Source organism: Nilaparvata lugens, chromosome 4, assembly GCF_014356525.2.
Source record: "Nilaparvata lugens isolate BPH chromosome 4, ASM1435652v1, whole genome shotgun sequence".
NCBI lineage: Eukaryota > Metazoa > Arthropoda > Insecta > Hemiptera > Delphacidae > Nilaparvata > Nilaparvata lugens.
In genome coordinates, this window is record NC_052507.1 from 39167029 (window position 1) to 39239117 (window position 72089).

General features: G+C 34.8%; 2 protein-coding genes across 6 annotated transcripts; one reads left to right on the top strand and one right to left on the bottom strand.

The window, feature by feature from the left end:
• The first annotated feature begins 8185 nt into the window (after window positions 1–8185).
• LOC111057555 (neuropeptide Y receptor type 2) lies at window positions 8186–30003 on the top strand. 5 transcript variants are annotated; one of them, XM_022344989.2, is made up of 7 exons: window positions 8186–8334; window positions 22836–23220; window positions 23898–24077; window positions 25903–25997; window positions 27321–27449; window positions 28900–29052; window positions 29521–30003. In XM_022344989.2, the coding sequence occupies exons 2-7, from the start codon at window positions 22840–22842 to the stop codon at window positions 29651–29653; spliced, it is 1071 nt and encodes a 356-aa protein (XP_022200681.2). In that variant the 5' UTR covers window positions 8186–8334; window positions 22836–22839; the 3' UTR covers window positions 29654–30003. The 5 variants fall into 5 exon arrangements, with proteins under 5 accessions (XP_022200681.2, XP_039283397.1, XP_039283398.1 ...); XM_039427461.1 differs by lacking the exon at window positions 8186–8334 and adding an exon at window positions 12270–12339; XM_039427462.1 differs by lacking the exon at window positions 8186–8334 and adding an exon at window positions 17363–17525.
• Window positions 30004–35900: 5897 nt separating this feature from the next.
• LOC111057556 (trypsin-1) lies at window positions 35901–42872 on the bottom strand. Its single transcript, XM_022344990.2, has 4 exons — window positions 42831–42872; window positions 39719–39883; window positions 36875–37042; window positions 35901–36140 (listed from the first exon to the last, which is right to left on the bottom strand). Exons 1-4 carry the CDS (start codon window positions 42870–42872, stop codon window positions 35928–35930), a joined length of 588 nt encoding a protein of 195 aa, XP_022200682.2. The 3' UTR covers window positions 35901–35927.
• Window positions 42873–72089: the final 29217 nt, after the last annotated feature.

Here is a 72089-nt window from a genome sequence, read left to right on the forward strand (position 1 = left end):
TTTAGTACAGAAGCTACTTATTAAATGTGAAAGTATTGGGGATGAGGTTGAATAGTGCGGTTTCAGAAAAGTCTATTTAGATTTTTGGACTTCAATATTGTGTTTTTTTCACATCAGATGTTTCATCAACTATTTCTCAAAATTTAAAAAAATCTGGTGTGGCGCACTCACACAACTTTCCTTGCTGTTATGAAAATTGATCACCTGACGCCAGTGTTCACTCGCATCTCAAGTCTACTTATAAACAAAGATCTGAGCCAGCTGTTGACAGGACAATAACGCTGGAGACATAATAATAATAATAATAATAATAATAATATAATAATAATAATATAATAATAATAATAATAATAATAATAATAATAATAATAATAATAATAATAATAATAATAATAAATTTGACTATAGTCTGCGGAAAAAAATACAAAACATGTGAAAATTAAGAGTAATAGAAAACTAAGCACGCAGTATTATCATTCTGCTCCACTATAGAAATACAATGAGAAAAAACAAAACAAAGAAGCAAAAAAAAAACAAAAAACAATACAGCTAATGGCTTACTCTAATAGAGCTACACTGCGAACGAAAAATACAACAGTGGACAGCAACTCAAGATAGAGATTCACAAGTTACAATGATTATAATACATATACAACATGCAGAAATAAGTCATTACTGTATGCAAATGGCCTTAAGAGAAAGGTCACGTCCGCATACAGGAGCACGGGACAAAACAAGCGTTGAATTGTTAGTTCTATGAAAAATAGAAACTAAATACATATATATATATATATATAATATATATATATATTATATATATATATATATATATATATATATATATATATACCTAACATATATATGTCTCCATGGTAATAGTTTAGATAGATTTATATGGAAATCATTAGATATAATTATCGTATGAGCGTGATATTATGTACATCATTTTTGTAATAGTCCATGTGTATATTATATAATTTTGTTTTGAAAGAGGACAGTGTTCTGTACATACAATGTGCACGAAAGTTAGATACATTAGGCAGTGACAGAGTACATGGCTTCCAATCCTTCTGTGCTAATTGAAAGAAGCCATTTTTTCAGATGCAATTTCTTTTTTATTATTTTATTGTGGCAGTTGAAAAGGGTTTTCATTGAGGAAGGTAACTGATTGAAAAATTCTGGTGCTAGAAAAAGAAAGGTTTTTTTAAATAAAGTGCTGTTTGGCCTGACACCCCGGACAAACAACCCATCAGCCTGCCTCGTACGATAAGGGCCAGTAACTGAATCACAATAATCAATAAACATACACAATAATAACAATAAGCATACGAGGTCTGCTATCTCTTCTTAGTGAATCATCTAATAGAATCAACAGTTGCCAGCAATTGGATAATCACATTCTCTCGAATTCCGAGCTTATTTTCAATTTCAAGTGTAGGCCTAATTAATGTTACTGAACATTAATTGTCGAGATTTTCATGTTCAATCTTTTCCACTCGGATTTTCTCGTTTAAATTGTATCTAAAGCCTGATAATTGGGAATCCAAAATCAAACTTTGCAGAGATGGGGCAGAGCTCCTGTATTGTCACAGATATGAGACTTGTGGCAGTTGATAGAGCTTATTAATGACTATTTTAGGTATAAAATTAATTAAAATCGTTGGAGCCGTTTTCGATAAAATAGCGAAAAACCCTTTTTTTGACAACATTTTCTCCATTTTAGCCGCCATCTTGAATTACACACACACACACAACACACACACACACACACACACCACACACACACACACACACCACACACACACACACACACACACACACACACACACACACACACATACATACTTACCAATACCCAAAAACCACTTTTTTGGACTCAAAGGACCTTGAAATGTATGGAATTGGGGTACCTTATTTTTCTTCGGAAAGCAATACTTTCCTTACCTATGGTAAAAGGGCAAGGAAAGTAATAGTTTTTTTCCTTTTTTTGTAGTTGAAATTGTTGAATTATCAATATGTGACCCACATAACCTATATTTTTGGACTTTGTTGTTATAGGTTTTGGAAACTTCTGGGTTCAAGCATGTTGTCCTTTTTGACAAAAATGTTAGGCCTATATTTTGTACTCCATGTAATGAATGAGGGAAACTTAGAGATCTATCAGATTTTTCTGAGTGATAATTGATTTGAACAATTGAACTAATCTCTCATCTATTTCTTGAGTAAGCAACAATACAGTATAACAATAATTCTTGGGTATTTACCAAAAACTTATATTGAAAGAAATTTTTAGGCACAAGAAGATGGAAAATGTTATCACCAGTTACGGTATAAATTGACTAGAGATAAGATAATAACGGCTCTCAAGGCTATGATTATTAACAGCCAAATGAAAATAAAAGTTTTGTTGTAATTATTTGATAATATAATAATAATAATGTTTGAGGTTAGGTTTTTTGACATTAGCTTGCCGGCGACCTTAGTAATCGGTCGAACCATATATTTGAAAATTAACCAGACACCTTGTGGCAAATTAATTGCGTCTATGCAGCATTCGCTAAGACTAGGATAAGAAGGTTTATAAACTAAGCATGCCAAATAAATGTCACCCAAAAACGATTAAGAAAACAGAAACATATTCATTATATCATTGAGCATGAACAAAAATAATTAAGAACAAAACAAAAAGATAAAGGAAATGGGATTTATCTTTATTGAGTGCATTAATACATATTACAGTCTAGGGATGTACCAATCATAGTGCATTATTTGATCAGCACTAAAAATTATTTAATTCAAAATCTCCACGTGGTCTTTTTTAAAATTATATAAATTTGTAAGTTGTTGTAGAAGCCACAAAATAAGATAAAATAAGAGTAAAAATTGTAAATATTCAATTTTAGGTTAGTAATTTTGCTGTTGTATTATGAACTATTTGACAGTACTAAATTATGTCATTGCGGAGTATTTAAAATCCGCCAATGGGAGAGGATATTCAAATTTTATGCAAATTAAAACTCGGAAGTATCATTGAGAGAGAATAGGGGAAGACCTACAGCCCCACTTGCTTGCCAGAGGTCACCAGGGACACCCACCAATTATGAGAGCATTAGACTGAATCCCTTATTGTACATTAAATAATTCTTTGCCAAAGTTTAAGTTTTGATTTATGTGATTGAAAATAAAATTCATATAACTCGGTGATGTCGCAGTATGACATGAGTTGTTAAATTCAAATATTCCCACTGGAGAGGACGACAGCAGACCACTAGAAAAGGCTTGGAACACCGAGATGAATCCAGGCCACCATCAATAATATTGTGAAAGATCTACACATGAGTTCAATGGTTATTAAAGAGGGCCCTCAGTGCTATGAATCAATCACAATTTAATAAAGCTTGCTCATCAAAGGTTTATTCAAAAATCAAACTTAATATTGAAATTTGTGCAAATATTCAAACTTAAGGGAAAGTCTTAATAAGAACAATTTATGAGAATTTAATATTTAATTATGCACAGAGTAAATATTTATTAATATTTGATTTATTATATATTGTCACTCATTAATATTTTTTTATCAGTTATTTATAAGAATTTTCTGAAGCTCATGTTCACAAGATAAATTATTTTATCTGAATTCCACCAGAGGCCGAACCCAAGCCCTGAGATATTTTTAATATTTCGATTCTTCATATTGTTGGAAGTAAGATTTATAAATGTTATTCGACAAGCAATAGCAGGTCGATAACTGAGCTATATAAATAGACCGAAAATATGCTGATAAAAGAAGCACGAGATATTTATTATTTGATGCTAATAAGCAAAGTAAAATAATTTGCGAGCTATCTGTGATACATTTTCTCATATTATTTTCATATTTATCATTCTACTCTTTATTAAATAAATCAGAATCATCGCATCCGATTTGGAAGAACACAAGGGTCATAGTATTAAGTTGCAGCAGCACTATAAATTGATAGAATTAATAAGGTATTCTGATAGAGTATCGCCTTTGATTCCACTCGGTATCGTCGCTGACCCCTTTGTCCGATGGTGGCGAGTGGCATTGGTGTCGGCAATATGGTATATTGTCTAGTACGAAAATCAGAACCCTTATATCTATCTACATCTTCTGCATCTATAATTGTGGAGTCGACCAGATCAGTCATGAGAACTGTAAATTGTTAAAGCAGCCACCGTTTGCAGCCATTGAAAGCAGAGAATTATTTGAGCTCCTTGGAGAGCTGGTAAGAAATTTGTGGTATTTCTCTTTCAGGAGGCGTAAAAATAATAATAGTATTCAAAAATCTTTTGCTTTACCGACTGCTGCCAGCAGGGCACATGCGACGCCAAAAATAACGTCACAACATGAGATTCAAGATTCAAGATTTCTTTATTGCGAAAAACATTTATATACAAATGCATAGCATCGTCATAATAAATTTAACATGGTAAATAAAAGGTATTTACATTCATAGAAATAAAAATTCAAACACAAGCATACAAACAGCAAACAAAAATACCCTCAAATTAAAAACTCCTCTTTTCTATACGGGCATTTTTCTATTAAAATATTTTTCATGGTTCTCTTAAATTTACCCACTTCTAGCTCCTTCAAATGTGCAGGAAGCTTATTATAAGCTCTTATACCAAACTCCTTAAAGCAGTTCAATGTATTTGCATAATTGCACTGGTTCACTCTAAGAGATTCAGAATTTCTTGTGTAATGGTTGTGAACGTTGCTATTTACAGAAATACTTGCTAAATTAATTTTCACATACATAAGACATTCAAGAATGTAAATAGCTGGTACTGTCAAAATGTTGAATTTTCTAAATAAATCCACACAATGAAAACGACTATTCACATTAGCAATAACCCTTACTGCTCGTTTCTGTAACACAAATAGTTTCTTTACATTCGTATCATTACCCCAGGCAACAACACCATAATACAAATGAGAATGAAGATAAGCAAAATACACTGAAATTAAAACACTCTTATCAACAATGAACTTCAATCTATTCAATATAAAAATTCCCTTCGATAGTTTGCCACATAATATTTTGATGTGTAGGTCCCATTTTAAATTGCTTTGAACTGTTATACCAAGAAACTTTGCATTGTCAGGTTGTAATCTAAATGTCAATTGTCCTGATGCAATCCCCACTTATATTGTAAAAGGCTGTGCTGCAGTGCTGCTGAAGCCATTGAAATACATTTTCAATTTAGCTCTAAGGTCGGGTAAATTTCCATCGAAATGGAAAATTGCGAGGGTACTCCTGTTTAAAAGTGGAAATAGAAATAATATAAAAAATTACAGACCTATATCAATCTTAAATTGCTTTTCGAAAGTTTTTGAAAAAATTCTTCATTCCATAATTTATGAACAGAGTAAGAAGATTATATCATCAGAACAGCATGGATTTTTGCCTGGTCGCTCCACTGTATCCAATCTCATGATATTCAGTAATGAAGTGTCACAGACTTTGGATCGTGGGGGGCGTACTGATGTCATCTACACAGACTTATCTAAGGCATTTGATACCATAAATCACAGACTTCTGATTAGAAAACTCGAAGTACTGGGATTCTGTAAAAATTTAGTTCATCTTATTCAGAGTTATCTTGAGGCGAGGATTCAATATGTAAAAATTCATCATTTCAATTCAAAATATTTTCAGTGCCCATCAGGCGTACCTCAGGGCTCTAATCTGGGACCACTCCTCTTCATTTTATTCATTAATGACCTTCCATCTGTTATCAACAGCTCTTCCTGTCTCATGTATGCAGATGATGTAAAGTTGTTTAAAGAAATTAAGGATCTAAATGATTACTACAATTTGCAGAGAGATATTGATCATATGTCCAGATGGTGTGATTCAAATGGGTTGAAAATTAATGTAGATAAATGCAAATTCATGAGTCTCACCCGGCAATCCGCTCCTCATAATAATATATATTCTATAAGTGGTATCCCTTTGGAAAGGGTGGAATTGTTCAAGGACCTGGGGGTGGTGTTCAGCTATGACCTCTCTTTCAACTCACATGTGAGTACACAGTTAATAGAGCCAATCAGCAGATGGGATTCATCCTGAGGACTTGCTCGCCCTTCAGTGATGTAGAGCCTTTGATACTTCTATATAAGTCAATTGTGAGAAGCCTGTTAGAATATGCATGTGAAATTTGGAATCCATATTATAATGAACAGATTCACCTACTGGAACGTTTACAGAACAAATTTTTGAGATGCATTTATTACAGAAAACATAATATCTTTTGTCCTTTTGATTATCCTTCCAATTCACTTAGAAATGAGTTCGATTTTACTTCTTTGAAAGTAAGACGCGATGTCAAATCACTTATTTCCTTTATAATTTACTAAATAATAAAATTGATTCATCCCATCTGCTATCAAAAATTAATATATATGTAAATACCATTGCTCGCCGTTCTGGTTTTTCATTTCATATAGCGCGTTCTAGAACCGTAAGTCATTATAACTCTCCTCTAAATAGAGCCCAGAGAATCTTTAATCATTGTTCGGAGCACTTAGACGTCTTCTGGTTCTCCCCCTCCAAATTCCGTAAGATCTCATATAACTTGGTTGGGTAGCATGTGATCTGTCTTTTTGTGATTGATTTTATAAAATTTCTATTATTATTAATTTGATGATTCATTCTTGGTTTTACACAGACATCCTTTCTCTCTTCATTCTTTCTTCTTCTTTTTTTTTCTCTTTTTATTATTACTTGTTTCTATTTTGTTTAATAATTATTCTTATAATCAATTATTATTGTTTACAATTACTTCAATGAATATTTGTATTCTTTCATATTAATTGTATATTTCTTCATTTTTTTTTATCTTCTTGTATTCCAAATTGTATAATGTGTTGAAAATATTGTATTGTGTGAAGGAGGCAAAATGGGTTTGTCCTGTTGTCTCCATTAATAAAATTATTATTATTATTATTATTATTATTATTAAATCCAAATTCCAAAAGTTGAGTTTTGTCCTTATAAGACACAATGAATTAGAAGCTGTCCAATCTTCAATTATCTCATTAACCGTATGCAAGCTACCAGAAAGACTATTATTTTTTATTTGAACAGCTAAATCATCAGCAAACATAAAAGGTTTTACATTTTTACAACTGATTGCTGCAGGAAGATCATTAACGTATATAATGAAGAGGATAGGGCCAAGTGTGGAACCCTGTGGAACACCTGATGATACTTTTAAATAATTAGAAAAACAGCCATCGTAAAAAACAGTTGATATCTATCACTCAAGTAAGAGGCAATTAAATTGGTTGACATATCATCGAAACCATAAAATTTGAGCTTTTGTAATAGGATGGGATGAGATATTGTATCAAAAGCTCGGCTCATGTCATAAAAGCTGCCTAGCAGATTACACCTCTCATCAATGGAATAGATACAGTTTTCCATGAATTCAGATATAGCTGTATTAGTGCTTCTATTAGGTCTGAACCCAAATTGACTATTGGAGAACAGTGAGTTATTTTCAAAGAACTCAACAATCTGACAATACAAAATAACCTCAAAGATTTTAGAAATAACTGGAATGATAGAAATTGGTCTAAAATTATTATACTCACTTGCACAACCTTTCTTGAAAAGAGGAATTACTTTGACAAATTTTAAGCTATTAGGAAAAACGCCATCAAGAATACAATCATTAAACAGAGAGCTTAGTACCTCACAATATGAGGAGAAGCCAGTTTCAACAAATGAGAATTCAAGCAATACACATCAAGGCAAGCACTATTCTTTAAGGAGAGTATTACACTATGAACCTGCTCAACACTCGTAAGATTAAAAGAGAAAGATGGTTTTGAATTGAAGAGTTTGGCAATGAATTTTGTAATTGTCAAGATAATGAAAAACGTCATGGACAGGATCCACTATTCAACAGCGAATGTCTCAATTTAGCAATGTGATATGATATAATTGGATGAGAATCCTCTCATCCTGTCCATCTAGCAGACTACTAGAAAATACTTGAAGGCTCATAAATTGTAATAACTAAGCTGAGAACAAAATAAAAAAGAGAGAACAAAATGTCTAAAGAGATTTATTTTGAGTGGACAATTTCGAGCATGCGCTGTAGTTAGATTGGCATTGCGCAGAGCGAGTGAGGGAGATTCCCGTCACGAAAGTTGCGTTACAGTCAGTGTCAGTAGCGCTCCGGTCCCCACACTCGTGATGTGAACACTTCCTTAGTGTTAGTGTCCTGCTGTATCCCCAATATCGGCGTTTCCCACCTTTTGGTGATTGTCTTCAAACCTTTGGACTATCCTGATTAAAGGTAAAAACTATCATTCACTATTTGAAATAAGACTTTTATATGTTGAGAAACGACATTATGGATTGTGAATTTGATTAATCGGGTCTTCTACATGATTGAAACGTTATGGAGAGATGTAGAAGTACCTGAATTGTACTTGAGTTGGCGACTTGAATTCAAAATAAGCATGGGCTATGACTCAGTCCTTTCCCAAAACCATATTAATCTGCTTTGTTGGAGAGCAAATTGAATACCAACAACTATAATGCTAGCAATATTAAACTAGATCTGTCATGAGGCTATATTAGAATCATATAGGTATAGTAGAACTACTCCATCTCTCAACAGTTTTCGAAATACACAGTTCATAAACCGTTGAAATACCGATGGCGAATTACATAAACCAAAAGGGACTTTGCATAATTGGTATTGTCCATTGTGTACATCAAATTATGTATATTTTCTTCTCTCTTCATCCCCTGTCACATGAAAAAATCAGTTTTTCAAGTCTAGTGTACCGGTACTAAACAATTTAGTGGTACTAAGTCTGTCTATTTCATCAATCAAAGGCAATGGATATCTGTCTTTAACAATAAGAAAACTAGTAGTTCTGTGAACAGTAGACCTCACGCAGTATTCTCTTTCACAAGTACCCGATTGAAACCATAGACCTTATGGAAACACAGCAATAGACTAGCTTCTCCACACATCTGTGTAATCACTTGTCAGCTGATTTATGATGAATAATTCTATAGTCTGATTTTTTACTCTTATATTGGCGTATGAAGGAGGCTCCTTTCTCCTTTCATATTATCCTTGGAATGCAAAATTTCCAAAAACCTTGTATATACGTCGACGCGAAATTAAAAAATATGGTGTGGTACACTCACACAACTTTCCTTGCTCATTGAACTGTAAGCCTCATTCTTAAACGAGAATAATTTAGGGGAATAACATAATAACGATTGGCGGCAAAATATTTGCAACTACGATCAGACTACTTTATATGTGTATATATAATTGTTTTCAGAGTACTTTTCCTTTGTGTAAATTGTGAAATTCGATTATTTTCTCAAAAGTCGTCAAAACAGCTGTTCTACAGATGAAATATCTCGACTATGACTGTGTTCTTTTTATAAACTGCTCTACCTACCTACCTCATGCACGAGAAGGACGTTACAAAGTCCATTTCTCAATGATGGGGTGGACCCCCCATTAGTTTCCCAGGAAAAATACTCATGCCAGTTGATAGAGCTGATAAATAACTATACAGGGTATGAATTTGAAGAAAATCGTTAGAGCTGTTTTCGAGAAAACCGTGAAAAACATGGTTTTTTAGTCATTATCCGCCATTTTTCTCAAGAATATTACGGAGCTCCTGGAATTTTCCCATAAATGAGACTCATGTCAGTTGATAGGGCTTATAAATAGCTATCCGTGGTATGAATTTGAAGAAAATCGTTAGAGCCGTTTTCGAGAAAAACGTGAAAAACATGGTTTTTCAGTAATTATCCGCCATTTTTTCCGCCATCTTGAATTGAATTTTATTTTATTGAATTTCTTATTGTCGGATCCTTATGGTATAAGGACCTTAAGTTTAAAATTTCAAGTCAATCGGTTAATTAGGAATGGAGTTATCGTGTTCACAGACATACACACATACACACACACACACACACACACACACACACACACACACATACACACACACATACACACACACATACACACACACACATACACACACACAGACCAACACTCAAAAATCATGTTTTTGGACTCAGGGTACCTTGAAACGTATAGAAAACTTGAAATTAGGGTACCTTAATTTTTTTTGGAAAGCAATACTTTCCTTACCTATGGTAATAGGGCAAGGAAAGTAAAAAGGAACATACCTGTCAAATTTCATGAAAATCTATTACCGCGTTTTGCCGTAAATGCGCAACATATCTTCTCTATACTTATAAAAGGCTAAGCCCCGACAGACTGAAATCACACCACAGCCCAAACTACTGAGCCTGAAAACTTGAAATTTTGCACGATTGTTTATGGTAGCCTGAAAACATCCACTAAAAAAGGATTTTTAGAAATTTGCCCCCTGAGGGAGCTGGGGCCCCCCAAAATTCTGTACTTTTTAACCGCTCATTGCACAGCAAAGTCATGAGGAACTTTTTTGTTCAGCTACGAAAAAAAATAGATCTATGCAGAAAAATTTCGACCAGGAGCACAGGGGGGTCCAGTATAGGGCATTTTTCGAAATTTTTTATGTAAAATCACACTACAGCTCAAACTAATTGTCCTACAGACTTGAAACTTTGCACAAATATTCTTCAAACATGCTAGACGCGCAATAAGAACGGATTTTGAGATATTTTGCCTCTAAGGGTTTCAAAGGATGAAAAAGGATCCTATTAAAAAAGGTTATGAACATGATAAGGTGAGTGCCATATGGAAATGAGATAATTTATTTATTGACATGTGATATTCTAACATATGTTGTAATCATTGGAAATAACAAAATAATATGATAGAAATTCAAAAAAGAACATTTGTTCTATTATTGCTTTCTACCTGATTCCACTCAACCTCAATAATATTGTTCTGATAATATTGATGAAAATGTTTAATAATATTATTGTTATTAATATAATAAAAGTATTGTTTTAATAATTAATTATTATCATTAATATAATAATAGTATTGTTTTGGTAATCAATAAATATTTTATTTTCACAAACTCTGTATAATATTTACTAGCAAGAACCCGTGCTTCGCAAGGATCTATTTTAAAGCTTGACAAAATGAAAACTTGACATAATGAAATTTTGAAGAATTGAGAATAGGCCTATAACCATCCTTGGTTAATTAAGAATCTATAAGCAAAATTTCAAGTTAATTAGTCCAGTAGTTCAGACGTGATGATGCGTCAAACATAATTTTCCTATCCCGTACGTGCATAAGCCAGCTCTTTACTTCATATAATAATAGTTATAGATATAGTTAACGACTGCAAGAGATATAGGACTGTGGAACAGAATAGTGGTGAAACTATGATAGTGCCAGAAGTGTCTCAAACACAATAGTATGTACTACATGAACTTTTTGAAAGTGATTTGAAAAAATGTTAAAACAACAGAACTGAATCCTTATCATTCTACCTTCATTCAGAGAGGCTTTTGTTTGAGCCGAATGGAAATCTATTTATAAAAAAATGAATGTCTGTTTGTGTGTTTGTTTGTATGTTTGTTTGTTCTCTGTAGACTTGAAAACTACTTGACATAACGGCATGAAACTTTGGGAATATGTTGTGTGAATATTGGGGATGGTTTCTGAACAGAAATTTTAATAGGGGGGCTTATAATAATTATTTATTAATCCATTTTACAGACATATGTTTTCGAAATTTTCGGCCGAGCGGCTAACAAAAAGATGATCATGATTCAAGATCATATTGTGATAATATGATTTAGCATCTAAAGTTACCAGCTGTAATAAACATATCACCCTGTGATAAATTATTGTGTACTGGTATTAAAACGGTAGTTTGGAGTTGAAGTGAAGTTGATTGGTACCAGCAGTTGATAATGTTGTGATTGTTGCATTTTTTCTTTTGTGTTGTTTTTTGGTGTTGGTGTTTTGTTCTTTTTGGCATGTCTGGATTTTTCCTTCCCCTTGGTTTTTTCAGTTTTGTAACTTGGCTGAAAAATAGTTTTTCAGAGGCGGGGGTATGTTCTGGCCAGAGAATTCGAATTGTAGCGCCAGAATGCCAGACTGTGGTTCTGCCAATAGCAGGCTTGTGTTTGCCCCGGCGCAGACCGTCCTGCTGCGTGGCATTGTGGATGGATTTTTTGTGAGTCGTGTCTGTCTTGTCTCGTCAGCCCGTCAAGACAGACAAAAAATCCATCCACAATGCCACGCAGCAGGACGGTCTGCGCCAGCGCAAACACAAGCCTGCTATTGGCAGAACCACAGTCTGGCATTCTGGCGCTACAATTCGGATTCTCTGGCCAGAACAACTAGTAAGAGGTTAGTAACTTTGATGGTTATTGAAATAACAGGCATAATATTCTGCCGAAAACCATTATGTTCTCCCGTTAAGAGTTGTTCAACTTGATTATTAGATATTATTAATCAAATTTTGATTGTTGAACCAAGTATTTGAATTGGATGAAACTTAAATAATGAATATAACATTTTCAATCACCCAATAATAGTTTGAAATGCTGCAATACTTCCATACCTCAGGAATCAGGATTGGAAGGAGGCAAAAAAGAAAAAAATACTATCAATTTTGAAGAATCAGTGTTTTGATTAAGCCTCGTTTATACTATTTAACTGTTATAAAACAATTTTATATCACAAAAGTTACAAACATATAACTTTGTTATAAAATAAAAAATAAACATTCTCAAACAAATAAATATAATATTGTCATATAACATTACTGACTCAGAGTCTCAGTCAAGATGGATTATGGACTCAATGTAGTCTCTCATAAGAGTATCTAGTATACACATATCCGTTCACAGTAGAATTTTTAGTAAATGAAAATGAATTTCCGAAAATGAATTGCTACAAGAATAGAACTTTCCACTATGCATTTATGCAATCCAACACCTGAAAAGTGAATGTAGCCTATGCAATCATAAGGGGAAATTTGTTTGAAAATGATCTGTATATAACAGAGTTTTCAGCATTCAAAAATACAAACCAATCTAGTGAAGGTCGATTCCCTGCCTACTCCCCCCCACCAAAAAAACTCGTTACATCATAAAACAACAGACGATGCAAACTATAACACATTTGTGTAATTCAATACTAGTCCAGTCAACGAAAGATTATAGAAGGAAACGTTTGGAATACAATTTTTGACCCCACAACACTTTTAAGGATAGTAAGTAGGTAAACATTACAAAAGTCCTTACTCCTACCCCCTATGTTAAGTGGGTGGGGGTTATTTAAAAGTTCCATATTCTGGTTTTTTGTATATATCTTAAACAAATTCGTCTTTCGGAAATTTTTGTCAAATACAAAATTAAAGCTTAAAAATTAGCGTACAAGTTTCATCCTTAACATTTTTCCATATATCTCATAGTTTTCTAGATATGAGCTCTTGAAGGAGTCACATTTTTAAGGAAACCCTTCCGGCTCAGATTTTTTCATCTTTTTGGCCTTTTCCACGATTGAATGAAAAAATCTGTGCCAATCATGAGCCTATAGAACACCTTATTCTCTTCAATCTCATGAATCTTTTCATCATTTTACGCATCTCCCCACGATTGTTGCAGCCATTATAGTGTTGAGTGTAAAAACTTCAGTTTAACAACAATAGATCAATTGACAGGGAAATTTGGAGGGAATGTTTGGAACACAATTTTTGAATTCGCAGCTTTGTTTTGACTACTTAGAAGGTGAATATATCAAAAGTCCTCATCCCTACCCCTTGTGCTTAAGGGATGAGGGTGGTTTGAAATTTGGTTCTTTTATTCCTGGCTTACACGCATGTATCTTGAGAATAATGCATTTCAGCGACATGTACAGTGGAGTTTTGTGATATCTCCTTTAATTTTTTAGATATTCGCTTTTAAAAGTGTGAAATCCTTGAAAATACAGTTTTTTTTACAACTTTTTGCACTTTCAGGGTTTATGACTTAACAAAAATGCATTGAGAAAATGAGTACTGAACGTTGGGTTGTAGAGGATTCAATTCTCTTCAATTTGATGTATTATTTCAACATTCTCAATATAGCATTAATTGATCATTCATCAATGTAATTTGAACACAATATCTGGAACACAATTTTTGATTCTGCAGATACATTAAGACTAGTTAGGAGCTGAACATTTTGAAAATCCTCATCCCTAAACCATGTGCTAAAGGTGAAGTACCGACAAGTTGACACTTGATGCTGTATTGACAATTTGACACTCAACACTGAAGCTGCTATAACAATTGATGGAAATAATAAAATGATTAAATGATCCATCAAATTAAAGAGAATTTTCTCTTCCCAATTTGATAAGACTTGACCACCTCTGTTGACGAAAGTCAATTGGAGGATGAAAAGATGCGGATTTCTTTATTTTACATGCTGAACTTAATATAATTAAAAATTCATTTATTGACGTAAAACATTTTAAAATGAATGGCCAACGTCACAACAATTTTAAAGTTACATAATTTATAAGCTTCAGACAATAGAAAAAGGTTACATAGTATGATGATTAGACTAATCAAAAGTTATATCAAAATTTACCTTCTTATAATTATAATCTAGGAAGTTGATTTCAATTTATAAACCTTCATCCTTAAATATATTTTTACTGTGTTTTTGAAAACTATACCCTAAAGATCTCTAACAATTACTATATATAATCAGTCATATAATTTTGTACCTGTTTAAAGCCACCACCCTTCTTCGAGATCTAAGATTCAGTTCTAAGGAATGATCCTGTGCCTAGTATTTATAACTCGCACTTTGCACCCGGCAGGGGGCTTCGCCCCCGGCACCACTGAAAATGTTTTTCTGGTTTATAATTCATTTTTGGTTGAAACCTTTTCTTTCCATAGAATTATCCAATAAAACGTTAGATAATTCTGAATTTATTTCAACTCTTCTCTCATGAATTATACAAAAAGTCATTGTTTCGAAGACGTAGTTGCCATGAAACTGAGAGACAAGGAAGAAGATAGTAAATGGTATTGAATAGAAAGAGATGGAGAAACAACAGCCAGCAGGTAGTGTGCCATCCAGGACAGGGTCGGTTGCACAAAAGCCTGTCAAACCTCTAACCATGATTGAATGCTATGTGAAGAGAAGCATTCTTTTCAAAAAAGACTTCCCTAATTGCTTCTTTTGGCATTTGTTCATGATTAAAATTCAACAGGCTCTTGTGCAACTGGGAAAATGCGTTTGTTCAATTTGGAGTAATCATAAAATATCTTGTGATTTATAATTAGCTTTCCTATTGAATAGGTCAAAGTCCTATTCATACAGCAGCCACATAGTACAAATTGTATTATTGTATTATGTGGTCGCTGTATTCATAGCCCAAAACATAGGCCTAAGAAGTCTTGCTGCCCTGACAACTACCTGTTCATTGGAATAGAAACTAGTTTTCATATTTCAACCATGGTATCTTTAGTTAACTCAACAAATACGAGAATAATTACTTTCTATGTGACAATAGGAAACATGAAAATAATAAACAAGTCATTACCACGAAGCTATAAAAAGTGTGATAAGCCTATTTTTCTTGTAGAAATCGTATTGTTAAATTATTCATAAATACAATTTAACGTTGTACACTGGAAAGTAAAATAATAATGATAATAAGGCAAATAAGTACTCCACATTTGATACCTACATGTTCTCCAACACATATGTAATCACACAACACAAGATAAGGTTCTATTTTCAATAGAAAATACAATTAGGGCAAATTATTATTCCACATTTGATATGTGAATGTTCTTCAAAGATAGCCGACTATGTGATTACACAATAGGTAGCCTACACAACACACAGATGAAATTAGAAATAATACATGAGGCTAATTGGATAAAATTACTCTATTATTACATTACTGAATTAACATTGATTTAAACAGGATTGCCTTTAGCAAGTAAATAGTGATTAACACAACGTTATTCGAGGGAAGAATGATTGTATCTGAAGCTCTAGACAGTTTTTAAAAGTGTGAAATCCTTGAAAATACAGTTTTTCTTACAACTTTTTGCACTTTCAGGGCTTATGACTTAACAAAAATGCACTATATGAAATTTTGTATATAGCTAATTAACAGAGGATGGTTATAGGCCTGTTTTAGATTCTTCAAATTTTCATTACGTCAAGTTTTCAATTTGTCAAGTTTTAAAATAGACCCTTGCAGAGCACGGGTTACATGCTAGTCAATAATAAAGTTTTGATCAAGGAATAAGGGAGTGTTATTTCCATCGATTTGCAACATTCAGAACAGTACTGAACTACTGTACTCTGCACGACACTCCACAGCGTTTTCAGCCAACTGTACAGTGCGTCAGTCAGTCTATCAGTGACTTGACTTGATGTCTTGAATGAGGAAGAGGCTGAACAAATTGAATAAAAAAATATCATAGAGATTTACAATAAATTTATTGATGAAAATATAAACACATCGAATAATGCGTTTTTACATTGCGGGTACTAGTCCAGGCAATGAATGCTCAAAAACGTTTATAGAAGGAAAAGTTAGGAAGACAATTTCTGACCCCGCGGATCTCTTTAGGGTAGTAAGGTGGTGAACATATCGAAAGTCCCCATCTCCACCCACTGTGCTGAGGGGGTGGTGGTGGTGGTACAAAAGTGCAATTTCTTGGTTTCTTGCATATAACTCGAAAACTATACATCTTACGGACATGACTATACAATAAAACATTGAAGCTTACATAATTTCCTACAATATTCATTCCACGACTTTTTCCATACCTTCCATACTTTGAATAAAAAATATTCAAAAATTTGATGAAAACCTGTTATTCCAAACAATTACATACTTTCAAGGCCGGATTTCTCGAAAACTGTTGGAAATATCACAAAACTCCACTCAACAGGAATTGTAGAGAATTCATCAAACTTAATTTAGAGCAGTTATCTTGGTTGAACGCATTGTTGCAAAGATATAGGCGTGGAAGCAAAAAGCTAAAGAATGCAACATTTAAATCACCCTCATCACTTCAAAAAATGGGGTAGGGATGGGGACTTCTGATATGTTCTCCTCCTAACTTGTATCAACAGCACTGCAAAGTCAAAAATTGTGTTCAAAACACTCCTTCAAAATTCATTTGTCAATTGGTCAATTGTTGCAAAACTGGAAATTTCATATTCAACACTAAAGCTGCTGCAAAAGTCGTAGGGAAATGCGTGAAAGTGTGGAATTATACATCAAATTAAAGAGAATTTGATGCTCTATGAGCTCACAATTAGCATGGATTTTCTCCATGGGTTTCAAAATTTTCATTTTGAATGTTGCATTCTTTAAAGCTGCTACATTTTTCTCATCAAATACTTTAACACATAGCTTGACATTTTGCCTTTCAAGGGAACTTGGGAAGAGAACTTTTCTGTCGAGTGGAGGTGCTAATTTGATAACACTATTCGCTTCTGAGTAATGAAACGTTTTCAAGTGAGAAAAGCTTGCAGTGAGGATACTATCATGGTTAGCAGAATCTGGTATGTGAAAGGTTTGTTTTGAGTCAGTCTAATTCAACCAGTTATTGTTACGAATACATGTACAAAAGATATGTACAGAATCAGATAGTAGAAAATATACTATGTGAGGGATCAATCTATATGTAATGTGTTCTGAGTCACAAAAACAAGTAAAATTTCAACAAAATAATCAATTTTAATGAGTTTTAGTTTTCAATCAACAATATCTTCTGATTGCTACAATTCAAATGTATAATCCAAAATCCCTTTGGGCGTGATTTTGTGCGCTCTCCGGTCTCAGGTTGAAGACTGAAGAGCACAAAATTACGCCCAGAGGGATTTTGAATTGTACATTTATATTTTAACAATTAGAGGATATTGAAAACTTTGCATGAAAAATTGGTTCTAGACTCTAGACTTCTCTAATGTATCCAAACGATTTATTGAAAAATCAAACTAAAATATAATATTGCAAATACCAATGTATATATATACCGGTAGTGACTGGACTATAATGTTTTAAAGGGTAAAGGGTAGATTAGCGAGTTTCGATTTTTCTTCTAAATTGCCTTTTTTGTATTATTCAAAATACATAGTTATAGGCTAATCGTATAATGATGCTACATTTTGATGAATAACATACTTTTGCACTTTTGAAATTGTTATTTGAGAATATTATATTTTTCCAATAAACATGTGTTTCAACCAGCATGGAAAACCGGGAAGAACGTGAAATATACGGGGAATGTACGGGAATTTCCTGAGCCTGATTCAGTGGACACTCTGTATAGAGATTAGGTTAAAATTTTGTCAATAACTTCGGTCCAAACGCCGCTTAACTCGTCAACTCGCTAACGCTCATTCAATAGAATCAACAGTTGCCAACAGTTTGTAATTGAAATAATAACAATATTTTCTCAAATTTCAAGCTTATTTTCAATGTTAGGTGAAAATGTTGATGAACATCAATTGTAGAGATTTTCATTCTCAATCTTTCCCACTTGGAATTTTTTGTTTAAATTGTACCTAAAGCCTGATGATTGGGAATCTAAAATCAAACTTTTAATAGATGGGGCGGAGCTCCTGGTATTTTTACAGATATGGGACTTGTGGCATTTGATAGAGCTTATCAATGACTACTTTAGATATAAATTTGATCAAAATCGTTGAAGCCGTTTTCGAGACAATTGTTTAAAACCTTGTTTTTAAAACATTTTTATCATTTTATCCGCCATCTTGAATTGCATTAGATCGAAAATGTTCGTGTCGGATCCTTATATTGTAAGGACCTTAAGTTTCAAATTTCAAGTCATTCCGTTAATTATTGGGAGATGAGATATCGTGTACACAGATGCACATACACACACACACACAACACACACACACACACACACAACACACACACACACACACACACACACACACCACACACACACACACACACACATACACACACACACACAACACACACACACACACACACACACACACACCACACACCCACACACACACACACCACACACACACACACACACCACACACACACACAACACACACACACACCCACACACACACACAACACACACACACACACACACCACCACACACACACACACCTTGAAACATATAGAAATTTAGAAATTGGGGTACCTTAATTTTTTTTCGGAAAGCAATACTTTCCTTACCTATGTTAATAGGGCAAGGAAAGTAAAAATATAAACATAAAGAGAAACGCAAAAGCGTCGACTTTAATCTTGAACCTCACTTCGCTCGGTCAATGAATGAATGATTGTCTGATTATGAATAAAAAAAAAAACATTCTTTCACAAAATATTCCATACCATTTCAAGCTTAATTGGAGCTTCTGCTTCAATAACTAATGAACAATATTCTTTCAAATATCCTCATTTAAACTCCATTCCATAGCATGTGCATACTCATTGGAGTTAATAATTAAAAAATTGATCATTTGTGATAACGGACATTATCGAAATACATTTATTATTTTGGAGATTTTTCAAGTGCTTCAATATTATCCCCTCTACCGAGCAAACACGTTCTGTTGAGCGTTCATTTGTGTATCCACATGTGATTGATTTCTATCGTATTGCCATAATTGTACATCAACATCAATATCGTATTTGTTTGAAAATGAATTATCGGAAATTGATCATAAGTTCTTCTTCTTCTTCTTCTTCTTCTTCTTCTTCTTCTTCTTCTTCTTCTTCTTCTTCTCTTCTTCTTCTTCTCTCTTCTTCTTCTTCTTCTTCTCTTCTTCTTCTTCTCTTCTTCTTCTTCTTCTTCTTCTTCTCTTCTTCTTCTTCTTCTTCTTCTTCTTCTTCCTTCTTCTTCTTCTTCTTCTCTTCTTCTTCTCTTCTTCTTCTTCTTCGTCTTCTTCTTCTTCTTCTTCTCTTTCTTCTTCTTCTTCTTCTTCTCTTCTTCTTCTTCTTCTTCTTCTTCTTCTTCTTCTCTTCTTTCTTCTTCTTCTTCTCTTCTTCTTCTTCTTCTTCTTTCTTCTTCTTCTTTTTCTTCTTCTTCTTCTTCTTCTTCTTCTTCTTCTTAAGGCTTTGGCTTTCAAATGGCAATATGTTAATATTATTCGGAATGTGTCCATAATTTTTTATAGTAAACACAAATATCAAAAAGTTGAAACCCAGTTTCAACCCAGTTACGCACTAACAAGCATACAGAATAACATCTGCGTCAAAAGAAATTTACTTCTCTAAAAGCTAAGTTGAATTGCACACACATTTCTCCCACCACCAAAGCACAAACATCAAAGTCATACTTGAAAGCCGCTGAACGCCACTAACAGCAATTTATTGGCATTACTTTGGTCGCTGGCTGAAGGCTGAACACCTTTCAGGGTCACCAACGATCATGTAATATCACTCTATAAACTACCTTATCACATGCTACGTATTAAACATGTAGCATGCCTCAAATCCAACTCCCTGGGACTTTTCAATCACAAAACCACATCAAAGTCTGCATTTCCATACTCCAAGGAAACAGCAAATGTCATACCATATTAGATCCTGTTATTGATCCACATGAGTCGCATGCTGATATGATGACGAAATTAAAAAGGTGAATCTTAGATGAATTTCTGACAGTTCTTTCTTCTTGAACTGCATAGAAAGCATTCCAAGTGGTATGTGGGTTTTCAATTGATAATATTAATTATTCCGTAGGAGATTAGTGACTCCTACGCTCAAGATAGTTTATACTGGATTCGACCATCAATGAGACAAACTTGATACTTGAACGACAGACGCTGTTCATAATAGAGTATGGTCTATCGAACATGATTGAATTATATGCAACAGAAGGAGTATATTTTGATATTACTGAAACATTAACAACGAAAGGATATAAAAGTTTTTTCTAAAATTTATTGGTTTTAACTACGGCTTTCTCTTGTCACAAGTGGCTCATGGCTCATTTTACATATTATTGAAATGTACAAGTACTGTATACTTCTATATAATGTTTCGTGTTCTGGTGGAGGAATAGGCATGTTCTCTAACTTCCAGCAAATTGAAAAACAAAGTGGTCTCTGGTAGTAAGGCCACTAAAACCGAAGGTTCTAGTTTTGAAACAAGGTCATAGTTTGAAATTGGAAAACAAAGCTGTTTCCCATGATAAGAAGACTAAAACCAAAGGTTCTAGTTTTAAAATATTGTTACGGAGTTCTGCATTAATAAACACTTGAGGCGATTTATACTGATTAGATTTATCACTTACAACACATTTCACACAAAGGTAGACTAGAAACAACTATGAACTGATCACTACCTAATAAATTACACAGAATTTATCACAAGCTTACGTTAACTAATATAAATAACTGTTTAAAAATAGCTATCACCAAGAATAATAAACTCTATTAGCAACTACTAAAGTCTACTCAAGTCTGTTATCACTTTATCACTTTAGTCTGTCACGATAACAGAAGAAACGAGCAATATGACTGTTGTCTGTCAACTAACTCGCCAACTGACTGTGGGTGGAACAGGGTGAATGTCTCACCCTAATTGGCAGTGCCTTAGGCTGGTTTGCTCTATGACTGCTCAAAGCATTAACAGAATATTTTTTGGTTGCTCCTAGATAATAGACCGTAACTCGCCAACTGCAACACGCGCCATTTATATACGCTCTGTAGAACAGTCTAGAGAGGTAGAGAATACAGCAGAATTCTCCAGAAAGGTCTTGGGGTGTGTCGAAACGTTCCACCAATCGCAGTGCATGGAGCTTGCCAGAGAATTCTAGATCACGCTTGCCATTGATCGATGGTTCCCCTTACCAAAACTGGAACATACTAGAACGATCCAGAAGCCCCCCTGCCTTCTCGGTGCTGTTTACCAGAAACCCCTCGCCTCCTGCCATCCTTCTAAAAGGCCTTATCTAAAACAATATGAAATCTATTCCAGATGGTTCAGAGCTCAACTGTAGTTCAGCTGCAGTTCCACATCTCTCATCAACATCCGCCTCAAGACGAACTCACACAGCAGCTGACAGATGGAGAAGAAAACAAACGTCAGCATGAAGACGTGAGCAAACTTGGGGACAGACTGACATCATTGTAACATGCGTTGTAACCATGGATCAAATAATACTATTAAATGATAATGATAGTAATAGTTGATTTGGTTTAGTTATTACTTGTAATGGTTGTCGCATTCAAACACCTTGCAAGGGATTTCTCCTTCGTCTGTCTGCTGCTGTTTGTGTTTGCTTTAGCCAGTTACACACACATTGATTTTTGGACGTTCGATTTTTGCCTTGCTTATGAATTCTACCAGATTATAAGTTACTTGTCAAACACATGAACAAATCATCTGTTTGCCAAGTCATGTTTAATCAAATAGAATTTATAAGGACGGCAAAAAATCGTACGTCCAAGAATCGATGTGCGTGTAACTAGACTTTCATTACCATGCAATTCATAAGCCTGACCCTAAGAATGAAAGAGTGAGTTCCCAAGGATAATGACAGATGACAGTATGTATTGGGCTGATGATCTTGAAAATATCAACCACCAATATTCACAATATGTATACTCGCGCTTCGCGCTCGGCAGTCCCGCCCATAGTCATTTATAGGGCTGGGTAGCAGTATCAATATTATCTTCATAAGATATTATCTTCTCATTACAGGGATCTGTATCGACAACGACCATTGTTGATTCATCCTTTATTGAGAAGGTTTTCACAATTCCTTTGCTCTGAAAAGAGTCTCTGGGAAGCTTTTAAGACAAACAAACAGTTGCTTGTATTGTTGTTATTCTTCTATCGCTATTATTTGATTGATGCATTCTTCTGTTGACAGATTAATGACGACGACATCGTTGCCCAACAACTTCCGGGTGCCGGACGCCTACCACGACGCGGTGTTCAACTTTCTGCTAGGCTTCCGTAACGGCACGGTCGACTTCCAGCGCGGCCACCTGCGCCTGTCCACTAGTCGATTCTGCAACCCACTCGTCTTCGCCTACTGCGCACTCATCACGGCCGGCCTCATCTCCGCCCTCGGCCTGCTCCACTGCCTGCTCAAGGCCGACGCCCCCCGCCCCCTCTTCACCTGGCATTTCGCCAACCTGGCCGTCTGCGACGTCTTCAAGTGCGCCGTTGTCCTGCCCGTCACACTCGTCAACATACTCTACCACAACTGGCGGCTCGGTCAGATCGTCTGCTACCTCTTTCCTATGATGCAGGTGAGGTTCCATCACTTTAAAACTGGGGATTCACAGGAAATGAATTAATAAAGACCCAGCTATTAACGACTCTAATGAATAATGAATGCTGATTCTGTCATGAAAAACTAAAATCTAATGGAAAATAACTGGTATGAGTACAATATGAATCAATAATGACCTAGCCATAAACTCTAATGAATAATGAATGCTAATTCTGTCATGAACGAGTTCTAATGGAAAATCACTGGTATGAAAGAACATTTTCACAACCATCTCTGGTAGAATGCCGCGGCATCTGAGAATGGTAACGCTGGTTACTGGATTTAGTCAGCCACTGAGCTAAATGGATATTGGTAGCAACCAAGATCTTTTTCTGTACACCGTGATAGCAAAGTCTAAAATCACTATAGCAGACCAGTGTTCCATATAGTTTTGTTTGGTTGTGAATAAGGCGATGTTGCAGAGCTGGATCATTATTGATTCTTGTTCTAACTATTTTTCATCGATTCATTGGATAGGTGAATGGCTGAAATCTTGCAAGAAAAGCATTTAGCGAAGATTAAAGCAACATAGGAATGAAGGAATTCAGTTTGTTTGAATTGACTTTGTTCCGAACTGCAAATACAGGGGTCTTTCAGCTTTCTTTGCTCACTTGATAACTAACTTTGAATACCTGTTTTATTCTCTATTTCCAGGAGATTCCTCTTCATGTATCTGGTTGGACCTTCTATTTCATTCCTGTCCAACATTATCAATTTTTACAAGACCCAGGAAAAGCCTTGCAGACGCTCAAACCCAAAGTACTGATTATATGGTTGATTTCCTTTTTAATGGTTCTACCCTATGCATACTACACCTTATACATAGATCTTGGAGTGAGTATCTTGGATTTGAAAAATCTTTTTTTTGAAAAATAAGAATGGTACAGCAAAACATTTGTTGCGGAAAGCCAGTTGAATAAGATGATATAAGCGTAATTGCTTTTTCAACAAGGAAGCCTCTGAAAATCCACAACAAGCAGTAATGAGATCCCTCTTTGATGTCTGAAAATGCTTTGATAAAAATGAAACCTCTCATACAATTTCAAAGATCCATTTACAACTCACATTCTATGTGGGTTACTATTTTTGTGAAATGATTGCTTGGAAATCAATGTTCTTTGAAAACTGAAAAGAGCTTCAACATCATTCGAGCATACTTGAGACTTTATTAATCAATTCAAATGATATTTCCGTTATACCGATGAATGATATTCCGTTATTTTTATGATGATATTCTGTTATACCTTGTAATGGTAATTACGTAATGAAAATTACTTAAAGTAATGAAATTGAATCAAATTATGTCAGACATAAATTTAATTCAACCCAATTTTCATTTAGAAGATTCTATAAAAAAATAGGAAACTGTTGATAGCAAATGTTATTATTTTCAAGATCTGCAATCTTCCAAATTAACAAAATTTTCAGACAACATTGCTTTCTAACGGAGAGATTTTTCCGAACATATTACTTCCAGTGAAAAAATGATCAACGAAATCATCCGAAATCAAAAAATGATAAGTGAAATCTGGACCAACATAACACCAAAACCAATTTACATCCAATCAGAATGAATTAAAAAATTCTCCAGCTTCAGCAGGAAACAGTATTTTGAAGTCAAGGGAAATAAAAAATAAATAAATAATATGAGAATGACGAACTTGAGGTACAGGTATCATATCGATAGGTACTATACAATTTCAAAGAGCAGGTCTCATTCTTGTATAATGAAACTTAACTTCTTGTTGAATCTTGAAACGCTAGAACGAAAGAATTTTCCAATTCTGAGCATCTTCAATAATTTTTTTCATTTTCTCTTAGGAAGTTTCCTCATTTTCTTCATCATATCACTTCTAACTCAGTCAAAATGATTGTATCAAATTGACAAAAATAGTCATCTATTTAAGATACCTTCCAATTTGAAAACTTGAAAAGTGATACAGAAGTAAATTATTAGAGGAAATTAATCATGATAATATTTCACGAGTATCTGATAATTTAAAATCATGATGACACAAGGATAATCAATCTGAAAATTTTGCAGTAGATGGAAGACGGCCGAGAACGGTTTTTATTGATTTCTGAATAGTCTACTGCAAACTCAACAGGCAAGCCCTGTCTCCCCATTTGCGAGAAAAGCTTTGATAACAATGATTTGTTATTGAATCATTCACAGTGATTCAATAAACTTTCTCTCTATGAACAGAAAATCATTAAAAATTATATTTTTGGGCTTGACTTGTGATAAGGGCATTAACTTTAGCCTATTTTTATATAGACTATCTAATTCCTTTTACTGTCTATGGAATTCAGGAATCTGGAACATAATAATTGTGACTGTATTGTAAATGTAGCAAACATAGCATGGAACAGGTCGAAAAGTGAAGTCTTTTCATACTTAGTCTTCATCTTCTACCTGAAGTTCGACTATTACCTGAAATTTAAGTCAGTCGGCTAGATTTCACAACACATCCTCCATCCATACTTTACCCACTAATGAAATTGAATCATTAACATTCTTACCATCGATATTAAAGAATATGATCATTTTCTAGAGAAGCTAATGAGCATGTAGCATGCTGAATGCTATTAAGAAACTGAGCATGATAATGATAAGCATATAGCTTAGATTTCTACAATGTTTCTATTTTATTTCCAGTCGGTCTTAAATCATCAGTTTCAAGGTACTGGAATATGTGGTACCACTGGCAAAGGAAAAGTCTACGAGTACCTTCGTGGAATATTCGTCATTCTGTGAGTGGATATTAATGTTGTTGATAATTTGAACAAAAAGTAATGTCTCATCAACCAAAGACATATTAGTTCCACATTTTTTGAAACTAAATTTAATTTCCCTTGGAAAAACAATTAGACATTTATAAAAATTAACTCATGTTGTATGTCATCATTCACAATACTTATATTCTGGTTCTTTTGTACCAAAAAATAAGAAAAACCCAAAATTGATTGCGTATGTAGGAAAAAGTTCCATCTTAACAACCTGAACAAGGGAAATAATTATCATTAAATCGGAGGTAACTGTAGTCTGATATATTGTGGATTTCTTCTGAAATATATCATTTTATTCTCTGCTGTGATAAATATTTCATGAATAGATTATAATGAATTAGATCTCAAACATAGATTATCGATTTTTGAGTCTGATGTGATGCACATAAATGATGCGTATATATTGTCTTGTAACGTTGTGAGCTTATCCAACTAAACAAGCTTCAGGCTTCCTCGAGCCATTTCTGATTCAATCTCCAACTACAGTACTAAGCTTACATCACGATGCAAAACCAACTGTGAGAACTTTGCTTTCAAGTTCTCAGATGTGAGTTGATCACATTTCACAGTTGTCACTAGTAAGTAGGAAAACAACAGTGGTCGATAAACTATTCTTACAGTAGTCGGTAGAGCTCGAGATTGCAAGCTGGTAAAGTACTTTCAATGGCTCGTTGACACGGTCGTGATAATTATAAAGTTTAGAGGTTTAACTTTGGCCTGGAACTGACATTTTTACGACATTTATTAATCGAAAGTACAGTATAACAGAAAATACCATCTTTACTAGTATCACATGAATGAGAACGAGGGAAATGTGGAATAACACGAAAGTGTAAGATGAGTAACTCAATGAGATCTTTCTGAAAAAATCACAATCGAAACCTGAGTTCGATTTTTCCTAAGAAATAAATAAAGAAAACACTCTAAATCATCTTACTTCAATTTTCCGCTCAACTGGATATAAAGAAAATAGATTAATCGATATCTTGAAAATTGGAGTGGAAAGGAAATAAGAGAAGAGTGTATTATATACAAAATTTGATGAATGAAATAACTTAGATTCTTATAGTTTACTTAAAGAGGCTAGAAAATTCCAACTAGATATGAAAACTGTATTTTTTTAAGATTCTCCCAATAACGTATTATTTAAGGGTAGGCCACTTCGTATCAATAACTGAAATTTACGTGATAATACATTTTTATACATGATTACATTTTATAATAATTCATTAACCAAGAAATTCTTAACAATGATGATTTTCATTGAACCTCTTCATACTGTTACAGATGTTTATTGCCATTGATTTTATCCTTCAAAAAATTCAAAAAAGTTGACGAACAGCTCCAAATCCTTGAGCTGTCAAGAGTAGACACATCGTACGTTGTCAAAACGCCCAGCTCTACCAAGCAATCAAGGTTGGTGGATTGAGAATTTCTGATAAATTTATGAGCAAACATTTGAAAATAATTTATTTTATTAACCAAGAGAGGTGAAAACATCTACCACTGCGCTATTCTAGTATTAAATGGTGAAACTGGTAATTAGATAATTCAAAGCTGTTGTTATGGTTAAAAACGTCTGTCCCCGTTTCCAAAACTCAACCCGGGTTGGTGTACATAAGGCAGATTCAAACACATTATGCTCACTTATTATTTGATGCCGCAATTCATTAGCAATCCAAGGCTTATGGAGAGGATGGAGTTCGCAAGGATTCTCAAAGCATGACTTACAAGACAAAGAGGAAACAAAGTATCGGCAGGCCTAATAGAAGATAGGGATAAAATGTAAATTTCTGCATAATTAATCTTAATTGGGTCAAACCCGCAACTTAAAGAAGTTGAGCAACAACTCAAACGAGTTGAAGTTTAAATTTATTTATCTTCTCCGAGTTTCCATAATTAATCTTAATTGTATTACACCCGAAACCTGCAGAAATTATTCAACGACTTAAAAAAGTTGAAGTTTTAAACTTTTTAATCTTTAAGTTTCAAAGTTGAAGTTTTAAGGTGTCAAGTTTCGTGAAATTTTCTTTTGGAGTAGACATATTTTGATTAAAAACGACTGTAATCTAATTTCAATCTTTATGAAGAGTGTAATAGTATTTGTTGTATCACATACAGCTCAGACCTTCTATAGTTCATAGACCAGTATTCAGAGCTCACGAATTCTATTCCATATGGAATAACAGATTCTGTGGTGGGAATTTAATTATTCACTATTGTGCTTTCAAGCCACAAGGGACAGAAACACAATGCCTGTTGTATTATGGAACTTAATCGGAGAAAATCATCAAAAGGCAAAGTTAAGACTGCCGACGAAGATCGTTTAGTTATGGAAACCCTCAACGTCTCTGCATTTTGGAATGCAAAGAGAGAATACAAAAAGATTCACCCCGAGTTTCCAGGAACCGATTTCATCGGGAACGAGTCAGGAGTGTTGTAATGAGCCACCCTCCACCATTTATACCTTGCTGTGACCATATTTTGCAAGGTTTTCTATGGAAAAAGGAACCATAAATGATCTGTTCAGACAGGATTATTTTTATACTGGAGCTCTCTTGTGGAGTTTCTTATTTCATAAACTGTATTTTTATAAAATGTTCCGACTTCTGACATGAGATTCATTAATCAATTGAGTCCATATGATTGATACAGAAATTATTAAAATTATTCTCAATCACATTTGTCGAAATTCTTTAATATTTATAGTATAAATTTCAATCAAAAATAAGGGAAATCTTCACATAAACGGAAAGAAAAACTTTCAAAACAATACATTATTACCCACATACTCCTTACCATAATGTCTAATGAAGTAATGCAGCTGTACCATATTGTGATAAATACTATCGATCTTTGATTGTAGATGGTTTGAATGCCTTGAGAGTCTTGAAAGCCCTTCGAAAATTGTAATACAGCGAACTTTTCTTGACATCAGAAAAGAGAGGTTGTCACATAAATACTTTGAACTCATGCTCATATCTCACGCCGTAAGCTTGGTACCACTTTTGTGCTTCAGGTAAGAAAATGAAACTATTCTGTAATTTTCCTGAGACAAAAAGAGTTATCACGCATATTCATGATTTGTTTCATGAGAGTATTGAAATCGTGTATATTATCCAATTATTTGGAACTGTTCTCACTGAATTGATTCTATGATTCAAATTGATGAAATGTTAAGTGTTTGAAAGAAATGGTGGGGAATTTAGTAGTTGTATTATTAGAGTAACGTTATCAGTGAATATTGTTTGTAATTAGGTGAAAATTGAAAGCTAGATGAATGCTATCAGCTATCAGAGAATTTCTTCGCGTCTGCTTGAACATTAATTAATTCACGAAACTCTCAACTAATACTATAAGATTTATTAAGTTTTATTATTTGAATAAACAATGAAAAATTTGTTTAAGCAAACCATGTTCGATGCGACATTGAATAAACCTCATTGTGATGAATATGTTGTTATAAATTGTTTTGGCATTTTTCCAGAATGTACTTGATATTCACCGATCAAACTAGCTTGGAGAATCACTGGATCATCTTTGGCATCACAACATGGATTGCTTTCTTACCCACCTGTACAACATCCCTGTTGTATGCATCCTGGCAGCTGAGCATCTAGTAATAAGAATAATTGATAACAGTGATGTTTTATCTCGGGCTCACCTTTGTACAGCCGTATTTTTTCGATGACAATATTGTTTTACCAGTGAAATTCTGTCTGAAGCTCAAATCTCTAGCTAAATGATACAGTAAAAAATTAATTTCCTGGTGATAACTTCAAATTACTTCCCACAATATGTAAAGATTTTAGTAATTTGTAATGTTTGTATGCTAATGAATTAAAACTGGAAGGGGTGAGCATTGTGTTTTGTAATTTGTCTTCTTGACACATGAATGAGTCATGATGAAAATTGCTTTTGATGCTATGAATATGATTGAATAAAATATTTCTATTATTTACAAAAAAAATTATTTCATTATCCCAAATTAAATTGAATGTATGCTTCATTGAACCTGTCCATATTGAATGGAATCTCCAAGAGGAATTCGATTCTTTGCAAAGAGATGTAATAGACTTCCTTTGTTGTAGAGAAAATTATATTGTAAATATTGGATGATTAGACTTGAAACTGTCACAATCACCATTGTTTGTCGTAAAAATGCGGTGCCTATTTTTGGTTGTCACACCACTATGAATCTCTAGTGAACTAAAACTGGAAACTTGATACAGTCGAAAGTATTGATTATTGCATGGTAACGGAATCTAGGTTAATTATTTTTCTCAATAAACAAGTTGAAATAATTTCAAGGATTCAATAAATATATTATTGAATTTATTATATTCCTGAGAATGTTGAAGATTTGACAAGAAAGATTCAATTTCCTCGAATATTTTATTATTTATTTACTTGGAACAAGTTCTTAATTAGAAATATACAGATACCGACTCGACTCCTCGTTAGCCTATACACGTATATTTGAATTCAATCTGGAACGCAGAATGCGTATGATTGGATTATTAATGAACAAGGAAATATAACTGTCTCCAAAAGGGAACTTCCATGGATGAAGATACGGTAGAACAGACCTTTACGACTGATTAGTAGAAGAGGAGAACGCATTGCGCCAATCAGAATATTGCTTCGGGAAACAACGTGAACCAGTGAAGTTCGTTGCCAGGGGTTACATTTTGTAACTGAATCATGTCGAGCTACTCGACATTGGAATTCTGTTATTACTGTGTGAACCCAGTCGACGGGATTCTGACAGTGACATCTTTCACCTCACGCCAACGCAAATCAAGCGTGGGATATTGTTGGCAAACAAAATTTCGTTTGATATTATCACTTCATGCAGAATATCTTTGAAGCACTTCCTCTAGAAAGAGAAATACTGAATTTTGTGAATGCTGTTGCATTTCAGAATCTTCTGTATCTAGGGAGATCACAGAGTGGAGTTGAGATCTCCACTTGGATCATTGCTTAATTCACAACATATTAAGCAAATTTTGACAGAGAGGTTATACTTTTAAATGCTACGTTACTGGTTACTTGTGTCTTGAAGTATCTGTTTTATTTGTCTGATATTGCCATATGTACGGATGTTATTTTTCTGCTACTATTCTGCATCTAGGGGTGTGAGAGACGGTTGGGAAATCAATGAGTATTTTTATAACATCCTGTCCATTTGAAACAAGTCAAATGAAGCCTTATTTAGTTAGATAAATAACATTTTTTCAATATTGCTAGAATCATCATATTATACAGTAGTCCAGTCAATATACACATAAAAAAGGGGGTGTGCTTGCAATTTATATTATAGTTCTGATTTTTTAATATATTATTTGGGTACATAAGAGAAGTCCAGAACCAATTTCTTCATGCAAAATTTCCTTGTGCTAGATGCAGAGTGGCCCAAAAACCTCGTATTTTCGGCACATTTTCCAGTTTTCAGCTATTTCTTCCAAATCTCGTTTCCGGACAGAAAAATTTGCTCTTGCTTTTTTATAGAATATGAAATTATGAATAAAATAAGATTATTCGGAACTCTCTATCTCCAATGAGTACTGAGTTATGATCTTTCAAAAATTAGTGAAATTTGAAGAGAAAATCAATTTATGATGAATTTTAGATTTTGATCAACAATATCTTCCGATTGTTACCATTAAGATGTATAATTCAAAATCCCTCTGGGATTTTTTTTCCTCAGGGATATTTTTGTGCTCTACAATCTGAGATCAGGTAGAGCGCTCTATCTCATATAGATTTCCAGGTACACCTGACAACAATGCTCCTTCTATTGTGAAAAACACCTAATTTTCAGCTTCAACCATCATCACCAACCACATAGTCTACACATTGATATTTCGCAAAACGACATAAGTTCATAAGATTATGTTCTATGAGAATGACCCGTTAGATGCACTTCATTTCAGTATTTCCTAGTGGAGAGGAGTTAAACTGTTAGTTGAGGACAAAGATGAGTTCAAGGTCTCTCTTTTACAGGATAGACTCGAAACGAATCTGCAAGGTACTGACGTAATTTATTAGAAAAAATATAGGACCCATACATGATCATGTAGACGTTGAGTTTTTCCAGAGACAACATAATCCAAGTCATCAAAATACAGCATCTGCTCAAGGGACTGGTGAAGGAAGAAAACTTGAATCTATAGCATATTTAAATGTACAGGGCCTCCATAACAAACTAAATGATCTGTGCTTTTTTGCGAAGAAAAATGATTTAAGGGTTCTCTGTGTCAGTGAGCACTAGTGTAGGGGGGATGGAATTGAGTTTCTTAAAATTGACAATTTTGAGTTGGCTAACTCTTACTGCCGAGAGGTTCATGGGAGGGGTGGAGTTGCTTTTTTTGTAGAACATAATACAATATATAGACAAATTGATGTGAGCAGTTTTTGTGAGGAAATCAACTTTGAGGCAACAGCTATTATGGTCGATAGTTTGAAATTGGCAGTTGTGAGTTTGTATAGGTCTTCACTAGGTTGTGTTTTTTTTTGGATACGATTGAATCACTTATGCAACACATGTGTGCTTGGAACGATTACACCCTAGTTACTGGTGGTCATTTAAACTCCCATTTCAACGTCAATAACAGTGACAGGTATGTTGATAGTTTTCTTGATATTCTTGCCCAGTATAGTTTTAGGTATCAGAATAATTTGCCAACACGTGGAGCTGCTTGCCTGGATAACATTCTTACCAATGTTCAGGATCGTGTCCACTCTACTGAAGTGATAGAGTATGGGTTGTCTGATCATGACTGTGTCCTTATTAAATTCCACAGTAGAAGCTCCACTAAATCAGTTTCACCTGGAATAAAGATCACAACAAGACCAATTAATTCAGATAAAATTGCTAGTTTGGTGCAAGATCTGTTGGAGACTAATTGGAATTCCTTATTTGGGAGTGTAAGAAATTCATGTACGAGATTTGATATTTTCCTTGATCATTACTTTTCTGTTTTTTTTCTGCCTACTTGTACAATTCACGTTAGGGATAATTTGAAATCCAAAAGAAAGTCCTGGTTTTCACCGCAACTCCGCCAAATGAGAGAACTCTCATTTTATTTTGTATACTCAGATGAGGGAAGGTGGTACAGAGGTATCTGAAGACCGTTACAAAACATATAAAGTAAAATACAAGAAGGCACTAGAGGGAGCAAGGAAAAATTTCAATGCCTGTGATATTGAGAACTCTAGGAATCAAAGTAAGACAGCATGGAAAATCATTAATTCATCAAGAAAGGGTAGTTATAGGGTGAATAAAGATGCTAAGTTTGATCCCGACAATGTAAATCGTTATTTATTCAATATGTTAAATCTTTGAAGTAGAATGGCGGCAGGTCAGTGCTTCGGGTTGATTCTCCTACTGCTTCATCAGCCCTGCAAACTGATAAATTCAATTTCAAAAGAACAAGTTGTGAGGAGGTATCTGAAATTGTTAGGAGGTTCAAGTGTTCCAATACTGCTGATTTTTATGGTATGACATCTAATTTGATGAAAAAAATAGTATATGTTGTTGCTGAACCTCTGGAAAATTGTATAAATGAATCTCTCAGCTTAAGACTTTTTCCCATGCTCTTAAAAGATTCAAAGTTGTCCCTATTCCCAAAGATCGAAAAAAGACTTTGATGTTCCAAACTGTAGACCGATCACAATTTTTCAAAAAGTTGTTGTTAAGGCTGTGGTTGCTAAGCAGTTGTATTCTCACCTTGAGCGTTATAATTTACTCAATGTTTCACAGTTTGGTTTCAGAAAAAGATTTTCTACAGATAATGCAATAGAAAAGCTTACCAATTATGTCTACAATGCGTTCGAATCTAAATGTTTTGCAGGTGTGACTCTATGCGACATAAGCAAGGCTTTTGAGAGTGTAGACCATGGGGTGCTGTTGAGGAAGTTGGCCCATTATGGTATTGGGGGTTGTGAATTCAGATTTCTTCAGTCATATCTATTTCAAAGGTCCCAAGTGGTATGTATTGGCAATGATCGGTCAAGGGAAGCAGTGGTGGAGTTTGGTGTCCCTCAGGGATCGATCCTGGGACCGTTGCTTTTCTTATTAATGATAAATGACCTCCCCTGTGTTATTTCAACCGACACCATCCTATATGCGGATGACACTTCTTTGATGTCTTGTGGTGGGGACTTGGATGAGTTAAGGGTAAGGATGGAGGGCTACAAGAGAGAGACCTGTGAGTGGTTGGAGGCCAACGGATTCTCCATGAATGATAATAAGACACAAACTCTTATCTGTGGCTTAAAGCATAGAGCTGACCCTCAGCAGTCCATAGGAGAAACATCAAGTGAGTTCCTGGGCGTCTACATAGACCAAAGGTTAACATAGGAGCCTCATTGTAGAAATCTTTGTGGCAAGCTTTCAAAGTCTATCTACCTCATAAGATGTCTCAAGAGTCAACTGTCGAATGATTATTTGCGAATGGCATATTTCAGTTTGTTCCACAGTCTTCTGTCATATGGTATCCTACACTGGGGTGGAAGTAGTCATGTTTCTGGTGTTCTTCTTCTCCAGAAATAAGCTGTGAGGATAAAAGTGGGGGCCACTTTCAGCGAACATTGTAAACCGTTATTTGTTTCTCTTGGAATATTAACGGTTTACAAGCAATATATTCATGTTGTTGCCTTGTACATAAAAATACATAAAAATACTTGTATGTTGTATATACATAAAAATAAGTGTAAAATGAACACAAGAGGTATGGTTAATTCATACAACACCAGCCAAAGGCAACAACTTGATACTCAACGTACAAGATTAACCAAAATACAGAAGTCATATCACGTCTTAGGAACAAAGGTCTACAATAGGTTGCCAGAGTCAATAAAAAATTATCCAGCCTCTTTGTTCGGCAAATTACTTTTCGATCTTCTGCGTGCAAACACCTTCTATTCTTTGGAGGAGTTTTTCACACATACTTTATAATATATTAAGTGTTAAGTGTTATGAATATTCTATTGACGTTGCTGATGACTGTATGGTCCGATAGCAAAAGAATTAAATCCATCTATCTATCTCTTCTTATCTCAAATGAGTCTCGAATTGGGATATGATTCTAATCAACTGGTGATTCAAACAAGATTAAAAGTCAGCCTCCATGCTAGGGCGTGTCTCTTGGATTTTATGAATACAACTATCTTGAGATATTTCAAGATATAACAATATCAAACAACATGGAAAACACACAAGCAGAAAGATAATAGTTTTACTATGATGTGTATTTGTATGTTCTGTATATTACACTCATCAGTCCAGTCAACGAAAGATTATAGAGGGAAAAGTTTGGAACACAATTTTTGACCCCGCAGTTTTTTTAGGGATAGTAAGGAGGTAACCATATCAAAAGTCCTCACTCCTACCACCTGTGCTGGGGGGTGTTGGTGGTTTGGAAGTACCATATTTTGGGTTTCTGCATATATTTTGAACAATATGCGTCTTTCAAAAATTTTATTAAATACAAACTAGAAGCTTATAAATTAGCCTACAAGTTTCATCTGTAACATTCTCCTATATCTCTCATAGTTTTCTAGATATGAGCTCTCGAATGTGTCACATTTTGAAGAACCCCTGACGGCTCCGATTTTTTCGTCTTTTTGGCATTATAACTTTTCAACGATTGATTGATTCGTTGATTGAAACCAAATTATGGGAATTTAAAACCACCCCCACCCCTTTGGCACAGGGGTTAGGAGTGAGGACTTTTGATATTTTAACTCCCTTACTCTCCCTAAAAGAGCTGCGGCGTCAAAAACTGTGTTCCAAACTTTCCCCTCTATACCTTTATTTGAGCATTCGTTGCCTGGACTAACATGTAGAAATGAAACTCTGTTATTTTCACTATGAAAACACATCTTTATTCAGTTATTATAAATCATCTGGACAAAAATTGGGAGGAAAAGCGTTGTGAGGTAGTAATGTCTTAGGTTTGAGCCAACATTTCCTCGCAGCCATTTGTCGAAATAGGCCACATTGGTGTAGACACCTGGGAAACCGGGGTGAGCGCATTTGTAGCCGAACGAGACAACTCCGGCCACTGTTCCGTTACAAACCAGTGGTCCCCCTGAGTCTCCCTGAAAAGTACCAATCAATAAACTAAGTTCCAATCCAAAGTCATCAATATTTGTTATGATTCAATTTTGTAGCTCATAGTGATAGTATTATGAAATTTAGAATAATTACGGTAATTATTACTATTGTTTTGTTGTATTAAACTCCAATTGATTATGGTTGATGTATCAGTTTTTCTCTGAAATGCAGGTTAATTTATTGACAGTGATAGAACTCGCTATTCTACGAAATGATTGAAAATTATTGCAATAATGAAATTTTCAACTTTTCAGAGTATTCACAATGTTGGAGTTAGATGTCTAAGTTGAGGTATTCGCTAACTCCTGCTATTTGCTAAGTCTGTGTTAACTCAATGCTATAGTAGTACATTAGAGAAAAATTAGCAGACGAGATAGCAGATAGCGCAGGTTTGAGTCCGCTAACTCTAGCTAACTCTGTTAAAACGGCGGCCATATTTGTTTTGGTCATATTTGGTAGCAAAAGTGAGGTATCAAACTGTAGGGGTATTCACTATCTATCTGAGTCTTTTAGTCTATCTGCTTCTGTCCGTTAGTAAATCTTGCAGTAAAAAGCTTCCATAGGCTTACCCACAGTTTTTTCTAATCTAGTATAACGAAATGCTCCTAACTATTTACTAATCAAACAAAAACGAAATTTGATAGAGTTCAATCCATCCAAAGGTAATAAAATACGGTAAATAACTCATTTATTGAGTTAAATACAGATTTGTTCTTACTTGGCAAGCATCCTTCGAGAATGATTGATCGGCAGCACAGAACATTGATTTGGGATTGATAATTAAACTGTGACTTATCACCGAGTAGTTTTTCGAGCACTCATTCACGTTCACAATTGTAACTTGCGCTGCTTTCAGTTTAGATGATGGTTGTGACGAATTAAATTCCTGAAATAATAGAAATATATTTAATAAAATGAGATGTCGAACTCGATCATGGAGAAGGTCTACATAAACTCATATAACATGAATGGTAGACGGCTATTAGGCTAATAGTGTCAAGAATACTGTTAACATTCATAAATACTGATTTAAATTGAAATCATTAATAATTTTCCAATATTATCCATAAAAATAGCATGTAATGTGAAATGAGTGCTTCTCCATAGCTCTACATTTTTGTAACCAGCATGCTTCAAAGAACATGAATGTGGAAAGTAGACCAATGCTTACCGGTACTGGAATGCATTAATTTGATTTACTCTGGAAATTGAGCTCTTAAAATGGAATGCTCAAACGTATTCGTAAGTCTCCCGCAGAAAGTTCACGAGGAGTTTAATATGTACAAAGTTTCCGTCATAAAAAGCTTTTAGAGTTAAGTTTTCCGCACTTTATGAAATTCAATTAATTTTGACAGAGCGTGTGATTCCTCTCTTTAATTCACTTACATTTCCAATATCATAAATATGATGAGAATTTTCATTATTTGGGTATCTGTCATAATTATATCCCTCATCTTCCTCTATATTCATCTTTGTATCATTTATATTCCTCGAAAAAACAAAACAATTGAAACTGTCGAGGCTCGTTATAAGTGAAGCTCGATGGTATAAAGATGACTAAACTCTCTTAATTTGTGCATATGATTGAAAAATTGAGAGCTGGAAGTACAGTAGGCCTATTATGTTTATTCCATACCGAAGAAGAAGATTATCTGTGAAGAACATTAGGCCTAGCCATTCAAGTCATCGCTGAAAATGTTTCGTTATCAGTAAATAATGCTTGGAAGCTTTTAGTTGTGCCGTTGTGGAGTTGTAGTGCAGCTTGCCTCCGGCTTTGAGTGGAATTCCTCTGAGATGTGAAATTCTGTTACTCCTCATATTGCATTTCCTTATCTCTACACTACAATGCTCAAATTTTCAGTGCTCCTCAATGTTTGACCACTTAGATGATGGTGACCACTTAGACCACTTTGACTACTTAGATGATGAGCTTTAATCTTAATAATATTCTGATGAACACCAATGTACTTCGCCATAGATTTCGAGTACGGATTTGATGATCATAATATTTTACTTACTTCCTTGAATTATTGAGACTTTTATAAATATTTCAAAACTACACTAGCATAGAATTTTCTGTTTGGGTTCTTCCCCTGGAATATAAATTTGCAAAATCAATTACCTTTCAAACATCTCCACATAGGTAGGTGTGAGCTTTTTACAGGCGAATGATGTTGAAATTATAATTTTTGCTGATTTATCAAAAACCAAAATTTCGTATACATAACCTTAGTTAATGCATAACGGTTTCTCCATATTCTGCATATATATAAGCCTTGAAACGGTCTCTTCACCAGGAAGTAATCAATGACCTAGCACATCTTTCTGTGAACTACATATAGATTTCTTTAATTTCAGTCCAGTCACATAATACTGCTGAATAGTCTATTTGACACAAGTTTCGGGTATTACATTTGACAATTTCTTCGAGCGTGTACATTATGAAATGTAAATTGCTGTTTTCAGTTGTATTCTCGGAATATCTTTGGAAAGCTCCAATAATCTACATGTGTTACACTATAATGTAATAAAAATCAATTGTAGGCCTATATTCTTTTGAAATTAGGAATAGAATTCCAACGGAAAAATCATCATCCCAATTTCCAATTGCTGTTTGAATTTCAATGACAAATAAGTAATTTAAATCCAAACACAATTTTTTTCAACTCTGATAAAGAATACTACATAAATTATTTCGTGAGGGTAATAAGATATCATTTTGGTATGATTCAAGAACAATCGCAGCATAATTTACGACCAAATCTTAGCTTTGTCTTGAATCTATCAGAATCTAAGCCGAACATTTGAATAACTCACTTTATTTGGTTGAGCTTTCCGATTTTACTAACATTCAAAACATTATTCATTCGGTGTCATCCACCTTTAAAAGTAATTTTTTCTATGTTAGTATTGCCCTTATTGGCAATTAGCTTAATTGTTCTCATTAGCACAGTTCTTTTTTGACGTTTGATGACAAAACAAGTTTCAATTCGTAGACTGTTAGTAGAACACTTGGAAAATAAGATAGTAATATTATTTAGAGTCAAGTTAAATTCCACCAAAGATATTCGAAGGTTTCACTGCAAGGGCAAGAAGAATGGAAATCTTGTAATAGCATGATTTACCACACTCTTAACATCATAACTGTGATTTACTCTATTCACAAACATTAAAAGAAATTTTAATCTATAATATTTTTTGACAGTTTCATAATTTTAGTTCAAATTCCTATAGAATTGTTCAAAATCTATATTTTTTAGTATATCATTATGGCTCCATATAATCATCATAAAATTCCCATTGAAATAGAAGAGCCTTTTGAATGGGTTTACATAATGTGGAGATGGATTGAAATCCAATGCAGCGATCTAGTGGCTAGGGTCAGAAGTCATGGATGAGAATGTTGAACTATTGGAACATTGATTGTGCCTGAGAGAGGCATTGATGCCAAACGTAGCATTTACACATGCACACTCACTCACCATTTACCATTTATCAATTGGCTAGTTAGAACCTCATCACGCTTCAAGTACACTCCTAATCTATTTGTTGATGAACTAACCTGCACTCCCCATCCACTGACAGTGCAGCTGGTGTTATCAGCTGGCGTCGACTTACTCCAGGTGACGGGACGCAAGTTCTCGTTGAATAGGAACTTCTCTTTCACCTGAAAACAATCGAGTACAATATTCTGTTCAAATACAATATTGCTGTCAGCTATTGCTCTTCAGGGCAGTGTGGATTTGGTGAACTGTGACATTTGATCCTTGAGATTAATTTGAGTTCAACTATTATTGACGTCGTTTATAGACGATCATGCCTCATAAAATGAGAGTTTTAGTGAGAAAGCTATTCAGAAAGTCTTTGAAAAAGTAGTTTTGATGATTCAGCTATTCTTTTTACTGACCTTCAACAACATTACTATGTAATAGGAGAGGCTTTATACAATTTCCTCTTTCATATTTTTTTGATATTGTTCGCTCTATTAGATAAAGACTGAATTGAAGATTGCACACTACTGTAAAACCACATGCTAAGAACAGTGCAAATTGTGTAATTCACGTATTAAAGTCACTATCTCAGTAGCATTGGATATTTCTATTGATTCCCTATCATTAATACAACTAAGCTCTATAACAGGCCTAATATTTCTATACTTTTCCAGCTTCACATCGGTGCCGAATTGATTGTACACTATATGGAGATATTATATTTCATATATACAGGGTGCCCACCAATATTGTAACAACCGTTGATCATAGATTCCACACAACATTTCTAACAAAAAATGTTCTGTAAATTTTTTTCCTATCGACCTTAGTTTTCAAGATATATCGATTTTTCGATATTTTCAGAATATCCCTACTTCCGGTCATTAAATACTCAATAACTCAAAAACTACTGGTCGAATTCCAATTTCAAGGGTATTGTTGGAAAGAAAAAGACATTTCAAACAAGATCAATGTAATTTTATTAGTTGTTTGATATTTTGTCGTTTTTTATTAGGGCTTAAAATTGAAAAAATGCTTTTCTTCAATTCCAAAGTCAAATTTCGAACCGTTTTTTCCCGATTTTTCTCCGAGTAAATATAGTGGTTTCAATATTTCAAAAACTTCTTCATTTCATAAGCTTTCGAATGAGTATAAATTTGAAAAAGTAAGTTCCATGATGAAGTGTTCAAAACTGCTAATATCGGGAATGAACACCTTCAAAATGAGGAAATTCACAAACAGCATGCATCAAGTGATAATCCTAAGGGTGAAATCACCTGATTTCACTCTGACAATATTGACAGGTTTTAATTAACATTTCAACATTCCACAAAGATATGACTTTTTCAATAACTTGCAATATTCTCTGTACCATACATCCCGAATAAAATAAGAAGAAGTGTATGTTTCAGCCTATTTTCAGTACAGGCATGATATGTATCAACTTTGGCTAGTAGAGAAGTTCTCGCATTCATTATCATGAGATTCACATTGATTGATTACTTGAACATGTTATTGGTGTATGGAGAGTGTGGATGCAATTCAAGACAGGCAGAGAGAGTATACAGGAGACGTCTTCTTGGCCGAAAACACCCATCTCATAACACGTGTTTAAGATTGACAGAAGTCAAGATGGTAAGGGTCTGGGATCAGTTTCAAGATACAAGAGGCTCGTCTTAATTTCTAAAGCTTTTGAGAATCTTATTCTGAAGTATTTCGAGCAGAATCCTCGATCCAGCATCCGGCGGGCAGCTGGGATGTTGGCTGTTTCAAGAATGATAGTTCAAAGAATATTGAAGAAGAACAATTATTCTGGGCGGTGGATTGGCCGAGGTGGACCCGTAAGTTGGCCACCACGCTCACCTGATCTTACTGCAATAGACTTTCACTTTTGGGGGGTTGTGAGAAGTAAAGTTTATAGAGAACCTGTAGATACCATGGATGAACTGATTCTCAGAATTCGATTGACGTTTAAAGTAATGAAGACACGGCCCAACGAAGTGAGGGCAACTCGAAGCTTGTTGTACGGCAGCAGAAGTTACATAAACAGAAATGGAGGCTATTTTGAATTTCTTTGAGCGGTAAGCATGATCATTATGTAACTTGATCACCATCTGAATGATTGCCATAAGTTTTTTTTTAATTTTGTCATTCATCTACTTCGAATTATTATTCTATGAAAAAAAATTTTGGATCTTGTAAAAGTGTATGATTAATATTTTATATAGGACTAGCAGGGTACCCGTGCTTCGCTACGGGAATTAAATGTTCAGATTATTTTTGTAAAATATTTATAACCTGAATTCTACCAAAGTCGTTATAATCGTTTTTGAGATCCATCATACAAACAGAAATTGCTTGCTGAATATAACTTGAATAATAAACTAATATAGTCTCGTCACCGTCATAGAATTTTGTATCCGAAAAGGTGCTCTCCCTCGATGAAAATGTTATTATATATAGGACTGTTTCAAGTTCCATTCAAATCAATTTCTATAATACTTAGTTACCCAAAAACCGTTGTCAGTAAGTGTGATGATTAGTTGCGTTGCTATCACCTCAGTTTGAACAACACATACAACTCTGTTGAAATATACATTCAACTGCGTATTTTAACCCTAGAAAGCTAATCTATCGTGAAATTCACGAGCGCGTTTGGTTATTCATGTGGTACTCCCCTCTGTCTAGCATGATAGACTCGCCCAACTGGTTCTGTGCCTATCTGGCATGCATCTATCGGTCACTCATCGGTGTACTGTGTTATGAGAAGCAAGTTTCGCTCAGTGTGTCAAGACGCTCGTAGAAATCACGATAGATTAGCTTAGCTGTTCGGTTTTTTAAAAAAAGTACTATGTATTGTTTTTCATTGAAAACTGATAATATTTTGTTTTTTGGGTAGTTTTAGTGCTAAATAAGTTTTAAAAATGAATCAGAATCTTAATGAGAGTGAAATTAATAAATATTTTTAAGAGAGTAGTACAAGTGATGAATCAAACATTGATTCTGAATCAGATGATGAATTGCACCAAATTGAACATGATGATGTTATGAATAGTGATGACACTGATAACGACCCGGACTACAATCCTGTTGCAGACCAAGGAAGGCCAGGGATCTTTGAACCTCTTCTACCAGAAAAGAAGAAGAAGACTGCTGAAGTAAATACTGTTGTTTCTCACTCACCTGCTGCAATACAACCAATAATCTCAATTCCTGCAAACACATCTTAATCTGTAAGTCAACCTATCACAATCCCCAAACAACATGGTTTGCCTCATAACAGAGAAGAAAGGCCCTCAACATCAACAGCAGATCCTCACTTGGTAGTTTGCACCAAAGTTAGTCTTCGAGGGAAAGATGAACATCGTTGGACAAACAAACCAACAACCCATATGAATAGATCTTCAGCAGCTAGAAATATTATTCACATATCACCTGGATGCACTGATACTGCTAGAAACAAGCTAATACCAGTGAAAGTTTTCAGACATTTTCTAACTCATGGAATAAAAACCAAAATTGTGCATTACACTAATTTGAAAATCAAAGAAGAAAGTGCAAATTATAACCCTCCTAGGAAAACCGTTGCTGCTATGAGTGATAGTGTGTTTGATGCTTTTTTAGGGTTACTGATACTTTCAGCTGCTCAAAAAGACAGTCACCTTCCATCTTCTGAAATTTTTAACCCACAGATCAGTGGTGAGAGATATCATGCAACCATGAGCTGTGATCAATTCGACTTCCTGTTAGAGTGCTTACGTTTTGATGATTCTGCTACCAGAGCTGAAAGGAGGGAAACAGACAATTTCGCACCAATAAGAGAAATTCGGGAATTATTTATTACTGCTTGCAAAAGTTCAAACAAACCTGGCTCATTCCTCACTATTGATGAGCAACTACTTGCATTTCGTTGGAGATGTAAATTTAGGATGTTGTCACAAAGTAAAATTGTGACAAGAAAATAGTTAATAATATTATTGAAAGACGTTCGGCTATCAGCAAAGCTAGCCGACCGCGGAGATAAGGAAGGTACCGATAGCGCACCATCTTCCGCGCATCGAGACAATTTCCACCGCCTCTGGCGGCGGCACAACTCCATCCCCTCCACTTTGGGGGAGTATTTAAACGCCGGACGAGCCCCAGACCGCAGCATTCCGCTCCCAACCTTCCTGCTCCTTGTACAGCGCCCGTTGGCTGCTGTACGTCCCCGACCTCCTGTCCTTGTACAGCGGACCGTTGTCTGCCATCCCTGTCCTTCCATTTCCCCAGGGCACAGCGGACCATTGTCTGCCGTCCCTATCCTTCCATCTCCTCAGGGCACAGTGGACCGTTGTCTGCCGTCCCTATCCCTCCATTTCCCTAGGGCACAGCAGACCGTTGTCTGCCGTCCCTATCTTTCCATCTCCCCAGGGCACAGCGGACCGTTGTCTGCCATCCCTATTCTTCCATCTTCCCAGGGCACAGCAGACCGTTGTCTGCCGTCCCTATCTTTCCATCTCCCCAGGGCACAGTGGACTGTTGTCTGTCATCCCTATTCTTCCATCTCCCCAGGGCACAGTGGACTGTTGTCTGCCGTCCCTATCTTTCCATCTCTCCAGGGCACAGCGGACCGTTGTCTGCCGTCCCTATTCTTCCATCTCCCCAGGGCACAGCGGACCGTTTTCTGCCATCCCTATTCTTCCATCTCCCCAGGGCACAGCGGACCGTTGTCTGCCGTCCCTATTCTTCCTTCTCCCCAGGGCACAGCGGACCGTTGTCTGCTGTCCCTATCCTGTCAATCCTTCCTCTCCCTACTACACTGGAGCGGAACCAAGGCCGTAAGGCCAATACAAAATTACATCAAAGTGGTGTCATCAGAGAAGAGAGCGACCTCCACGCCGTCAGAAGCACCAGGAGGTGCTGTCCATGCCAGCTGAAGCACAAAGAAGAAAGAAGAGGAACTTCGACTTGCCTCCTTTCCCCGCCCACATTACGACTGAGCTAAGTCATCCAGGAGCAACACCTGGGTATCAATCACCCACCTCTGAAGCTACTCAGGGTGTACATGATAGATTGGCGCCCGCACTTGGGGCACGAGGCAACGAAGTAAGAATCATGAGTGAACAGGGAGAGTCAGATTCAGATGTTCAACACCAGGAACTGACAGAGGATCAGTCGGTCGAGGACATAAACCCCGAGGTGATAGCTGACCCCAGAGTTTCCTGGATCTATAGATTGAAAAATGATGAGGCATTCAATCTTCTACAAGATTGGGGCATAGTGTCATCTGGAACACTTGCTGAGTTGAGAAAGTTGGTAGTAGAACAACATAAGAAGATGACTGTACGTTATCCCAGCCCTAGACCTGGTATAATGAGCAGAAGCAGTGGGGAGACTGGTCACTCAGCAACAGGTACCCATGCTGAAGTTGGAACCAACATTCACACAAACCCCCTCATGGACCCAGGGGCGGTATATGACAAAGTAAGAAGCTGGAGACTGTCATTCGACGGCCAATCAGATGCTCCCAGCTTCTTAGAAAGGCTAGACGAGCTACAACAAGCCTATGGGCTCACTGGCAACCAACTACTAGTCGCACTACCTGAATTACTAGTTGGTAAAGCTACTCTATGGATGCGTAATCGTCGTGACAAGTGGAAATCATGGGACAATTTTGTGACAGATTTCAGATCATGCTACTACCCACTTACCTATGAGGAGGACCTCGAGAATCTAATTTAGGCAAGGAAGCAAAGGGAAGGTGAATCGTTTGACGAGTTTCTCGAAGATGTACTGACACTCATGAGGCGTCGAGGAGGTTTCACAGACGAAAATAAATTACAGAGAGTGTATAAGAATCTCCTCCCACGGTATAGATTGTATATTTGGCAATCAGATGTTCATAGTATCGATGAGTTAGAAAAATTCGCAAAAGAGTATGAACAAATAAAAGCAGAGGAGAAACAGAATAGACAGAATTCGAGAGAGAAAAATTCGCAAAAGAGTATGAACAAATAAAAACAGAGGAGAAACAGAATAGACAGAATTCGAGAGTTCACATGACTGAAGACACGAAAAAGATTACAAGGCTCAAGGTTGAGACAGTTATAACCCCTACTAGTAACAGACCATCTCTTAGTGAGTCTGAACCCATGTGTGGGCAATACAAGATACCGGGGCACTGGAGATCACACTGTCCCGATATCCCACCATGTAGAAGGCGCGGAAAGAGAGCACTGAAATGTGTCTGTGATATGCAGGAGGAGAATAAAACTCAAAATAAGACAGCAGTGATGCAAACGGCACCGAGGATTCCTGTAATTGGAGAGTCATCAAGTGACAACAGACTATTCATTACCGTGACAATCGGTGGTAAAAAGTGTTGGGCATTGCTAGATACTGGCGCTGAAGCTAATTATATGAGTAATGAGCTTTATGAAGTTCTCCAAAAAATAGGGATGATAAGGAAGATACCAACTCATCACCACACGATATTAGCTGATGGACGATCTACCCCATTAAATGGGAAGCTGACAACTAATGTAACTATAGAACAAATCACAGTTCCACTAGCAGCGTCTATAATGGAAGGACTTGGACAAGAGTTGCTATTAGGCATGGAATTTATGCGTGATAACAAAGTGAATATTCACACATTCACGAGAGAGGTGGAGTGGGATCCTCCCAAATTGAATCCTCCAAGTCAGCGAATTAGGTCACGATTGCTCTTATTGAGGACTGAGAGAACATCAGTCCCAACAATAGTGGCTGTAGACTCCAAATCTCAGGACAACAAGAGTCGGAACAGAAGGATGTTCAAGCAGGTTGGTTTGAACAGAGTCAAACTTAATGCCTTGATTGATAGCAAGGCAGAGTTGTCATATGTTCCAAGGCAAGCATCCTGGGGCAACATAGTGATGGATCACAGGAATGAGATGAATGACTCTGAACGGCAGGACACAATTCATGCCCCAGCCACCAACACAAGTGGTAACTCCGAGAGTGATGTGGAAAAGTTAATACCACCCCCCATTGTCATGGATGTGGAAGAGTCAATACCACCCCCTACTGTCATGGATGTGGAGGAGTCAATACCACCCTCAACGGATATGGATGTAGAAGAGCCAACACAGTCTTTGACCATCAAGGAAGTTGTCCCACCGTCCCAGGAACCCACACCAGGTCTCTCAAGGAATAAGGATCCAGTTTTCTGTCACCGAGTCTCGACACCTGGTGAGCCCAGATGAGCAGGTCGACCACGTATAAAAGTCTGGTTACCAGATGGAAAGTGTAAATATGTGCCCATGGACCAGGCATAGGGTCCGTATCACAGAGACAAGTTCTCACAGAGACAAGTAGTGTTTTTGAACGATATTAGTGTCACAGAGACAAGTTTCATAGGAACAAGTAGTTTTATAAATGGCAGTCTCACAGGAACAAGTTCCCACAGAGACAAGTTGAGTCTCACAGAGACAAGGTGAGTCTCACAGGGACAAGGTCTGTTTCACTGGAACAAGTAGTGTCAGTGGAACAAGAAGAGGGGTAGAGTCCCATTCGAACAAGTGTAGTGTCACAGAGACAAGGTCGGTCTCACAGGAACAAGGTTGGTGTGGTGTGTTGCCTACACATGAAGATGAAGGCATTCCATTTGCTCTAATAAATTGGATGTCATCTGTTTTTTAATATATATACATATATATTATGGTGACATGAATAGAATAGAATGACTGCCTTTATTTTTCTTAGAAAGCGTCTGTTTTTTAATACATATACATCTATATTATGGTGACATGAATAGAATAGAATGACTGCCTTTATTTTTCTTAGAAAGCGAAGTTAGGGCGCAGTCGACCCTCTCTTACACTCAACTCTCTATCAAGTATTATAACAATACGAAAAAAATGAATACAAATAATATGATTAAAAACAAACAATAGTTAAGTTATCTACTTATTTAAAATAATAACAAATTTTAAATTATTGAAAAGAAAGAGAAAAAAATGACATAGAAAATAATACATAACAATGCTGAATGATAGTATTTTCTGATACTTCATCACTTTAGTAAAAAATAAGACACTACAGAATACAATACAGTAGGCCTACATAGCAACTGAAGTGTTTGCTATACATTTCATTTCCTACTTATTATCACTATGTAAATCTCGAAGTGGATAAGTAAATTACATTATGATTTATTTGAATAGTAAAATAGAATCTTCCTTCAATCAACAAACAACGTCACAAACAACGCTCCTTCAATCCACGTGACATACATATATAAATATATAATTTACATATGTTAATAATGTGGTGACATCATTTGAAGCCAGCTTTAAACGTTTCTCCTGTGGAGAAAAAATGATGAATTTAGTAGACTGTTTAGTGGATCCTAGACATTCAGATTCAAATCTATACATAACAATTGATTCCCCTTTTCATCCAGGATATTTGTGGTTTCTTAAAATTTCGATTTATTGACCGAGCGAAATGAGTTCTAAGATTCAAGTCGACGGCTTGCATTTCTCTTTATGTTTATATGTTCCGCAATTACGGCGAAACGCAGCAATAGATTACCATGAAATTTGACAGGTATATTTCTTTTTAAATTGTGCCTCGACGTATATACAGGGTTTTTTGAAAATTTTGCATTTTAAGGTTAATACAATAGGTAAAGTCTCCTTCGAACGCCAATATTACAGTAAAAATCAGAATAGAATCATCCATAATAATTCAGCTGTTGAGTGGATTTTTAATTGCATGCAATAACGCATGTAATTAATATATCAATGTAACTTAGTAATAAATCAGCTGTCGTGTTGACTATTCATTGCATGCAATGACGCATGCAATTAATAACGGAAAGAAAACATAGTATTTTCTCTCGACCTTGATCTGCTTTCAACTCGGTCTGACCTGTTGCCAGTAAGTTGAAGGAGATTAGATTTTGATGTGAGCATATTTTTGATACACTAACCCCAACAGCCATTAGCCGTTTTCACACCGACATCTTGCCGACACAACATACAAACAGGATTTACTCTTATGGACAGTATGAGACGAGGCTGTGTTTTATACCTGCGCGAGGTCTACTGTTCATAGAACTACTAGTCCAGGATTAAAATGTTGTTTTACCAAAATCATCAAATATTTAATAATTCGATACAATGATACATGTACAAATGTGAAGCTGACTTGCACCGAGGTAGAATCAATTTAATCTTAAATAATTTGAAATATATTTCAAGTTGTTAGGCTTCATTAATTCATTGAATACCTATTTTATCATTATGTGTTATCAGAACCTATTAGAATTATGTAGATTGCCTTTAATGAATAAATTGAGTTCCATGTAAATGTATTATTTCCACCAAACTCCAAAATAACTATTTCAATGTGACTTTTAATTGTTCAGTCAATATAAAATAATTTTGATTCTGCAGTAACTTATACATAAGTGATATCAATGTAAGAAAGAACAGATTATATACTTCTAGATGAATGTAACAATATTGGAAAGATGTTATCCAACGGTATTTGAATACACTCCTGACTATTACTGTATGGGAGTACCACCAGTAATTTATAAGTTTTCTATATTTTTTCTTCTTATTATTGTTCATCTTCTTCCTGCCGCCAAAGTGCAGTACTTTATACCTGGCAATAGAATTTTTAGAAATAGAAGCATTTGGTTAACTTTGGTTTCACGCTTCAGTGAACATAGTCTATGAGCAGGGTAGTTCTACCTGGACACCACCGATGACAAATTGACCGGGCTTTCCAGAAGTACCTAACGGGAAACATTTGCTTTGTTTCATGGAAGCAAGGCATTGTAATACTGAATGAGTATTTATAGTTCTATAAAGCAAGGCCTTTTGGTTCTAATACCCGAGACGTCAGTCTGCAGATTGTTGTTATGGAATGCAGAAAACTTCTTTCACCAACCTTAGACAATAAATGCTGTTTCAAAAGATTGAAAAGATAGCATGCCGCTTCCAAAATCTATGGATATGGTTTATGTACTATATATATATATATATATATATATATATATATATATATATATATATATATATAGGTTCATTCCTTAACACAAAGTGGGTCGTTTGTATAAATGTGTACAACTCGTGTTGGTCTGTTCGAGTAAGTTGGTCCAAGCATCTTTAGTTGCTCCACAGACCTACCATGTGATGGCGTTCGTGTAATGGAGTATAATAGTTCACTCCCGTGGGTCTGACTGTTCGCGCCATTTATTCAGACTGAACTTGATTTGAGGTTATGTATTGAAGTTCGCTCCGTTGTCGTATGCGGACATTCATCCCATGAATGACGTCACGCGTAAATGACGTCACACCTATCCTATCCTAACTATGACGTCATTGAGGGGTATTTCTCTCCCCACAACTCCGCTCCCTCCGCTTGCTCAATACCCTTTTTCTCTCTCGACACCATGCTCAAACCTCACTCCCACTCATTCTCTCTCATAGAAGACTTTGCTCTGTCAAAGTTTCTTCCTCTCAATCATATACATTCCCTCTTTCTCACACATGTGCTCCCCTCCCACCGCTCGCTCAGTACAATCATTCTCTCTCGACATTCACTCTCACTCGTTCTCTCTCATAGAACACCATACACAATAGTAATATTATAAGGAAAAAATAATAATTCTGCGCGCGCGCGCGCGCGTACCTGATGCTCTGTCAATGTATCTTTCAATCAATCCTATACATTCCTTCTTTCTCACACAAGCACACACTTCTATACAGTACTTCTCTCTCACACTCTTGTTCACCTACTCTCCCTTACTATTCACTTGACATAAATAAATATTTTTTTTATAGAACAACTTTCATTATAGAACAAGAGCTTATATTTATTATGTATTTCAACGCTGGTGAACAGTGAGTAAATACCGATTATACAGATATAATCGATTATATCTGGCTAATTAGGAATGTTATTGAATAATGACTATCATGTCGTTATTACATCTATATTGATAAACTGTATTGGAAATTGGAATTTCAGTACCTACATAAATCAAATTCTTTTTATTCTTCTCTCTACAAATCTACGCTTTGCGATTCTTCTAGAATAATAATTAAACAATATTATTTTTATATATTATTATACTATTTAATAATAATTAAACAATATTATAAGCTACAACAGTTATTTTATTTACTCACTGTTCACCAGCGTTGGAATACATAATAAATATAATCCAAAATAATCTAAAATAATCTAAAATGATAGAATCTAAATTTTTGTCTTCGAATGGATTTCAGTTTTTTTGTGCCATATACAGAAGCCCAGTTTATTATCATCAATAAACCTTGAATAATTATGCTGCTTGAACTAGACTCATAGAATAATTATAATCATAAATATAAATAATACCAGCAGTTAAACCATACTCCGCAAGGGTATTTTTTAAGCACTGAATAGTGGTTTAGATTGAATTTAGGTTTTGATATTGAACATATTCAATTGTAGATATGGACAATCAATAATAAAACGATTCGATTGGCTCTTTCATCCCACATATACTTTGTATCACAGAATAAATAAATTTGTTTTTATTACTCATTAATTAACAAACATGATGTAGGTAGGAATAAAACATAATCTTCCTCAGTAAATCAAGAATCATCGTACAAAATTTCAAGTGAATCAGTTGAGTAGTTCTCACGCGAATGCCTCATTCGCGAATTTCCCATCCCATTTGTGTGTAAGCCAATTCTATACTTTATAATATTATAGAATTACTATTACTATATCTTTCTTAATGAATTAATTTCTACTGGATGTTTTGATATTTTTTAACTAGAAATAAATTCATTCATTTATTTATCGTCTATTTTCTGTTTATCATTGTTCTATATGCATTTTTAAACATCATTCTAGAATGATATTATCATGATTTATATTGAATATATTGATGCTACAAACTATCACCAGGATTCCAATGCATCTGGATTATGTAAGGGAATTCCCATCAAAATACTTTCTCCTATATTGTAGTTGAAAATGGTTATTCCTGAAAACTGATCATTCATTAGTGTTCAGTGCTTGTCACTATTTCTACGTTTTCTAAGCTTTTTTCGAAAATCAATAAGCAGAAAATTTGAAATTTAGTAGTATTGTGTATAGGTTGACTGAGGACTAGACAGTTTTGGGAAACAGATAATCAAACTATTATTATAAATAACCACCATTATGAATAATGGTAATAAGAACAGATAAAACGTTTACTACTGTACTCATCACCATTATCTAATATCATGAATAATCCACATTAAGCTCCTTTTTCAATGCACCAGCCATTTTAATTCGTACCCAAAACCACTAACCGTACACACTGGTTTATTATAACTGAATATCTATACTTGGCTGTGAATCAATAATATCAATTATAATATTTTAGTAATCAGTACAAATTATTCAGGGCTCAAATCGCCAGAAAAATCTGTTATTAAAAAAAGTCTCCAGAACTGTCGTCCTGTACGATATTATCCACGCCTAAGCTTCTGAGCTTTCAGTCTTTGTAACATAAAAATAAAATTTTTTATTGTAAAAAATAAAACAATATAAATTCAAGTTTCTGTGAAATAATTGCAACAGTTGAAAACGATCCAATTCTATTTTTTCTTTATCTTTACTCTTATTGTCAGTTGAGGGTTGAAGACATAGCCAGGATTTATTTATTGCTGTGGGAGGGGCCAGAAGTGAAATATTAAATATTCAATAATTAGGCTAATGATTACCTACATAGGTTGGTATTCACCAAATACAATTTATATCAAAAACACAGTCACGTAAGAACAATATGGACCTTATTTGTGAATCAGATATTATAATTCATGGCTATATTATATTAAGGTGCGCTACATCATACAAATATCAGTTTATCTCAGGTATGCAGCATAAGTTATTCTTGACAGGGGAACATTCAAGAGTGAGAACTGTTCATTGTGAAGGTGCGTACAGGCTTATGCGCCACGAACATGCGTATTTCTCTTTTCATCAGCTAATATTATGCCTATTATATCTGTATTTTACTTTTTCTGTACAAATGCAGAAGATATAGAGCTGATGAAAAGCGAAATACGCGTGATTGTGGCGCGTAAGTCTGTACGCACCTATAGAAAGAGGGGTTGTAGATTTCTGAAACCTGGTTAATGTTATACACTTATTAATTTATAAACTTTATAAAAAACCAAGATTTGAAACCTAACTTCTAGGTTGGTCACATATTGCGACGACACGCGACGTGACATGATGTAACCCCAGTCTGCTATATGAGTTAACATCATATTATAAAGTAATTTTCATTATTTTATAATGAAGCTTTGTCTCATATTTGATTTATAATGAACTTTGTCTCATTGTGGAAATTACAATATTATGATCATAAAAATAATATTATCTCATCTAGCAGACTCGTGTCCCGCCGCGTCGCGTATCAATATGGGACTAGCCCTATTGGCAATTGCAATCAAATATGTTTGGAGAATCCATCAATTTTTCCACAAATACAATTTATTACACTATGCTCACATTATGGCATCATGATATATTTGGAAGTATTGGAAAAATAAGTATTGCTTGTTAAAGAAAGAGGTATGACACACAAAAAGAGTCGGCTCGCTTCACTCGCCTCCATTTACATTCCACATTCTCCCTTCAAATATTTAATAGATTATAGAGACTTTCAAGTTCGACGCAATTACTGTTTAATTAATTACATCCAAGTAGCTTAGAGTTGCAAATATCTTTGTCTATTCTAATTAAGATTATTAAAAATATTAATTCCCATGTAGAGACATAGTACGTTATACGAAGACGTATGTAACACATACATTATATGATACTTTAAAAGGATTTTTGTATTTCAGTCTAGTACTTTGAAATTTGACATAGAAATGATAAGTAGAGAAGTAGTTTCAAAACATTAATTCCATCCAACTTCTTTGAGTTCCAATGCACTTGAAAAATCTAGAAAAATGCAATGAAATACTGGGGAAAAACCCTTCAATACAGCACTTAAGCTGAACCCGTGTATCGATTTTAAACTTTTTCAAGTTCAGTAGTTACTGAAAAACTAGGAAAAGCTCATTCCAAATGCTTAGGAAATAGGCGTATCATCAAGCAGCAGCTAAGGAAACACAGAAGAAGGCTGGAAAACCGCTGAAACCCTTATTTTCGGGCGTAGGCCTATCTCTAATGAAATTTCGAATCCTTTCAAAGACAAAGTTGATCTGCCCTAACTGTACTTCTATATTAATTTTAAACATCTGTATCCTCGAAAACGCTGATAAAACGCAAAATCTGCTCAACATTTTTGAAAGATTCAAAACATCTTTATTTTTTGAAATTTAATGAAAATATGAATTTCGGGAGGTGGGTCCAGACCAAGACCCCCTTGCAACGTCCTTGCGAAGGGGGAGAATGGAGTGTGACAAAGTTGTAGAAGAATTTGAGGATGCTTATCACATTTTAATGACTATCTTTATTTCAACGATATTTATAATAAATTGATTACTTTCAACTCGGTTTTCATTATCTCGGATAAGGTTACGCAAAACTTATATTCATTCAACTTTTTAAAGACTGTCGATTCTCTGATCACTTATTATTTTCTAGAGAATCCTAATGCAAAACAACAATAATTGTTTCTGAATAATCAGACAATCGGGATTGCTCCAAAAATACTTCAACAGTGTAATAAATAAGTCAACAGTGCAATTCATTAAAATATACATAGCCTATCTGGTGAGGTTAGAGGTACTAGTGAGGTTTTGTCAGGCAACCGAAATATGCATTGAAACCGCCTTGAAGAGCTGAGTAAAATGAGCTATCACTCAATATGAAAGGACAATTATTAAGAATTCTCTAATTTGGAGAAAAAGAAGAACAAGATGACAAAGAAGGAGAAGCAGAAGAAAAAGAAAAGTTGGGAAAAAAGTAGGTGTTATCCAATGTACCTACAAGGTACTGGTATACAAAATACAAGGTATACAGAATACAAGATACTGGCCACGAAAAGATGCGCGTTGACAAATCCAAACCAGCTGGTCGGTGTGACGTCATTGGTGCTCTAAAAGTATATTCTTCCTATCTTTTCAATGTTAAATTGAGCAACTTTGTAAGTCTTTTTCTCAAAAAGTACATAACTTTCCAGTACCATCGACATCCCCTACGATTAATACAAGAATTTATCTTCTTGTATTTTATTTTTTCTTAAAAAATAAATAATAATTTATATTCTTCTATTTATCAAGAAATTCAATACTTTTGGACGGCTGGATCTTTCAGAATGATCGATTTTGTAAGAGCCTGCTCATCGAATAACTGTTGCTCTCTTATTGAAAATTAACATGCTTTCCCTGGCTCTTTTGTAATTCAATTACTCAATGCTGATCAATTTGATAAAGCGATCATTGAATAAGGAATTAAAAACGTGGAAACATTAATTAGAGTATAATATTATTTCTCTCAACATCCTTCATATCTTGTCTGTATATTACATAGAATCAGTAGAACATCTTGCCGGTTCAACATCTTTAATCCTTTAGGAGTGCACTCTTAATTCAGGAAAAAAATTATATACACATATACACATACTTTAACCAGGTGATAGTTGTGTGTTACGGTCACATACAATATTTATCTTTTTTCTTGAGCAGCTTTGTAAGTCTTTTTCTAAAAAGTATATAACTTTCAAGTCCCATCGACATCTCCTACGATTTATACAATATTTATCTTCAATTTTTTTTTAGAAATTCATCACCTTTGAACTCCCAGATCTTCCAGAATTCTCGATAATGTAAGGGCATACCGGTTTGGAGATAGAGAACTCTCATTTGTTACTACGAGAAGGGATACTCGTAGAATGAATGAATAGATTTTATTTGTCAACATTTGAAAAGATGAATGGCTTCAAAGGTTTTCTACTGGAGGTTTTCTATTCAAAGTTTTAATACCCCAACAATTATAAAGTTGAAAAAAGGTACTGAATGTAGCCTATTTCTCCTAGTAATACTTTGAGTGATAATATAGACCTATATACTTCTTCAATCACTGTTTTTATCAGCATAATAATTAGGCTTGGCTTGAATACTTTATAGTTATTTCGAGCTTTCTCGTTATTTATTACGTTGTACACATTCGAGCTGTTTCCTTTGTTCATTGTGATATTCTTCTGCAAACTCAACCAATATCTATCCTTTCAAAATTGATTCTAATACCAATCTCAATGCAGAAGACATATAAAGGAAAAGCTAATATTAATTAGATAAAAGTAAAATCAAGTGCGGTTGCAGAGAATAGAGGTTGTTAGTGCAGGGCATTCCATCAGTGATTTGAAAGGAGAATGTGGATGATCAACGGATGAAGATGATAAGCGCACCACTTTCCTCCCTTATGATATTATATTATGATATTTGATGATTTCGTTTGTTATTACCAATCAATTGGATTGATCAACAATTAAATTCCAATTTAATTTTCGATAAAGAACTTTATTGGTTTCAAAATTATTTACACTCAGTGACCAAGGCACAATCTAGTAACATAATTTTTATCACATATACATCACTCACACTCTATGTGGTAGAAAGCCCCAATTTATGGAACAAAAGGAAGTATGGGGTGATAGTATAACACTCACATTCATAAATGCATTATAAACTGAATAATTTGCTATTAGAAAAAATATCTTAAAATATGCCCAACTATATTATCTTTCCGGTATAGGAAAATAATGTGGAGATTGAAAATAATTGGAATTTACCACGCACATTATCCTGTTTTAAGTTTATGAGAGTTCAATTTCTAGAATTGAAATGCCCTCCGAGTTGATTAAAGAGATTGTCATCCTTTCTATTCTTTCAAACAGGAATTCAACCGATCACTTGCCTTATAGAATTATCAAGTTTATTAGAAGGAATATATTGTAGGATACTTATAGTATGAATTCATATTCATACGCATACTTTTCAATGTATGATTCATTTTCATTAAATTCATTATTATTGAATCATGAAGAGTTGATTTTCCCTTTCACAAATAAATAAAGAATGAGAGTTCTACAATAAGTACCAATTGAGAATTCCTCTTACAAATAATTAAATTAGAAATATGTGTTCAGAATACGAGATCAAGTATTCAATACAATTATTGAGAATTCCTCACGCGCAATCCATGCTTTAATATAATATTCGCCCTTATATTTTTTGTTATAGTTTTCAATTAGAAAGATTCAACCAGAAAACTATTTCCTCATCAAGTATGTGAAAGCCATAATTTTCCTGAAAAAAGAGTTCCTCCTAAGGGATTAGGCAAGAAGTTCTATTGATTCTACATTATGATATACAGTACACAGACAAGATAAAGGATTGTGAAAGAAATAATAGTACAATCAATGTTTCATGTTCTTAATACCTTATTCAATGATCGATTTATCGAATTCATTAGCATTGAGTAATTGAATTACAAAAGAGCCAGGAAAAGCATGTTAATTTTCAATAAGAGAGCAACAGGCTCGATGTAGGCTCTTACAAAATCAATCATTCTGAAAGATCCAGTCGTCCAAAAGTATTGAATTTCTAAAAAAAATTAAAGATAAATATTGTATGAGTCGTAGGAGATGTCGATGGGACTTGAAAGTTATTTACTTTTTGAGGAAGAATAGATATTTAGAGTACCAATGATGTCACACTGATCATCCGACTCTGATCATTAAAAGATCGAGATGCACGTGGCCAGTACCTTGTATTCCAAGTAACTTGGTGTTATCTACAGCTTCCACTTTTATAGAGAGATAAAATGAATGCATATCGTTTGAACTTGCCGGTTCAAGTTCAACTACCCAATAGCGTTGTTACGCGGGAAAAGTTATCCAATTCAGTTCCTTGTCGGGCGACAGCTGAACGAAGCGCGACTTTTGAAAATTTCTGCCTAGCGTCACAACTAGGGATGTCAATCCCGGGATCCCGAATCCCGGGATCCCGGTCCATTTTTGATACCTAACAATCCCGGGATTTTTCAGCGTCAATCCCGGGATTTTCGGAATTGTGAACCTGAAATTTAGAATCATATTTTTCCAAAAACAATTCAATATGGAATTTATTTACGGTGATGGATATGAGTTTTTATAACTAATTTATTGTTCTAAGTGTCTGACCAATTTATTCTACAGGCACAGCCTACAGTTGCATATACATAATATTGATTGTATACTGTACTCTGTACTGGCATAATAGAATTCGCATTATCAGTTCGCAAAATTGGCAGAATGGTTGTTGATTGGTTGTTATTTATTTATTAGATAGAGCGACAATACAATAGTCGGAAAAGAAGAAACATTTATGTCTCTACACTCTTGTTTTTGTTCACACAGCACCACAATTACCAGTCTAGACGGCGCAATATTTGCAATAGTGCTGATGGCATTTCCTTGGAATGCATTCCGAACTTTGAAAAGACTTCAGAAATCAGAAATTAAAAAGCACTAACGATTCACTCTCTGTCTAATTATTCCTCTCCTCTTTTCTTTCTCTATCATAAGTAGAATATCTAGTTGAAGTAAATATTATAGTTGGCTCTACGAAATTTCATTTAGTAGTGTAGTGGTTCTGCTTTCGCGTTGTTTGGTCGGTATGGCGTTACGGTCTTACAATAAAAAGTATTCTATTTTATTATTAATACATTATTAATTCAAGTGATATCAATTCACTTCACAGTATTTGACGTAATTAAATTGTGAGCTCTATCCCGTCCTGATGTAGGATAGAAATGCTTTTGTTCTACATAAAAAAGACTCTGATGAGTTATCTTGCTTTCCTCAGTTCTCACTATCATCTAGGATACAGCAAATCTAAGGTAGGACATGAAATAAAACAGTTACTCCTAATCTTGAAAACATTCAAAGAAATATAATGTTCAATTTCAATATTATTCCCAAGTATTTTTTTTTTCATTTTAATAATAGCCTCTCCCTCTTTAATGGGCCCTTTTTCATCTCCACACACTGTTACTGAACATGTAATTGAGGAGGAACAATTGGTTAAAAATGCATGTAACTGATTTTTGCCAATCCCGGGATCAGTCCCGGGATCCCGGGATTGATATTGGATAGTCCCGAAATACCGGGATTGGAAATCAGTCCCGGGATTAACATCCCTAGTCACAACTCTCATAATAATTATGTTTTTTCGGCTTAGGAAGGTGAAGGAGTCATGGGAAAATTCTACAAAAAGTCGTGAACGTTTTTTTCATATATTTGAGATTCTTCTAAATTTTCAAATCAATCTGTCCAAATTTAACAAAGTTATAAGCATTTTCAAATGTGATGCTGGTTAAGAATAAAAATAGAGTAATATCCGTATTCCCTACCAGACATTCAGCTGAACTTTGAGTTCTCATTTTATTCCATGGAAAAATGAATGCATTTTCAGCATTTCTGAGCTTGGAATCATATTTTTCAAATGTTTCTTCATATCTTTATCCAATCAGGTACAATTTATATAATATACAGTGATGCAGTAATTAAGATTTCTATTACATAAATACATACATTACATATATAAATTAATAAATATATACATTATATAAATTACATACTTGAGTATATTCTTACCATTGAACGGACCAACACGAATTGTAGAGATTTAAACAAAAGATCCACCTTGTGTTAAGGAATGAACCTACACTTCTATGGATGAATACTTCGTATACAAATCAATTAATATCAGATAATTTGATAATATTCTAGAGATTGGAGTTAGACTCACTAATATTCTATAAGGAATAATTGTCATACTTGGAAGATGTTGGAGTACATTGCTCATTATAATGTAAATGTAGTAACAGTTTGTAGCATTCGATGTTTTAATGATTCCAGTAGTCCTTCATTATTGTACTTTCTTGTGTATGTCACTACAATAAACTGAATTTATTGATACACGAAATAATTCTAAAATCAATATAACAATAGGCAGTGTTCGGTAAAGATGGTATTGTGATTAAAATTCATTGCTGCCCAAAAGTCTTCATTCAGTTTTAACAATCGAAACCTTGATATTATTCCAGCAAATAAGTTTGAATTTCACGGCCATTCCCCAATTTTATTCAGATGTTCATACCTTAAGATTAGTGTGGTTAATTTCTGATGTATGAATTTCTTTTATATTAACAGCCCATTTTTTATATTCTCAAGAGAAGGGATGTTTAAAACCTTTATGGTCGCTCACACCATTAGCATCCACCGACCTTGCCACCCACTGAAGCTTGCAGCTCCTGAACACATGCCTTGTATCCCCAAAAATTCCCTAATGTAATGCTTTTTGTCTGTCATCTTGAACTTGAAAAATTTCATTTCGTGAAAACTGTACTTGTTCTATAGTTGTTATTGTCTCTCTAAGGGCCATTTGCACAGTGAAAGTTTAAACGAAAATTCCATCTTAAACTGGATTAAATCCATATCAAGTCTCATTTGTTATAATGTGTTACATTTTGAGTTTAAGCCACCAGCTGATTAAATTCAGTTTAAGCTTTGACTGTGCAAATGGCTCTTAATTCGGTCACTCCCACTCAACCACATCACTCTCTTACACATACCCTTTCCTTCGGGCTCACTCTCTCTCACTCTCTCTCTCTCTCTCTCTCTCTCTCACATGATAATGAATTAAAATGCAGATTTCTGTCTTTGACACTAATATCATGCTTTAGTTAGATCAATAATGTTTCAATTGCCATCCAAATCTAGGTGAACTATTTGTAACACATAAACTAATAATTAAAACCACCCTAAATAAACCTTGATTAGTCCCAACCGATATGGTTTACAGTAACTTTAAGGACATGACAATAAGACAATAATTGTGGGTTGGAGACGTAATTTTGAATATTTATTATAATAAAATATAATCCCATTTTTCTGGTGCTCCAAACTCGTTATTTAATAATAAACCTACAGTTTAAGAGCCATCACTGATAAATATGTCACTTAGTATAAATACATTTGAGCCACGAATGGCAACCATGTGCTCTCCTAAAATTTAAAAATTGTAGATATATGTTATTTGTTGTAACACGTGCTCTGAACATATTGTATTTAGGAATATGAACGCTCGAAGAGCTAGAATAATAAAAAGAACCGTTTCTCGAAACTATTGAGAATGCATTTGAATAGCCTACCTAGCTAGACAGACGCTGGGGTCATTATTCTTTTCAAAATAGTTTGAGACAAAATCATTCTTTCCTAGAAACGTAACAGTATTCTAATGTCAGTCACAGACACGTTTACAATAGAAACCACATGGCCCACTGTGTTTTGTGTCAACCCTTGTATTTATCTATAGCATAAGTTGATGGCAGGTAAATGAAGATTGTGAATAGCGATATAGATATAGTTAGGAGAGAAGTAAATATAGATATGTATATTGTTACACAATGTAACCACGTGGTCAGCATATGCTACAATTTTACCACGTGGTCAGCATATGAATATTATTGAAGCAATTATTTGATGATTGGTTATTTGAATGGTGATCACATAAAACGATAAACATGATATATGAGTAAATGTATTTATAAATCAGGGCGTGAAGGAGATTAGGCTATATGTATAAAGTATTCAACAAATAATGTTGTACAATAAATCATAATTTAATAATTATTGTATGCTCATTAAGTTAGTTGAATCCGAATTCATAGGCTAAGGACAAATTTGTAAATAGAATAAATTAGGGATATTTGATTGAAACATGTTGACAATGAGTATAAGAAACCTGCTTAATTAATTAAGTAGTAATTGATTGGTATCTTATTAAATTGATTTATTCAACTCGATTGTAATGATGTACTGTATGACATTGTATTTTGTTCATTTCATGTATTTATTATTGGAGTATTTTACATATTAGATTTATAAGATTGATTACTGTATTAATCAAATCAATGCATTCAATTGTCAGTATCCAAACTTTAGAGTTTAAATATTGGTAAAATGTATGATATCATTTGTTTTAATAATGAAGGGGAGCCATAGTTCAAAATGATATAACATAATAAACATTATAGTGAATTCAAATTGATATTTGAATTCAATTTGTAAGCAGAATATTAGCTGATGAGTTTGAGTGTAGGCGGAGCTAAAGGGCGAAGGGTGATGAGGGGTGGAAAATCGTGGTTCTAGTATATAAACAGGCAGACGATGCCTTGCAAGTTAGTGGCAGTTAGTGGCAGTTAGTGGCAGTTGAGTTGCTGTTAGTTGCTGTGAGTCTCTTGGATTTTGGACAGTGTTCAGTGTAGGAGTGAGTTTTTGGTTTCAGACTTCAATTATCCTATAGGGAATTGACTGAGCCAGGTAAAGATTGTATTTAGAATTTTCAATTTTTCTCATTTCAAATCCACACCACCCCACCCTAAAAAGCCCAAATAACTATATCAAATTACATAGCATCAAAGTAAACAGCCAATTTAATTATTTAGCTCTTCTAAATACAAATCTGTAGATACAGTTTTAATTAACGTCTTGAAGCTTACAGTTGAAATTTTCTTCTAAGCACAAATAATAGTTTTTTTAAAGCAAGGCTCCCCTAATCATATTCATTCTTCAAACTTTATCAATTCTCTTATTTTTGACTATAATCATATTTTTTACTAGAGTTGTTCAATACTTTGATTTTATATCTTATTGTCCAAGTAACCTGATGAAAGTAATAAGAACTGTTTGTTAAATTTTGTTGTTTAAAATTAAACTTGAACTGTTGTACTTTCAAAAACTTAATCATCTTGTATTTATATCTAATCATTACTATATTTTTGATCAATTTTTTATAAATTCATATCAATTTAAAGTTCAATAATAAATTCATAATTAACCTTTGTTTTGCCTTTCACTTTATACATTCCCTTACACACGACCCTGATCTATCTATCTTTATCTTTTTCTTCAATACTATTATTAGCACAGTGAGTGAAGTTACAGTAAAGTAATTAATTTTATCAATTCAAATCAATTCAATTTTATTAGTTTAATTTTATCAATTCATAGTAATTGATTGGCGCCGGGCAAAATACCGTATAGAGTGAGGGAGTTCGAAACCCACTCTAAACAAAGACCGACAGTGTAAAGAGTTCAAAATACAGAAGAACAAAAATCATAAACCTTATTCCGGGACACTTTCTCATTAATTCTTAATTCTCGTATAGCCTATGTGTGTGATAAACGAAATTTGAATTTGAAATCACAACATTTTTTGAAAAACATACAGTTTTGAATTATGTGCTTATTCTACGAAAATTGAAACCCCTTTCTTAGCTGGCGTCTAGGAATAAGAAATATATTGACCGATAAATACAAACAATTTGGATGTAGATTAGGCGAATAGGCCTTGTCTAAAGGATTCAGCTTATAGTCTGTTATACAATAAATGAGCAATTCAATTCATAACATCTTAGTAGTCATCTTATGAATAATGTAATCATTCATCAAATCAGTCTTATCAAGTCATAATTATCATCACCCAGTACAATTGAATAAATTAAGTCATACATTGAAAAAATACATAAACTATTTATAAACTCACAGCACTGAATATCATATTTTCAACAATTTGAAAATTAATTTACGGAACAATAAGCATTTTCATTCAGAATTACATTTAGTGCGTTTTTTAATTTATTCAGAGGCAAGTTTCTTCTAATATAAGATAAAGGCAGATTATTGAACATGGAGTACACTAGATAGGAATAAATTTCAAGCTCTTACTCATCTGATATTAGGAGTTATAATACTCTAGTAGTCCAGATAACAGTAGACCTCACTGAACATCCTTTGCAATGTGGTAACGAGAATATTCAGCCATCTACTAGAAATGCTATCTACTAGGAATAAAGTCATTGTAATAATATCAGGGCTTTAATAAAATGTTTGCCAATGGCCCCACTAAGAAATCTGATCAGGCTGGTTGGAGACTTCCAATCAACCATACATTACATTACATTACATTACATTACATTACATTACATTACATTACCAGGGCTACCAGACATTGTTTTGCAGTAGTCGTACTATATCATAATGGAAAAAGTAGAACTTTGATATGAAAGTAATGAACTCACTCCGCTACAAATAAAATCTATTGGTGTGCTAATCTAAATGTTGCACTACTTCAATCCTGTAAAAATGAATACCGGTATAATACTTATTCTGAATTGATGGAATCCCAAGTACCCATTGCGCTTATGATAATTTTAAATGTTACTTTATTAACTCAGTAAGTTCAGAAAGTTATTGCTCAGTTGAATCAGAGCTACGATTAAAAAGATGATTTGGGAATTATCAAGTGGCACTTTTTGTTTTTCACTGGGATTTTCATTTTGTAACATGTAGAGACGCTTGTAGAACAACAATCTGTTAAATTTTTTATTGGAAAGATTTTATGAGGAAAATGAAGTTTTTCATTGACATTATCATCCGTAACTCAGAACGCCATGATAAATCTTGGCATCTAAAGCTGCGTTTACACCAAAGTTATTAACAAAATGTTAATAACTTAATCCTCACAGATTATTATAGATTGAACGGCACATGAAAAACACATATGTTCATCATGTGTATGATAAGTTATGTTCAATCTAATAGAATCTATTGGTGTTGACGCAGCTTTACTCTGTGACTGTCTGGAGTTAATATTATATCAATTTGAATTTACAATTCGAGACCGCAGCTCGGAAAAAGAAGAAATGATTAGCTCATAATATCGGGGACCGAGCTTCGCTCAGGAGTACAAAAGCATAAACAATTTATTACGAAAGAAGGAATTATAATGAAAAACCATTTTGGCCATGTGGTTTTTAAGAAGCGGTGATGAATAGGTCAGTGGTAGGCTATTTGGCTTTTATATATTCCATTTCATATTCATATTGATTATTCTTTCGGGTTGAAGGTTATATGTATACGTATTAGATATATTGGAATAGTTATCTTGGAGTTTGGTAGAAATATATTACATTTGCATAGAACTCAATTTATTTATTTATTTAAGTTATCTTCTATATAATTCTAATGGGTTACCAACCCATCCCTATCTTATATGATAAACCTTCAATCATAATCATATACCTGCATGATTAAAAAACAGCAGACATTCAATTTACTAGAACAAATAATGGAGTGCCTTCAAGTTCAGATGTAGGCAACACGCCTAACTTCTTCCCACATTCGCTACCTTGTCTCTATGACACTGACCTTGCTTCTGTGAAACACCTCGTTCCAGTGGGAACTTGCTTCTGTGAGACTGCCATTTATAGCGCTACTACTTTGGACGGAGACCTTGTCTCTATGAAACTGCTTGTCTCTTAAGAACTTGTTCCTGTGAGACTGCCATTTATAGAAATACTTGCTCCTGTGAAACTTGTCTCTGTGACACTAATATCGTTCAAAACCACTACTTGTCTCTGTGAGAACTTGTCTCTGTGAAACATCCCCCAGGCATAGATGTTGCTCATAGTGGGTGGCATACACCTCTAAAGGTGATGCCTGAGAGGTGTACACCTCTTAAGGTGATGCCTAGATGGCTCACGCCTTTTAAGGTGGTGCCATAGAGGGCTCCAAACACCCCCCCCCCCCCAAGTAGGAGTGAGGTGTAACAAAGTAAAATTGTGACAAGAAAATAGTTAATAATATTATTGAAAGACGCTCGGCTATCAGCAAAGCTAGCCGACCGTGGAGATAAGGAAGGTACCGATAGCGCACCATCTTCCGCACATCAAGACGATTTCCATTGCCTCTGGCGGCGGCACAACTCCATCCCCTCCACTTTGGGGGAGTATTTAATCGCCGGACGAGCCCCAGACCACAGCATTCCACTCCCAACCTTCCTGCTCCTTGTACAGCGACCCGTTGGCTGCCGTACGTCCCCGACCTCCTGTCCTTGTACAGCAGACCATTGTCTGCCATCCCTGTCCTTCCATTTCCCCAGGGCACAGTGGACCGTTGTCTGCCGCCCCCATCCTTCCATTTCCCCAGGGCACAGCGGACCGTTGTCTGCCTCCCTATCCTTCAATTTCCCCAGGGCACAGCGGACTGTTGTCTGCCGTCCCTATCCTTCCATCTCCCCAGGGCACAGTGGACCATTGTCTGCCATCCCTATCCCTCCATTTTCCTAGGGCACAGCGGACCGTTGTCTGCCATCCATATCCTTCTATTTCCCCAGGGCACAGCGGACCATTGTCTGCCGTCCCTATCTTTCCATCTCCCCAGGGCACAGCAGACCGTTGTCTGCCGTCCCTATTCTTCCATCTTCCCAGGGCACAGGGGACCATTGTCTGCCGTCCCTATCTTTCCATCTCCCCAGGGCACAGCGGACTGTTGTCTGCCGTCCCTATTCTTCCATCTCCCCAGGGCATAGCGGACCATTGTCTGCCGTCCCTATCTTTCCATCTCCCCAGGGCACAGCGGACCGTTGTCTGCCATCCCTATTCTTCCATCTCCCCAGGTCGCAGCGGACCGTTGTCTGCTGTCCCTATTCTTCCATCTCCCAGGGCAGAGCGGAACGTTGTCTGCCGTCCCTATTCTTCCTTCTTTCCAATCGACAGTTGTCGATTAGATTTTGCCGTGAGCAGACGCTAAGTTCAGGTGCTCTCTTATCTCTGAATGAAATAGTTTGTTCGTTCTTGCGCCGTGCCTCTTGTTTAATATAAATTATTTTCCGTTTTTCTGAACTGCTCAATTGAGGATTAATTAAATTTTCCTTTTCATTCGAGTTCTTATTCAAGTGAATAATGAGTGTCTGTGAAATTTGCAGTCTTTCAGTCAATCGACAGGCGAAGGACAAGTTGGTTTGTTCTGTTTGTAAATCCATGTTCCATGGACAGTGTATTGGTGGAAAAAAGATGACTGATGCGGAATTAGAGCTTCTAGTGTCGAATTCCTGGTCGTGCAAAAAATGTGAGGCTAAGTTACGTAGTCAAAGAAATGATAATACAGTTGCAACGCCGGTGAAATCGTCTTTAGCTAATGTTTGTACGCTGTCCGACGTATCAGCGGATTGCTTCAAGACAACTATGTTGGACCTTGAAAAAAAATTTAGTGAAGGTCAGGTAAGATTGGAACATTCGCTTGAAGCTTGTTTGACCAAACTCAACGCTAATTCTGACACCTGGATTAGGCTGGAAGATATAATTAAGACCCAGCAGGATATAATATTAAAGTTACAAACTGAAAACACAAAACTAAAAAGTTGTGTAGAGGTGCTAAACGATAAAGTGGATTCGCTCGAACAGTACGGCCGTAGAAATATGATCGAGATTCACGGGATTCCTACTGTGCATGGAGAAAAAATCAATGAGGTTGTGCGGGCTACGTGTAAAGCAGTCGGTGTTGACCTGGGTCCGGAGGCGATAGACAGCTGCCACCGCCTGCCCAAGGGGGCAAACCAACACTCTCCCGGGATAATCGTGAAATTCGTACGACGCGATGACGCGCACAAGGTACTTGATAAGAAGAAACAGGTGAGGAGACTTTCCACTCGCGACGTCGGATTTCAAACCGAGGAGCGACCAGTGTTCATCAACTTGTCACTCACTATGGTACGTAGAAAGATTCTGTCACAACTGAAGAAACTTCAAAAGGAGAAGGGATTCAAATACGTGTGGGTGGATAGAGCGGGCAACATTAAAGTAAGACCAGTGGATAAGGGAAAAGTGTCAATGATTAACAGTGACAGGGATCTGGAAGCTTTTATTGCTGCTATGGATTAAATTTATAATAATTAAACCGAATATTTCAAAGTGTCATTATCATTTGTTGGAAGAAATTAATTAGCCCCATATAAAATAGTAGACTGTGAAATAGACCAACACAGTCTGGTTTGTTGAATAGGTTCTCTTGGTGACCGTTGTGCACACTTTTGACTTGGTAAAGCTTACACAATTTATATAGATATGCACATGGAATATTTTTATTATATATTATATAATATGTTCATATACTTATGCATGAATCTCTTCTATGAAGAAACATAATGATATTGAAATTGAGGATCAGGGAATTTAACAATATCAGGCAGATGTGTGGGAATAAACTACTCCGATAAGCGGGCCATAGACTGTTATCTATTGTGACTGCTACAATATAAAATGGCTTTTAGTTGGAACAAACGTTTTCACAGTACAGCTCAGAGATAACTTATACCCTGTAAATACAAAAACAGCTTATCAATGAATTCTTCTTTTGCGTTCATTATCTTTTATTGTTATCTTTTTTCTCTCGCTCAGTGAAGTGAAGAATAACAATGATATAGCCTACCCCTTCACTAGTACCGGTACCTATCCTACCGTGTATACTACCTATTGTAATTCCATTATGATGAGATTTCATTTTATTCGAACTCAGTTATCACAAAGTCGGAAACAACAATGTATGATGACAATAAAATGATGAAAGCCTGAATAGCAATCTGATATTGTCGTTGACTTTTCCTGACAATATTATTATAACCTAGGTACCTGGCCTTATCAACAGAGTGACTCAGCGCAGTGAATGCATACAGTATAACGGTTTCATTACCATGATTTTCTGTTTTGGTTTCATCTTTCTCTTTCGCCTTAAATGGATTGTTGGTGGCTATTCTAAGAGTTTATTCAATTTATTATGTTTGACTGATACGATTGCAGTATCAGCTGATTTTGTTCCAAACTGTATCAAATCCGGGTTCATTTCTTTGTTATTTGTTTTAGCAATAAGACTCCTACTTTTGTTATAAAATCATTTTTCACTTAGGAATTCATTTTATCTTTCAATTTTATTTTAAATTAAGTTTTCTGGATCTTTCTTATGTGACGGAAAGTCTTTTTTCTTACATTATTCCTTGTATAAAAGAGGCGCGGCGTGAAGTCGCAAGTTTGGTAAATAGCTTTACCCTCTTTTTTTAACAAAATTTTCTTTATCTTTGTTCTTAACTTTCTTTTCATTTTCTTTTTTTCTCTCTATAGTTTATACCATTATACATTTTACAGAATAGTATTATACTCTTACAGATTACTTCTATGTCAGTTCTTGAATGTGATGACGATCTCATAGGCTATCATGATACAAGTGAGATAGATGATTTATTCTCATATGAACCACAAAACTTAAGCAATAAAAACCTATTGAATTTCTTTCATACTAATATAAGAAGCCTGAATAAAAACTTTGAAGAATTGGTTCATTATTTGGCTAATATAAACTTTAAATTTCATATTATTGCCTTGTCAGAAACGTGGATTACGGATGATGCTCATTTTACTTACAGTCTTGAAGGATATAATGTTGTACAAAAGAAAAGTAAACACTCAAAGTGTGATGGAATATGTTTATTTGTTGATAAAAATTTTCATTTTGATATGATCGATTTGGATATTGAAGAATCAAATTCCATTGGTATGGCGTGTTCAATTGATAACATCAAATATACAATAATATTAATTTATCGCTCTCCAGCTACCAACATTAATAATTTTGTAACAAGTCTAGACGCTTGTTTAAACAGAATGAAGGACACTACCAATGTAATTCTAATGGGCGATATAAATCTTAATATTTTAGAAAACAATAGTTTAACAAATGAGTACTTGAGCACACTACATATCAATGGATTTAAATCCTACATCAATAAACCGACAAGGATAGTCAATGGAAATGGTACCTGCATAGACCACATATTTTTTAAGGAGGGGGGAAACAATAGAGACCTGCAGCGTGGCGTGATTATTAAAACTAATATAACAGATCACTACAGTATTTCACTGCACTTGAGTGAAGCCATGAAAAATAACACGGTAACCGAGAAGTTATGGACTAAAACTGTAACTGATTTTGACGAATTAATAGCTGACTTACAGGTTGAAAACTGGTCTGATGTTTACAGCACCGAAAATATCGATCAAATGGTTACTAATTTCATTGAAAAATTGACACAACTAACACACAAAAGAACAAAAACAATCAGACTAAGTAAAAAAAATAGACCACTAAAAAAATGGATAACACCCAGTCTAGTCAATGCAATCCGAGAAAGAGACAAATTACACAGGAAGCTCTCACGACAGCCAAACAATATTGAATTGCAAACCCGCTACAAAAACTACCGGAATACTTTAAATAATTTAATAAAAAGGGCAAAAATAGATTATTTTAATGAGAAGTTCGATGAACATAGGAATAACGCCAAGAAAACTTGGGAATACATTAACGAGCTGCTGGAAATAAAGAAAAACACAAAAGAAATAAGCCTAGATGCAGATATACTCAACGATTACTTTGCTAACGTGGGTGTATCATTTGCCAGAAAAATATCAGGAAATGTAAGTGATATCCCAGTTCCTCGATCGCTATCAAATTCATGTCAGCACAGTATCTTTCTCAACCCCACAAACTCAAACGAAATAATGTCAATTATAAATCAGTTGAAAAACAAATCTACACCAGGACCAGATAACTTCACAGGACCTTTCATAAAAAAAATTTCTCACCACATAACTGGACCCTTAGAACATATATTCAACAAATGTTTAAATGAAGGATATTTCCCAAAAAAGTTCAGAGAAGCCAGAATCATCCCAATACCTAAAACCGGAGATTTAAAAAAACCAGAAAATTATAGACCGATAAGCTTGATAAGTAACCTTTCCAAAATATTAGAAAAAATAATAAAAAACAGAATTATGAGTTTTTTAGAGAAAGAAAATATAATAAATGAAAAGCAATTTGGTTTTCAAAAAAATAAGTCTACTAAAGATGCAGTCATCCACTTGAACAAAATAATTTTTGACAATTTTAATAGCAATAGAAAAACTCTTGCAGTGTTCATGGATCTATCAAAAGCTTTTGATACGATACCTCACAATATATTATTAAACAAATTAGATAGGGCTGGAATTAGAGGTGCAGCAAATGATTTATTTTCTTCATATTTGACTGAAAGGAAACAATACCTACATCTTCAGGGTCAAACTGATATTAAATATACGTCAGGTTTCGGCTTGCCTCAAGGTTCTGTGCTTTCACCAGTTCTTTTTTGTTATATGTGAATGACCTACTCAAACTAAACCTCCAAGATTGCACCACTCTGTCTTTTGCAGATGACACTGTATTGATCTTCAGCGGCAAAAGCTGGGTAGAAACTTTCAATATAGCCAATAGAAACCTAATAATTATTAGAAAATGGCTTCAAGATCATATCCTGACTTTAAACGCTGACAAAACTAAGTATATCACCTTTTCACCCAATATAACTGGACAACCAGCAACAGATTTAAATCTTAAAATAGGGACAACAAATAATAACAATGAAAACTCTACAGATAATACAGAAGCACAAAAAACATTAGAAAGGGTTCACACGATTAAATATCTTGGTATATTATTGGATCAACATTTAAAATGGAACAAACACATAGATTATTTGTGCTCAAAGTTGAAATACCTCATTTACATTTTTTACAAAATAAATAAAATAAAAAACATAGACATTATACGGAAAATTTACTTTGCATACGCTCACTCATTATTTCAATATATTAATGAAGTATGGGGAGCTGCTTATGATACACATCTGAAGAAATTATTTATCTTACAAAAACATATTATAAGAGCAGCATTAGGAAGACCTCGACTCTATCCTAGTAGGGACATTTTTCTTGAATTTAAGGTCCCTACAATAAGACAGAATTATATGAAAAATATAATACTCCATATCAATAAGAATAAATCTAATTTTCCTGCACACATAACACCCCATAATACACGTCCTAACAATAGATTCAACACAGAACTCATTAAGCTAACCATATGCAGGCATCAATTTACCTATTATTGCAGCTACATTATAAATAAAATTCCAAACGATTTTATAGATAAACAAATGACACGTAATTTAAGCAAAAGCATAGATTATTGGATTGAGCATAACATATTCTTCAAACTAGTTGTATAAAGTATAATATTGTATCCAACAAGCATTGTTACTAAAAACATTGAGCAATGGTTTTTTCATTTTCACGTTCTCGAACCAGGTATTGTAAATGTTCCCTCATCATCGTATATTTTTATGTATTCCCTGTGTGAAATATTCACTTCATGATGGCCTCAAGACGTCACAGTGGTTAATTGGATTCTACTTTGTCATATAGTATGTACTATTCTTAAGTTTTTAATTTTTTTTTCTGAGCCATAGGGACAAGTATGTTTTGTTTTGATGGGCCAAAAACTATGGTTTCTTACAAGGTTAAGAACTCTTAAGTGGTTTTACTTCTATCAACGTGTCATGAGAAACCAGTGATTGATCAACACTCCAAAAAACCCCAAATAATCCAGACATACAATGCTACAAAAGGAGCAGTTGACACATTAGACCAAATGTGTCACCAGATTTCCTGTAGTTGTAAGACTAAACGGTGGCCTTTGTG

What these genes read in the sequence shown, in the direction of transcription:
- LOC111057556 (XM_022344990.2), bottom strand. Translation starts at nt 42,872, where the DNA reads ATGTGTTTGCAGGAATTGAGATTATTGGTTGTATTGCAGCAG. An exon ending in TCAGTGGATGGGGAGTGCAG is followed by an intron (nt 37,043 to 39,718) that starts GTTAGTTCATCA and finishes CTATTATTTCAG; the next exon opens with GAATTTAATTCGTCACAACC. An exon ending in TCTCGAAGGATGCTTGCCAA is followed by an intron (nt 36,141 to 36,874) that starts GTAAGAACAAAT and finishes GGTACTTTTCAG; the next exon opens with GGAGACTCAGGGGGACCACT.
- LOC111057555 (XM_022344989.2), top strand. Translation starts at nt 22,840, where the DNA reads ATGACGACGACATCGTTGCCCAACAACTTCCGGGTGCCGGACGCCTAC. An exon ending in CGTGGAATATTCGTCATTCT is followed by an intron (nt 25,998 to 27,320) that starts GTGAGTGGATAT and finishes ATACTGTTACAG; the next exon opens with ATGTTTATTGCCATTGATTT. An exon ending in GTACCACTTTTGTGCTTCAG is followed by an intron (nt 29,053 to 29,520) that starts GTAAGAAAATGA and finishes GCATTTTTCCAG; the next exon opens with AATGTACTTGATATTCACCG.